This window comes from Photinus pyralis, unplaced genomic scaffold (genome assembly GCF_008802855.1).
Source record: "Photinus pyralis isolate 1611_PpyrPB1 unplaced genomic scaffold, Ppyr1.3 Ppyr1.4_LG3b, whole genome shotgun sequence".
NCBI classification, from domain to species: Eukaryota; Metazoa; Arthropoda; class Insecta; order Coleoptera; family Lampyridae; genus Photinus; species Photinus pyralis.
Genome location: NW_022170510.1, coordinates 24,460,271 through 24,532,359, shown reverse-complemented (window position 1 = coordinate 24,532,359; position 72,089 = coordinate 24,460,271). Strand labels below are relative to the sequence as shown.

At 35.0% G+C, this 72,089-nt stretch overlaps 2 protein-coding genes across 5 annotated transcripts; both read left to right on the top strand.

Annotated features, from left to right (window-relative positions):
• Positions 1 to 13,003: 13,003 nt before the first annotated feature.
• Positions 13,004 to 48,266, top strand: LOC116166583 (terminal nucleotidyltransferase 5C). Of its 4 annotated transcripts, none has more exons than XM_031481577.1 (2): positions 13,004 to 13,424; positions 45,816 to 48,266. In XM_031481577.1, the coding sequence occupies exons 1-2, from the start codon at positions 13,233 to 13,235 to the stop codon at positions 47,085 to 47,087; spliced, it is 1,464 nt and encodes a 487-aa protein (XP_031337437.1). In that variant the 5' UTR covers positions 13,004 to 13,232; the 3' UTR covers positions 47,088 to 48,266. The 4 variants fall into 4 exon arrangements, with proteins under 4 accessions (XP_031337437.1, XP_031337438.1, XP_031337440.1 ...); XM_031481578.1 differs by lacking the exon at positions 13,004 to 13,424 and adding an exon at positions 29,652 to 29,908; XM_031481580.1 differs by lacking the exon at positions 13,004 to 13,424 and adding an exon at positions 44,660 to 44,834.
• Positions 48,267 to 64,380: 16,114 nt separating this feature from the next.
• Positions 64,381 to 66,030, top strand: LOC116166432 (zinc finger BED domain-containing protein 5-like). Its single transcript, XM_031481383.1, has one exon. The coding sequence runs from the start codon at positions 64,381 to 64,383 to the stop codon at positions 66,028 to 66,030; it is 1,650 nt and encodes a 549-aa protein (XP_031337243.1).
• Positions 66,031 to 72,089: the final 6,059 nt, after the last annotated feature.

Genomic DNA, 72,089 nt, shown 5'->3' with positions numbered 1-72,089 from the left:
CTGAATCAACAATTTTGTTTGTTAAAAACCTATACACCCGCACTGTTTTTATGCGATAACGCTTGATACCATGAAATCTTATGCTTTCACTTGCTCTATTGTGTTCTGATAAGAGTTATCAAACATCATCATTAGCAATTTATAATAATTTTTTTAAATTCTGCTGAATCATCGCAGATACTGAAAACAAACATATGAGTATACACCAACGCATATCCCACTAGAATTGCATAACGCTTTGTTAACACTTCTTTCTAATTTAGAAAGCTTGTACATACTCTTTGTATCATGCAAACCACCGCAAAGAACAACTTTTGGAAATCTTGGACTATGCGCCCTGAATATGCAGATTTTGAATTAATTATTTATTAGCCTTGGACTGTGATCCCGGTAAGTATTGAACGTAATCGTTACAGTGTCCAACTCAATAGTTTGTTTCACTAATTCACTACGCTGTGTTGCTAAGTCAATCCATTCATGTAATACCCCTAATACCTACTCTATTTTTTTAAGAATGCCGCATTATATCTCGTGTTTCCCTGCATAATCTCCTTATACATAATATATTACCCATAACCACCAAGAAGTCCTACTATGTATAAAAATAAATCAGTATCGGAACGCTATAAGTATTGTAATGAACTGGTTACTGAAATCGACAGCACAAAAATGTCACAATAACAAACGATTAAAATGAGGGGTAGGAACAGAGACTGATGTTTACTCATTATTACCACTACTTCATCTTCCATTAAAGACCGTATAGAAAAAGCTGTATAGAACATTTTTACTCTAAGTGTAGCATATTCTTTCCCTGTTCAACATAGGCTTACAATAGTCATATAAATCGAGAAATTTGGAATAATTGACTTTTATTAATTATATGAAAATTAATGGACGCACCGTACATTGATGGAAGCTACCAGCTTTGATGAACACGCCGTACTTCGACGAATTCAAACGGGTACTACGTTTCGACAAACTGGAGCTATGTAGTTTTTTGTAGGAGAATGTAATAGTCTAGCTAGTTAATATGTAGAAATAAATGAACTCTGATCCTGACGTTTCTACATTGAGATATTTGTCATTCATCTTAAATTTCATTGGCTGATAAACTTGGAAAGCGCTTCTGTGGCTTTTAGATCTTTAAGGATCGTGTTGAATGAGTAGACTACACTTTGCTTTCAATTTCATGTAACTAATTGGAAAGCAGATGATGTCCATGCCACATAGTGACCTTGCAGACTTATGGCTATAGCAAGTGAATTGCTCGCGGAAGAATCAGTGGCTAAAATTCGTTATGGAAAGGGAATACGAGTCCACAAGTCAACTTGGCAAGCCATTTGGAAACTTCTACACTCATTGTTTCTGGAGTTCCTACATGAACAGATTAAAACTGCTCATATTGATGAATTCGGAGATTATTTCCTAAACTAAAGTATTTTCATCTTTCTTGCAAATAAGATCAAGAGAAGATAAAAACTTTACTGAGAAGAAAGTATCACGTACCTTGAGTGAATATGCGACACTAATTTGTAATTTATCTCGGTTAGTAACGTCATTGATCCTTAATGCCACAATGTAAGTAAACACTTTAAGATATTGCAACATAACAGCGCCATCGTCTCGCACACAAAAACACAGTGCTTGAGAAAACTTTGAATGACATGTACGTGAGTGCACATATTTTTTCAAGTTTTTAGCTGACTCTAATAAAAACAAACGTAGACATACACTTTTTAATGTAGACTTTTCAGAAGGTTCATACAGGGTGACGAATTGGAAACTGAAACTATTTTCGAGTAGTTAGAATTAAATCTTCGGGGATACAAGTTCAAGAGAACATCCTTTATGATAGAACACTGACATGTTATCTCTTGGGTGGCCAACACCACCAAATATGATCATACCAATTCCGCCATGATGTTCCAAAATGAATATAACAATCAGTCTTTAGTTGTTATTGAATTTAAAATGCTGGGGGTTGTTTAATGACAAAAAATGATCATCTATTAAATATGACCCGTTGGGGTAAATTAATAGGTGGAGTAATTGATTGCAAATCCGTAAATTATCAAATCTTTAAAGGCACAAAACACTACCTACTACAAAAATGTTGCCGTAAAATGAAAAAAGGAAGTACATTAAAAATCAAAAATAGTACCGTCAAGAATTTATAAAAGATTTACTAATTCTCTCCAATAAAAAATTATGGAGGTCATTACAACAAATCATGTCATATGGTACAGCGGCGTGAATAAATTGGCTGTACCCATCTATCTTCACTCTCTATGCGAACACGCTCTGGGTATCATTCGGCAATAAATAGCTCAAAATGAGCACTAAAAAGGACCCGCATACACGGCAACCTCTTGTCGCTTCTACACATTTTTAATTCTTGAAAATAATTAGCTGAAAACGAGGCTGAAAATCAGAACAAAATTATACGGTATCAACAAAACAAAATTAGATCAGTTGTAGCCATTTGATGCCTTCTTGCTTTGTATATGAGAGCAAAAAATTTTGTAGTTCTCGGCAAGAAATGGTACAAAACTATCTGGTATTTGCGAAACTAATGAAATCGGTGATTACGGCAGCGTGAAGTGACCGCACTCATTTGCTTTTTGTGATTTCTCGCTCTGTAAGAGCAACCAAAGAATCTTCAGTAATGAATTTCACTAAATTGATACAAAACAGATTAAATCGGAGGGTACGACAGCATGAAGTTGGTCGTACGTATCTATTAAACTTGGCGAACTAATTAAATACAACTAACCTTTATTTGCAACTCTTCTCTTCTTCTCTTAGGTATGCCGGTGCACTAAATTTCCTATATCAGCGGCACTAATATTGAAATTTATTTTTATTTGATTTCACAAACAGATTTCTTTGTTGTAATTCCGTTCACCGAATGAATTCATTTCGTCTCCATTTTACTTTATTAAGCACAAATACGAAGTAAAGTTTCCCAAAGAATTTTCTTGCTACCACGATCGTTTAGAATGGTGAACGATGTCTTTTTATTGAATGGATAAGGCACGGCTATGAGTTTTTCGAACTCACGCAGTTAACACACAAACATCCCTTGGCATAATTTTTAACTAACTCTATTGTGAACTGGCACTTATTTGCTACCAAACTCATACACTCGACCAAACTGAATGATGGAAGAAAAACATTGTCCGCTTGTTTAACCAATTCGATGTGACATTTTTAATTTTTCACGTTGACTTTATTTAATGTAATTATTCGTAGAAATAACATGACACGACCAATTTCCAGCGTGTAACCAACTTCAGGAACCTTTAGACTTGAGAGTAATCAGATTCTGGCTTCGAATGAACGCAAACTGTTAAGACGAACTATACAAAAGAATTTTTTGTACATTATATGTCCTGTAACAGTGTAACAAAGTTTATTAGTGGTGGAATTAAGATGAAAGTGATCTACCTACACACACAATTCGATTTAAACTTTCCTAATGCATTGAAAGGGATTTACTGTAATCTAAAGCGAACCTTAATTACAAGTTTTCAATTCAATTTACCTAATTTCTTTAATCTCAGCCGAGCTTTTCTAACTTATTAAAGTGTGCTTATATAGAAAATATAGTTTCCATTAATTGTCTATTGAATGGAATAAGAAGATTAATTAATTACGGATCGTTGAGCTTTCGTTATTCAATAGAGACACCTAGCTTCGACTTTAGGAGAATTATTCGAAAGAAAATGCAAGAATCAGCGCATTTGAATATGAGTTAGACATTAGGAGTCAAATTTGTCAATCGGTCAATTGGCTACAAGCGAAAAAATTTCCATCCCGGAATTCGCGATTCTTGATACGGTTTCTAATAAGAAAACCGACCAATTTTTTATTTTGACTACAAACAAAAAATCGGCTCGTTCATAAAAACTAACTACCACCATGGAAAAAGTGTCTATGGTAATATTAAGAGTAGTGGCTCAAATCAGAGACTTGTTATACGTTCAAATATGACACACGCGCAAGGGACCAAAGGTATGGGACACGAAAAAAATAATTTTTAAAGCAAAAGTTTAAATAGTTTTTCTTTCTCATATAGATACCAAAAATGTAGTCGGACTCGATATATTCATTAATGAACCCTTACGGTCAACATTTCTCAAGATTAAAAAGTAATACCGTTTAACAAGGTTCCAACTAACGTCATTAGTTAGAATTTTAAGTTTTAAAACAATTAAGCACATGTAAATAATCCGGTATTTAAGTTTTTGTTATTTACATAAAAAAATAGTTTTTACGACTTTATGAGAAAAGGTTTTAGTAAATAAAAGGAAAATGAATTGGGCATTCTCTCATTTGTTTAATGATTACTATCTAAAACTGTGTACTTAAACGAAACAGGTTACTTCCTGCCTCTGTAAATGCACGTTCTTTTTACATTTTTTTGTGATGTAGAATGCAGATGAGCAAGAGCATAAATGATTTTAATTATATCTAAATTATATGCTTAATTTCCTGCGGGGTAGTTTTACAGTTTAATATGCAGTAAACTCGTTAACTGTAGAAAAAGGCCCTTGAAAAAATTGCATAATGCAATTAATATAAAATGTGATACCCCGTGCTTGACTCTTGGTACTGTATCCACAGAATTGAGGTCATTATAACCTCTATAGAGTATGAACATTTAGTAATCGATTTTATCTGATCGATTACTCATTATATCAAAGTTTTTTTCGTAATTAAATTTGTTTGTGCAGGAGATTTGAAGGCTGTTTCAGGCCACTCTAAGATTTTCTAAGTGCAGGTTTTTAAAGAAAAACGACAATGTTATTAAGCGGCAGAACAAAGCTATGCAAGCTTTATAGGGGAGTTGATGGTGTCCGTCTGTCCGTGATATCTGTCAAACGCTTGGACCGATTTGGTGTAAACTTCGCACAGTTGACCTATATGCCACATGTAATAAGCCTATTGAAAATGGGTCAAATCCAATGATCCCTTGGGGTCACGCCTCTCTCTCTCTCTGACAAATGCTTGAATCTATTTAGTTCAAACTTTGCACAGTTGACCTAAGCAGCTTTTGATGTTAGGTTATTGTAGGTTTAGAATATTTTTTTTTTTACTTTTCTCGAACAACAGGCTCATATGAAAATTCTTAATCAATCTGGACGGAGTGTGAAGCAAAGCAGCTTTGGATATTAGGTTATTTGCAGGTTTAGGACATTTTTTTCAAACTTTTTAAAATGCAAACTCATACACTTGACAGAGTATTAGGGGCCTGGTTTTTCGAACAGTCGGACTTGTGGTCACGTTCGGCTTAGTGTCCCTTGCATACGTTTCGGCGATGTGGGCACGGTCGGCATAGTGTCCGTCGGCGTAGTGTCCCTAGTCGGCGATATGGACCTTCAAAAAATCGTGTCGGCGTTGTGGGCATTCGGCGAAGTGTCTTAGACCCAAAAAAGCTCACCCTGTCTGTATGATGTGCATGTGATCTTATACTTGTATAGGTATATTAAAAAGTGTATGACTTCCCAAATTCATCAATACTATCCTCAATAAAATCTTGAACATGAACACAAAATAATAATTTCTACTCGCATTGAATGTCTAAAAACAACACGTCACGAGTGATGTTCGCGATCGTTAAATCACCCAATCGCGAGGCTGGAAAAGCGACTAGGAAATTTAGTGACAAGATTTTATTTAACGCCGTTTATTAAATCACATTTAGTCCAGTCAAATTATCATAATACCTAGCATCAGATGTGTCATTTCTATTATTTTTTTTAAATTGTTAGGCTGAGTATGGATGTCAAAAACTCAAAAAGCCAAGTTTTCGACATCTAAAGACCTGTGCGAGCAACGCAGCACTCGAAAATACGCCATTTCTTCTATTATCTTTAGGTTTTGGGTAGTTTTAGTTTTGAAGGACAGATTTTAAAGCAATTACTGTTGTATACTTTTTTAAACTAGACAATTCAAGCCCTTAATCTGCTCTGTAAGTCTAATAGTTTCGGAGATACAGCTTTTCAAAAATTCGTAAATTCTTTAGTTTTATTCAAATTTGCCTTTTTTCGCACAAAAACCTCATAAACATTTTTATAATTTTGTTCGTTTGGGGGGACTTTGTGGTGAGGAGTCTCCATAAATCCGCACAGAAGAAGCTAGAATATTGATATCCTCTGGATCCTCAGAAAGTTGTCATTTTCTTCTTCTTCAGCAAGATCCGCTACCTGTTGTATGGATTGCAAAATCTGTGAATTTTTTCCTTTTGCCTGACCTTGCTTGACAAGGGACACCGATTATAGAAGATCTGTGACAGTAGCAGAAAGTTTACTCACAACACTATGGTTTGAATAAGGCATCATATAAACAAAACATGGATATTTTTCCACTAAAAGACAAAAATCATTATTTAATTTGCTTTCATTATCCGCAATTTTTAGCACTTCTTCAACAAGTTTATTACGACTCACGACTTACGACAATTCATCGTGCAAATTTGGTAAATTTAGTTTCTGCCTCGGTTTCTGCGAAAAAAAAACGCAAATTTTGATAAAACTTTTAAAACTAACACATTTTCCAATATTTGAAGCGCCGTATCCCTGAAACTATTAGACTTGCGGAGATAGTTAGGGGCTTAAATTGTCAGAAATTTTGTCTAGTTCAAAAAAGTATCGACAATAATTACATTAAAATCGGTCTTTCAGGAGTAAAACTTACAAAAACCAAAAAATGGTAAGAAAAATGACATATTTTCAAGTGCCGTGTCGCTCGCACAGGTCTTTCATGTCGAAAACTTGGATTTTTCACATCCATATTCATCCTAACAATTTAAAAGAAAAAATAAAGATGACATATCTGATGTACGGAATGCTCATTTTGTTGTCTAAAGTAATTTTACTGTACTAATTGCAACATTGATTTATAAATTTCACGCAGCAATGGCAAATTTAAACTCCTGAGGATTTTAAATACCTACTGCCATATAATAACGCAAATCATTTGGCGGTCTCCAGTAGAGAAGAAAAAATTACTTCCTCGCCTTTTATAATCTGTTGTTTTTGCTTTCCAGCAAAATGTCACGTACCAGAGGATAACGATCCACCACAGCGCTCGTTAGATTGAGAAAGATAAGATATTGCGCGGCTTGCAATCTACACTTCAAAGTATGGTATGTTCATTGTGGTATATCGTTGCGCTTTGCCGATAAAGATAAAAATGTAAAATGATAATTTACAAAGGAAATCAATTTGTATAGAATTACCCACTAATATTTTACTGAGAAGGAATATATTATTGAAAACCATTTTCAGAAAAGGTACTAAATTTATAATGAACATATTCTAATTATCCTGAATGTACCTACAAGTACGTATTTTTCATTATGCGTGGCCCTTCGTAAACAATTACAGTCCTCGGACGCAATCAAATAAAAGTTACGCATGTAATTTATATTAATTACATGATTTGCTTAATCATAAACCAATTAGAAATATTACGACAATGAAATGAGTCTACATATGAGTCATGAGCAGAGTTTTATAAAAAAAACAACCAACTCATTTCCTTTCAGTATTTTCAGGTCTTAATTCGATTATCAAATCAACCTTTTCCGTGTATTACAATCACTAATTTCAATAAAATGTTGGAAACATAATATTTTTATTGATTAATTATTATTTAGTAGCTAATTATAACAGAAATGTATAATCTATTTTTAGTATAATTCTTGGAGCTTTTTACGTAGCTAAGGATAGATATTTGCTTTTCAATTGTTTTAAAGGTATAAAGATTAGAATTAATGAACAGGTAATGTACTTTTAACTTTTAAGGGCTCTCGAAGGATCACTCTCCATTGTAATTGATATTCTTATTAGAATAACGTATAGTAATTAATTAATAGTATAGTAGTATTAATAGTATAACAACGTAAAGGTCAAATATTACATTAGGAGATTTTAAGTGCAGTTTGAGTTGGTGGGTGAGTCAGTCAATGGCGAGTGGTCCTGGGGCGAGTCGCCCTTGGCGAGTTGACCGTGTTCCGTTTGAACCCCCCACATTTAGTGTATGAACAAGTGAATTTATTATGGCGGATGCCATGTATAAAAGAGACCTGAAGATCAGCATTTATTTCAAAAAGTAGGAAACCGAAATAAATACAAAAAAAATAGAGGATAAATTGTAGAGGACTAAATTTCCTACAAACAATTCCGTGAGGGTGAGGGCATATGGGCATATCCTTCAACTGTGTTTGAATAATTAGTATGTTTTTCCGGAATGACTTTTGAATGCTCGTACCAACACCTGCTTTCCGTCCACTTATATTCGTATTTCGCGCTGTCTTCTTAAATGTAAAAATGACACGAGATATAAGAAACTTTTTTTGCGGAAATGATAACCGTGCTAGTTTTCTCAAAAAAACTCGGCGGTGCTTATCTTAACACTTTTACGTGTTAACTTCTACAATTTATTTTCTATGCATTTTTTCGTATATACATATTTCGGTTTGTCTTGCGTTTTTAAATCAATGCGCTTTCTCTTTTTTTTATGTGGGACGATCAGGAAATTCCTTTACACTTAAAGGAGTAGTTCATACACCGTGGTACCTAGTAGGAGAGCTGGTAAACATTTTTGGGTAAGTATTTGGGATACACTGAAAACGTATCAAGTGCTTTTCTAATAATACCCAATCACAGAATTGCAGACCTGGCTGAGAATTAGCGGCACTAAATCAACCCTTAAATTTTTAAAGTTATCGTTGCTTTCTTTTTGGTTTTAATCCAAAGAACTTAAGATGAAACATCAATACCTATGGTAAAGTATCAGTGTACATGTTTATACTGCATTTCTGTGTTAATATTAAGACTTTAGGAACTTACACTTTACCTTTGCCTTACTGGCCGCCATTAATACAAAAAGCCCTAGTGTATTTTGATCAATTTTGATAAAATTTTCAGGACAATTGTCTTTATTTGGAAATAAGCAACGATGAAAATTTGCTACAAATTAAAGTACCACTAATGAGCAAAAAAAACGGCATCTACGATTTTCTGTTCAACGACATCTGTCACCAATTGAACATGAACCTGAAACATTGAACCTGCAAACTGTTTAGATGATCTTCAAAAGTGTATTTTAGAATCTTGAGACAGTACATCAGAAGCTAGTATCGATTTGTTAATTTCAAGTGTGCCCAGTCGAGTATCTGAATGTGCAAAAAACAGTAGAAGATCTACACATTATTAGTGTTGTTTGAATTAGTTGTAATTGTATAATTACAAAATTTTCATTGTTTCTTATTTTGAAATAAAGACAATTAACTATCTTGATTATTTCATCAAAATTGATGAAAGTACACTGGGTCATTGATTATATAGAATAATCAATGACTGGGTGTTCATATGCCAGTATACATGTTTTCAAACTTTGTAAGCACCTGGCAAAGTGTAAGACCCGAGCAAATAATCTGATTTTTTTATTTATTCGCTCTTTAATTAAATATTAAATTTAAAGGTGTAAACATTTCGAAATGCCTAAAGAACATTTTTTGCAAAAAAAAATTGGTATCTTTAAAAATAGGTATAAGGGTTGAATTAGCCCCGCTATTACCTAGGCAGGTTTGCAATTCTGTGTTTGGGTATTATTAGGTGGTGGACTTTGTGGTTCAAAAATAGGTATAAGGGTTGAATTAGCCCCGCTATTACATAGGCAGGTTTGCAATTCTGTGTTTGGGTATTATTAGGTGGTGGACTTTGTGGTTCAATGGTAGAGCGTTGGGCTATAATTCGGGAGGTCGGATATTTCCTAATTCGTAAGGTAAATACCGGAGTAATATAGAACAACTTAAGACTTTCTGCAGAGGCACCTCTAAAAAAGCATTATGCGGGTCACTCTGTAATTGGGCGCAAGCCTGTTGAGGGCCAAGAGCAAGAAAGGGATAATAAATAAATAAATAACTAAATTAGAGGAGTATTAGACAAGTTTTCAGCGTGATTCAAATACCTACCCAAAAATGTCTACCAGTTCTCGTACTATGAAGATACAACCCTACTGTTTTTACAGCATTATATTGTAATTATAATTGAAAGCCTCTTCGTTTAATTTGAAAAAAAGGTCGATGATGTGCAGATTTTGTGAAGTAGAATAAAAATAGTTGCCGAACTGTTGTTTCAGACATTAGGGATATAAATAAAATATAGTAACTAGTGACTTAATGAACGCAACAAGAAAAGCTAGGCGCCAAAATCAGAGAAAAGTACTGAGTTTGGCGCCTAGCTTTTCTTGTTGCGTGGACTGAAATAGTACTTTTAATCCTGAAGGTAAAGTTTATGGCCCGACCGAAGGGAGGGCCATAATTTACCTGAGGGATTAAGACTACTACTTCAGTCGCAAGATATATACGATATTTTTCGTACTTCCGAAACTGAAACACTTAATATGTATGGAGTTAGAGAACGCGTTCTTTCAAAAAATCGCTGCTTAACAAGTTACCATAGGAACGTTGCGTTGGTACGACAATTCCTATGCTATGGTAACAAAAATAATTTGGAAACTGTCATTGCTAGTGTCATAATTTTGGTGGTGGGTGACAAAGGTGTATTTGATATTGATCAAAAGCAGCCAAACTAGGTAATGAATTGATACCACCGAAATCCAAAAAAATATATGAGCAGCAGTACGATGCGTTTAAGAAGTAGTGCCGCATACAAAATGTGAAACAACCTACTGAAATTGCCTTGTTAGTAATTTCACCCTTCCGGGATTTTCGTCCAAATTTAATCCCGGCGGGACAAAAAGTTACACGTAAGTACTTGTCATAATGGAGTGAAGTTGTCACTTTAATCTCGGAAGTACGAAAAAGTAGATTTCGTCCTTTGCTATTTTCAAATTTCTGGTCACATGCCGCATCTAGTCATATTTCACTTTGTAATGGGATATGTATACATTAAGATAAGACTTTAACCCATTGTATATCACTTTTTCGATAGCACTTAAGGTTGTGTAATTAATCAAATAATCTAATTTCGTAATTCCGGTTGTGGTTAAACCTATACTGATACGGTGACTGAAAACTTTTCGTGAATATATGCGGTGAATTTAAAGGAACAGTAGAACATAGTAACCCAACCGTTTTGGCAAATTCTAGGCGATAAAAATGTTGAATACATTTTTAATTGCTGAAAATGATCGATGAACGTCGGTATATACAAGATGACAATATTAGATAAGAGGATTGATTTGCTAACACATTTATCAACTAATCTAGACGGTACTTCCCATTGCGCCATTATCACAGTTTCCTGCGAAATTCAACGTGTAACAGTATGGAACTGTCTTCCACTTGACACGGCGAGAGTAATGGTTATAGGATTAAAAACACATCCCCTTAAAATGCATTTCCATCACGAGTTTTTCCCAATCGGTTAAACACTACAGCCTCAACGCGCTACCTCCCTGCCAAGGAAGGAATCCGAGTGGTTCATTGATTACTTGGTTTACCGTACTTACGTATACAATGAATACTGCTGTCTCCTATTAATTCTATAGCTTAAAACTGTTCACAATTTTCATTTATTATTGGGCTACTGGATACCCACCTAATGATTCAGTGTTACTCAATCCTCGCATTTCAAACGTCCATTTATGTTTTATCTTTGATCTATCTTTTATCTTGAAAAAGGAGCGTCGAAAGCGTCTGTATATGCATATGGCAATCCTAAGTCGTTACCAGGTCTAGAGGCTGACGTATAGCGTGGACCGACGGGCGGGCAGCGAGTTCATAATCATTTCGTGGGTTGCACTTGCACTAAATATGCAGTAACAATGAAACAGAAAATTGATGTGGCCTACAGCCCTCGTCAAAGTAGCCCTGGCTATTACCTATTTCCAGAATTGCCGAGACGTCAAAATCGCCCTTTGGGAGTACCATCCTCCAACAATCTGTTCTTGAGATATAAGGAATTATTTAATAGATATTTATGTCCCATCACGATAAGGAGTCGTGGAGTAGGGTATGGTTGGAAGAAATTAACTCCTTTTGTCGAGACCTTTCATTAGAGTACCATGAAGGGTAAAACCAGTTCTAGGAGTCTAGGACTATTCAGAAAATTGTGGAAAGAAGACGCCGAATTTGACGGAGATAATCCACCGACCACCATTAGCGATGGTCGAGTCGAAATCCATTGACGGGCGTAGAAAATTCTCTACAATTCTTCTAAAATAATTTGGGGCGCCAATAACCACATAGTATGAAATGCTTATGGGCTAGGTACGATGCGTTACGCAAGTCACTACCCTGTTATTACGCAAAGGTAACGGAGTTAAAAGAGGAACTGAAACAGGAATCCTACAGTAAAAGCAAAAACACCTATCCTGTTACTTATAATACATTTAAACCAACGTAGGCGGAATTAATCCAATAATCGTCGTCATGAAAATTGACGCGTCACATTATTCGAAGGTTGCTAAAACCTTTTGGTTGTATCAGTGAGTAATTAATTCACTCAACGGTTGCATGGTAATCTTTGACGCTTACTTCCATGACGGTGTTAGTTCTTTTACTTTTACGTTGATATTTTGACGTGTAGAATTTACAACTTTTAAAGCTGTTCCACATTTTTATTGCCTAAAATTTATTGCACCTCACAGCAGGGTGATAAAAATGGATATTACTATCGTTCTTCAAAATTCTCCATTCCCGCATTTTATTGATTATGGCCAACTGTTGAACTGGACTGGAAGAGATACGCGTATTATTTACCTACTTAAAACGTTACGTGCGAATGTGCGATTTTGAACGTTTCTATAAATGTGGTAATTTGGAGAAGGGAGAAAGGAGAAAATTAGTTGATTATAGGCATCTCCGGAGACATGGCTTAGGCTCGTATATTTCCCATTTGCTATTTAAATCTTAATTTTGAAAAATGAATACGATGCGATAATTTGTTACTTTCCAGATTGTTGAAGGTAGCAACGCGGTGAAGGAACACACTGGAATAGGAGGAGCGCGTGCGCTCGTAGCCTGACATAACAATTCTACCAGTTGCCTCGCTCTGTTGCAGCCAGTTCGGCGTGTGATAGTTCGTTGTGTGGTCGTTGGTTGTGTGCTTATTTCACTTTCACACCAGGCAAGAGTGTCACAATCGTTAATTCGATAGAAAAGCTCTATCAGTTAACGCGAACGTTAAAAGTTGCTTGATTCGGTATACATATTGCATTGTAACGTACGCGTCTTATAAAATTCAGTGAAAATGGGTACACCTGAATTTAAGGATATGGACACGAACATGGAAGATTCTGGAAACAGTTGCGGAAGCAGTGTCGTTTCCGATTTTAGTGGTCGTTCGGACCATACCGATTTCTTCGACGGCGACGCGGATTACGTGCAAGTATCTGATTTGGAAGGTGAAAATGATAAGGAAGAAACGCTGCACGCCTTGCAGGTAGGATTATTTCACTTATTGCACCACAAACACAGTCACCCCCATGATCTAAATTTAGACTTATCGCTTTTGGTTGTTTATTACCTTTATCAAATATCTCGCGAATTATTCTGCAGGTATCTATTACGCCTTACGGGAAGAACCGGAGCTTTTTGATTTATTGTGCAATTTATTTTCACTGAAAGGGCCAATGATTTCAGGCGGTAACCATACGGTAATTCTCGCTTTTATTGCCATGTAACATGAACCTGTGCGTTGCTGCACTATAAATTGCATTAAAAAGTATAAGTGCTTTTTAATAATCCCCATTATGAGTTGCTATCACCTATTGCATACGAGTGCATTGATGTTCGTTAGTAATTTTTATTTTTTTATGGCACTTTCTACGTAGGTACCGCGATTATGACACCGATTAAAGAATTTTTTAATAGGTCTTGAGAAATATCTATATATTTAATGTTCAATTCATAAAACCTACCGACCTTATTGCTGACAAGCCAAGGCTATACATCGAAAGGGACCAACGACCTTCCATGTTCAGAATAGTATTCGTACTGAGATAAATTAACAGGGCATGAAAGCAAGAACGTATAGGTATTACCACTTTTATCGGGGGAATTTTTTAACCTACTTACATATTTTCGCCGGTCACCCACAAATAATGCGGCATGAAAGGAAGAGTGTCTGGCATTGCGCCATCAATTTGCTTATTCATATATTATATATTTTTAGAAATTGTTAGTAGGACTCTAAGCGTGGTACTAACGACGACGGGAGATTTTGCCTTTGGTTTTATTAAGGATAGGTACGGCTGGGCTAGAATTTTTACGGTTTTTTTGTCTCGCTAACGAGCAACTTAAATTGGTCGTTTGAATACGCATTTGGTTTGCTTACTAATGATCTGAATGTATATCCTTAAATGCATTTTTAAACGTATTTTGCTTGAAATTGCGAAAACGTTAGCTCTTCTACAGGTCCAAAACTTTGCATCATTATTATAGTGGCATATTAGTTTACAAGCAGTAAAATTAGAATTAGCATAATTTACGTTAAGGTTAAGGTTATTGCAGATTATACGACGGAATATTTAAACATTAAACACATAAGAGTTTAAATTGATTTGCATAATTTAGAATTTTATCCGTAGTATGAGTTCGTACCAAAAAACACACGTTTAGCATTTTGGAATGAGTTCGTAATGGACTATTGTTTTTCTTTAATTGCTTATAACTGTACCAATTATCTTAACATCTGCATCGTTTTGTATAATTAATGCTATACCTACTTCGTGGAATATTTCCTATGTTATTCGAATAACCCGTAGGTCCTGCTGTGTAATCGACCGACAATTTTTTTCACAAATGTCGACGCGAAATTCATGGTAGTTGGTTAAAAATCCATTTTGTAAACATCGCATGATGAGTGTATAAGTTAATTAAGTTCATTATCAATACTGTAAAGCGGAAAATTACCTAAACAGAAATATGCCATGCACCTGTTATGCTAAGGTAGGGGTGGCCCTAGCGTGATGCAGATTCTTCGGTTTTGGCGTGGGTAATTTGTTAAATACGTATGAGACTACCTACGTGGTCGAAATGAAAAATTTCCCAACGATGTTCCAGTGTCATCCGTATCGGAGGATTCGGAACTTCAAAATGAGCTTTAGTTACGGCAATTACTTCACTACTTCAGGGTCTGAACCTTACCTCTTTTGCGCGAACAACTTGTTAAGATTAATTTAATTTATTAATATTCACTTTCTCATGTAGGTATTGAGTTCACTTTCGAACTTCCGTTACCAGGGCCGTAGCCAGATTAGTTACTAAGAGCGAGCAAATAAATCTACAGAGCGGGCAGGCGAAATATTAATAATTTGCTGGAGACTACTGAAGGAATTCGTTTTTAGCGCAATCCACGAAAGTGGAGCGTTTATGACTTCACATTTCCGTCCGTCTGCGTGTCGTTCCGTACTATAGCTCAGTCCCTAGACCTCGTATCGACTAACAAAAATTAACCTTGGCATTCATCACGTGTTATAGCTCTAAATTGGTCAAAATTATTATTTATGCACCAAAAACGATCAAACTCAATTGCTCGATGACCAAGAAATGATACATGTTTATTTTTGGCGACCAAAATATCTTTATCCAAAGGATGTCAAAATCGTTATTTATGCGATTATCGATTCCCTTGGGAAATTCAATTGCGTAGGTAATGCCCAAGAAGTGGTCCATTTGTTCACAAAAATGTCAAAATCGTTATTTATGGACCAATTTTCTAGGGAAGAAGAACTCGTATCGATTTCTGGTTTTCGCTATAAGAAAGCTTATGGTCCCAGATGGACAAATATCAAGAATTAATTTTAGTATCCATAACTTTATTGCCCAATATCGATTTAAATCCTTATTTAAGCACCATTTTGGGAAAAAGACCAAACTCGATTGCTCGATGCCCAAGAAATGCGTGTATCGTATCGACTTAAAAAGATCTCTCCTCGAATCTCTCTTATGCCTGTGCTACGTATTGCAGGTGGTAAAAAAGATAATAAAATGATAATACAGGGTGAGTTTTTTTCATTGTCACCATGGGGATCTCGTACGACATGCAAAGTCGCTTAAATGGGCAAAGTTAAGTTACGCACATTTTCATGCTGATTAATTTTCCCCTTCAAAGTTTCTTCCTACAAATAGCGAAATTCTGGCCAAAAATCCGAAAAATGTCGTTTTCGAAAAAGTGCTGGCGTTATTTAATAATAGAAAACTGTTAAATCTATTTTTCAACCTAAAACATCTTCTTAATTAATATCGCCACTTAAAATGGTTGAAGTTTTTATCTATTGTTTCGTTAATTTTTAAAGAATTTTGATTATTTATGAGCATGCTACATTGTGTTATTTTAAGCAAGTGGGTCCCAAGAGAGCCCACTCTTGCCCCCCCTCTGGCTACGTCCCTGTCCGTTACAGATAACAATAAACCAACGCACAGCAAACCCAGAACTATAGAGGGAGTGTGCGTTTAGACTTGACTTTTTGATGTGTTTGATAAACTAGCTGCTATCAACACTAGTTTTCTCGCTCGTGCTACTTAATAAACAGTATAAACTTTTTACTTAATTTGTAGTAATTTATATTGGATAAATAAAATTCTTGCGGTAGTTACAGATAAAGTACTTCACCGAATCTTCGGTAGGAGATTTAGTCTTCTACAATTTATCTTGTAAGTGTAGGGAATTAGTGATTAATTATGTGTTAATGACGTCTGAGGGGTAAATCATCTCAAATGTGTACACTAAATTCTAAAAGCAATTCCAAAGAATTCAATAAATTCTTGAAAATTCTAGACAATTCTTGAAAATTCTAACAAGTTCCAGAAAATTCTAAAAAAAATCTACTACTGGTGTTGTTGGAATATATGTCAATATACCTACCTAATAAAAAAAGTTGCAAAATACTAAAATTAGTAAATAAATGTAGAATTTATAGTCTTTTTTAATTCTTTAAACTTTTTATATATCCCATATCGATTTTGCTTTGAGATAGTCATTACACGCCACTACCAACCGTTTGGATGGGGCCAATCGGGGCCAACTTTACATGGCAAGAACATTTTTCCACTCTTCCTTTTTTGTCCACGAAAATTTTTTTTTGATGAATTAAGCAAATGGCAGAATGGTTTTGGTCCCTTCCGAGGTCCCTTCATGGTGATCTCGTATGTTACCGAAAACATCATACCGAGCCTGTAGAATCTAAAAATATAAAATATACAGGGTGTACAGGTGTACTATTTAAGTTTAGAAATTTAAGGTCATTTTTATTCAAACCGGAGAAATGAAACTAATTGGGGCATTCGGTGTACTATTTAAATTTAGAAATTTAAGGTCATTTTTGTTCAAACCGGAGAAATGAAACTAATTAGGGCATTCAATTCAGTTTACTGATAATATCACTCATAATAATTTTATCATACCATAATTTCTGCCATAGTTGTAGGGATGAGTCTATTTTTTGTTTAAACGAGGTTTGAAAGCGATATTTTTCACATTTGATCGTAATAATATAATTATTTCGTTCTATTGGTATTCAACAACCTTACTGAACAAAACTAAAACCTAATCAGGTGATGCGAAATAGAGAAGTAAAACAATAACGTTCACTCATTACTGCAATTACTGTAGTATTAACTGCAAGGGTTTTTTTTGCATATCAGTAAAATAATGGTCTTACTGTACATGAGATGAGCTGAGCAGCCGTTGTGTGGTTTGAGGTACCTATAGTTATATGTACAAATATGGAGGAAATTCATTTCAGGCAATTTTTCGTTACGTGTAGCCTGTATTTGCAGTAAGTAGGCATAGCTTAACTGGAAGACTCAAGAAACAATTATAAAATATGCATTTAATGAATTTTTCAATTGTTTTATTTTTAGAACTTTTGATTAGTGATTACTGATTAGATACAGGTAGGTAAGTCGCATAAAGTCTTACAAGATGAGATAACAACAATCGTCCACAGTACCAAGATTAATGAGAACGCAAACATGTATTGATTGGGCAATTGTTATACGGTTCGCCCTTCCATTTTTAGTCTTTAATCGCGATCTAATCATGTCTGTAAAATGTTATTTCTTATAAGTTGTTGAACCGTGGGTTAAACCGTATATGTAATTTTGACCTTTTAAACATTAGAGATTACCTGCATCTGCCCGCATAGTTACAAACGATAATATTTGCAGCGATAATTGTTTCAAACAGATTACCTACAGCTACCTAATTCATTTGTCTTCGTATTGTTTAGCCGACGAAACATGTCGAAATGATGATTAAAACTGAAAATCAATATTTCTAAAATGTAGCTTGTCGGTCAATGACAATTAGCTATGTAGATGTCATTAATTCAACCGTTTCGCTTAACTACTATAATAGAGTAGTTGTACCTATACTCTAATTAGGTTCGTAGAACATAAATTTTATCGTTCGCTATAAAAACACAATTACCCATTCAAATAAGTGCTTATTTCATAGATTTGTAGCTAGAAATAACACACATCATATGTTTGGATTTTTGACATACCTAGCCTAAATTGAGGATTGTGCAAAAATGTAATCTTTTAGATTCTGGCCGATGTAAATTCTTTGCTAATCTCGTGAATTTCGCACAAACAGCCCAACATTCTTGCAACGTTGCATTCGTAATTCGATGCACTGATTTAATGGAAAATTAACTCTTTAACTTAAAATATAATTATAACAATTCTATCATTTTACCAACTGTTTTATTCCATAAATAAATGAGAACCAAAAATCGGTACATGTTCACGTAATCGAAAAGGGTATAATCAAATATTAATCCATAACTGTTGTGAAAATGAAAAATATTACAAATAGTCCGTGAGTGATGCCTTTGTAACCCAAACGTACAACTAGAACTGGCTTTAGAGATTTGCGTAAATGTTTGCTCTGAGATAAAATGCTTCCGACCAGAGATTGTTTGGAAATAGTTTACAGGGAGGCATGGTGGAAAAGCAACAACTGTTCTTTCTTTAATCGCTTGCTATTTCGATTAGGGTGTAATTTTTCATAAAGCCAGTGAATCTTCGCTTAACTTCCCGCTAATTAGTTGTGGAAATCAATTTCATGATGGTCATTTTTTTTTATTACTGCTGCCTGTAACTTGATAACATATTAGCAAGACATCACGAGCAAAAATAGTAGTATCCTAAAAGTAAGTACAATTTCTAATTGGTTCTGGAAATAAAAATTGTTCGCTTATTTGTTTTTTAAATACCCACAAGTCTATGGCCGTTAATTTGTAGTGACAAATATGTGCTTCATTACCCTATAGTTATTAGATACGCACCCGAGTACTCACCACATTTACTATTAGTATAGTAGTTAACAAGCGTTGAAAGCGATACATTTCGTACTAGTATACATATTATATTTGTATTATTATTGCCACGAAACGTTATAATTTTCTAATGGAGGCAAAGAAATTTTCTTAAAGTAAATGTTGAACCTAGCAAAAGATATGGATAACACAGGTACAACCGAGTATCGAAGGATCTGGAAATTATTTTGATCCTAGGCAGGATGCTTACTTGTTCCCATAATATATCAAGTTTCAGCCTCTAGGCTCCTAAGGAGACCTTAAAAGTTGACACACACACGGATGGACGTCAGTGAACAGTTCATCTTATTTGTGATTCTCCAAGAATAAAAAGTGCACACGTTCATGATGTTTTAGTTTAGCTTTAGTAGGTAGTTATTGTCCACGCATCGGGCAATTTGTAAGATTTAAAACGTGATCCAAGGCTCGGTCCAAACTCTTCAGCCTAATCACAATCATAGAAATAACGTGTGTGGGGTAGGTACATTATCGGAATGTCTTAAAATTAAACACGTGATTAAACGCGTGCACGTTCTTATGTATAGTTAGAACGATGGAAGTTTGCCAAGAGTGAACTTGTCTCACGCAAAATGTATTTTTAATTCGGAATTGCTAAATGTCATACTGTTGTTAGGCATTTTGTGATATAATTGTCTTGCGATATAAAAATTAAATGGGATGGCATGCACATGTTACATAATAACATAATTTGTGCTGGCGTTTCAAATTTTGTTTATTAAAATTTGCAGTAAATATATTTCTGTGTAAAAAACATTGGCCGCGCATGTAAGAATGTAACGAGACACGTTTTCTCTGTCTTTTTCGAACAGTCTATTAAGTTCCTTTTGTATGTCCTAATTTAGAAATAAATCCTGTATACTTGATCCGCGACAGCGTGTATAAAAATAAAATGTCAAGGACTTTGAAATACAATTCCTCACATGTACAACATTTTGGAACAATAATCAGTGTTATGAATTACTTCCTACAGATTCGCTATAGTATAATCGAAGCGTTTTGGATTCAACAAACCCGGCGACGCCAATTTTTGCATATTGTAGCTGCACGCTATGATGCATACTACATATTTCAGTTCACCATCAAGGTTGACTTGGGTTATAATAATGAAGCCATATTACAGTTGTGCATACCTTTTTAAATATAGCTCTAAGTAGTTAGACGTTGGGAGAACAAGTTATATTATAAATAGGTACATTTTGGTTAACCGGTCGGATTTGCACACATGTATTAGAGAATTATAATTTTATCTAAATCAACCATAATCGATGGTAATACGTATTTAAAGTATTAAGTTGTTATCGATAGCAAGTAAAAGTGGAAGTTTATTCCCTTGGCAACTGAGCGAAGGCGCACATTGGGGAAATAAACGATTCAAAAAAATACAAAGTTGTGTAGATAAGAAATTTCTATGTATAGAAAAGCATTTTATCATAAACATGTAGATACCACAGCGCGAGTAACAACCTAAATTATTTTTAGGCGATTGGACTTATCAAAATTCATATTTAATGAGTTATTTAGAAATATCTTAGATTACACCGGTTTAACTTAAACCCATTATTATATTGGTATCAAAATGTTTGACGAACGACCGTCGTTTGTAAAAATTTCCATTAAAAAATATGCCGGTGTCTAAATCTAATTTCATTACACAATGGACTTCGATTGAACTCAAATTTATATTTTTAGATTACCTACCTTGGAGAGTTGAATGCAACTGCTTTTAATTACTAGGTAGTATTTTTAGTTTCGCCCTTAACATATACCAGGAAGGAACCTGAAATTGCAATCATTTACATATTTTAGAATTGGAACAGTTTATCTATGCATTTTCTTATCTCTATTTGTTGTTAGGAAGATGCACTGTTATTTAATAAGCACTCGTGCGAAACTCTTGATAATTTTTTGAAAGATTACCAATGATTTCGATTTGACTTATGAATTGGTATGTATTTATTACGAAGCGATGCTCATTGTGCAATTATTCTAATACAAAAACAATTTCAACAAAATGTAGGTCGTGTTAATTCGGTACAATCCTATGTCGCAAGTTAATAATGTAGGTGATCTATGTGTAATAAATTGTCGATCTTTTAACCATTGCTTGCATACTATAATTTAAGTACTTATGTAGTGGATTGCTTTTAACTAGCGATGCTCGACTAAGGAACCATCTGGTGTCAAGCTGCTGTGTCGAATCCTCAATTGCAATAATCGCTTTGTCTAGTAGTAATTAATTGAAGTGTTTGTTAATTGAGCAAGTGTCACATAATCGATAGAAATTAGGGACTTACTCGAAGATGTAGGTCATGCATTTCTGCCTTCAATTGATCATCTGCAAATTGAGCGTTTCTTTTTACAGAAATCTCCTAAATTACACTTTTCCCAAAAATAACGTATACGGTGAACTACCGAATTTACTCGAAGCGCGTGTAATTTTTTTAACTATCCACATTAATAAAACGATTTTGTCCTTGCTAGTTAAAGGCCAAGGTCTAGAACAATTGCCTACATTATCGTACATTACATTCGAATTGGAAAAGCATTCATAATCAATAGTCATCCTCACATAGCAATAAGTCACTAGAACAAGTTGCTACAACTATACTTCATTTTCTGTAGAAATATGTTACTGTCATCTAATTCTAAACGAACTTTAATCGCACGCATTATATTTTAACCTTTTCTATTCCATTAGGTTATTCAAATTTAACAGATAACATCGGTTTTTTATACGACTGTAGAATCGCCTAATATCTTTTCAGATTTCGTGATTTAAATATAAATGGGATCGAACCTCCCCTTCCACTACTCGGCGCCACTGCATAGATTTTTCCTAATGATTTTCGTCCTACGGCCTCATTTAAAGTCGGCGATCTACAACACTTCAATGAGTGATCTTCAAGAGATAGATTTTTATATACAGTGTGTCCAAGATAAGAGTGAACACTTGAATAGCATGGATAAATCTGAAACTCACACTCGTTTGTTTTTTTTCTGAGCCTGTTTGAAAAGATATAAAAAAATAAATATGCATCACCAACTTATATAAACTTATAAAAAGGGCATATTGTATTGAGTAGCATTTGTTATTACGTATACGATGATGAACATTATTCTCTATTAGGTATGTCATTTACAGGAACAATCGATGAGTATGAGAAAATACAACATCGAGAGCAAAATGTTAAAAATTTAATAACATTCATGACTTAAATAATAACCCATTTTTAACCTTTTGGTGTAATAAAAATATATAAACGTCAAAATAATTCCTGATTCCTTTAAATGGCCTAATCAAGACTCATATTGTACCATACATCGTTGTATTCGTAATAAAAATGCTCCTCAATACAGTCTACTTTTTTCCGGCCCATATAAAAATATGAAGTTTATCAAAGACGAAACGTCGGAGTGGAAATCTGTAGAGCTTAAAAAGTTCCTATGGGGAAGTGCTATTTGTTTTTTTGATATCTTTTCAAACAGAGACAGAACAAAATAAAAACGAATAGAGTTAATTTTGTTTATCTTTGGAACTCATCGGAATTTCCCAGGGAATTTCCGAATTGTTAAAACATCATTTTACTAAGCCCAAAAATAACTTTTTTCTAGCTTAACCCACTGTGTATCTTTTATGGTTTCCGATTTCCTCATACTGTACATTCTTATCTTGGACGCATTGTATACAGGATGATTCACGTTGATTAAAAGTTTTTAAACTTTCAGTTGAAGTAGAAACTTGAAATTTCATTCACAGCCGTAATCGACCATTGCGAATTGAAATAAAATAATTTCAAGATGACGCAGCTTCCGTAAATACCGGAAACTACCATGTTCTATTGTTTTTAAACCACTCTTTTATTCTAACTTCAAAACAATTAAAATTTAACCTATTCGTCATAGTCTTTGAGCTCGTTTTTGGAATATGTCACATTTACAAAGGGTCCAATCAAAAATTCATATCGCTCAAACCGTTCAAGATAAGCTAGTGCCTTTTTTCTGCGACGAACCACCCACACACCTGCGCATGCGCGATTCTGCCCAAAAGCTTTTCAGCTCTTCCTTTTATGTCTAAGAATATATGTTCCAAATTTGGTTCCAATCGGTTCAGCCGTTTAGCCCGAAATAAGAGTAATGATAGACCTACAGCATCGAGATTTTATTTGATTCGCATTCCTGATGCTTCAAAACGTTAATTTCCGTCACAAAAGGAGGGGGGAGGGCATTTTTTTACCCCAATGCAATATCATCTTTACTAATGCGCGGGTGGTAAAAATCGGCGGCGGCTATAAATTAAAACCATTTTTTTTTCGGTTAAAATCTAAGGCATTTTTTGACTGACCCTCGAAAGTCTTGAAAAATTTTTTAGGGCTGCTACGATTCAGAGGCTTTGGTAGCATTCGATTTATTTCCAATGTCGTTCGAATCAAATGTCAAAAAGTGTTCAAATCAATTCGTTCAATTTTCACAAATTGTACATTTCCACTACATACAGAAAATTGGCTCTAAAATTTAAATTCGCATTCATTTCTGGCATCAGAAATAGTAGTGAAAAATCGCAGCAGCTCTGGACATTTTTTCAAAACTTAAGAAAGTGGTATGTCTATTTAAAAAAAACCAAGATGGCTTCCGGTATTTACGGAACCGGCGCAATCTTGAAATTATTTTACTTCAATTCGCAATAATCGATTATGGCTGTAAATCAAATTACAAGGTTCTATTTCAACTGCATACCTATTTAAAAACTTCTAACGAACGGGCTATGTGAATCTCCCTGTATATACATGCACATGTAACGGGCGATCAAAAATGAGTTGCTGTCGAGTCGCCTTTGGAAGTTCAAGTTAAATACGATTTCCCATGTAAACAAAAGTTCCAAAGGTAACTTGACAGCAACTCATTTTTGATCGCACAGTATAAGTTACATTCATTTTTGACTTTTCAACAAATCATTAATTATGATTAGTTTATGTGTATGTTGAAAATCCTCAGATACTAAATTTTATTGGGTTCGGAATGTGGGCTGTGCCATTCTTTCCCCTGGATTTGAAGCGGTAACATGTAAAGTACAATGATCCTCCTGGAGAGCAAGGGAAATATGTGGGGTTCTCTACACGTCTAATTTCTACTGAGGTCTAGATACATAAATTTAACAATATTCTTTTATGCAAAAATCAGCAATTATCACCAACTCTGAACTCAAGTCTTCAAATAATACGAAAAAATAGTCGATAATTTTCACGTGCCTTTATACTTCCTGATGCCAACCAACAATACCAACAATTTTGGCAAGGAAATGAGGTTCGTTATGCCAAGTTAATACTCGTACACCTAGTGCAAAGCCGGGCCAATATCACTATATGATTGCGTGAATGTGATTTTTCTCGTATCTTAAATGCAAAATTTGTATTCAACCGTATTTTGTGGCCTACTATCAGTCAATGTGGTTTTTTTGGTGGCCAGATATTCGGCTTTGAGGAGGAAGTTGTTGGTATCAAGTTTGAGTATACCTTCATGTTCCGTTATAGAGGTTATTACCCCAAATTTGAACTCTGGATTTTATTTTAGGGCCCTGTGTGCAGGGTGTGTGACCCAAGACTAGAAGCATGCGGTATAGGCGCTAACATAAGTAATATTTTTTCTCATATTTGGTGAATACTTCTTTGGGTAGGCTTTGGGCTCGGCTTTGGGATATGACGAGGGATATGACGTTTTTGGTGTTGCAAATTCCTTATTAAATAGTGTACCTCTAAGAGGAATTGAGTAGTAAGAAAAAACGTATATTGACGAAATTTGGTTGGTTTATATTTTATAGCCGTTGGAGAGGGGTGGGGTAGGGTAATATTAAGCGATCCCTTTAGTTTTGTTTTAAATTGTGTCTTATCATTGTTTTATTACACTCACGAATAGTTATTGCTAATTTCAGACTCAATATACATTTAATTTATTGCTGCAAAGCTAACTTCACGCGGATGAAACCGTCTCGATCTGCTTCGTTTGGAATTCAGGGTTGGTATTCCAACCAAAAATCTATTCTATTCTTCTAGCGATCCACCGGTGGAGAAGCTTTTACCGCTTTGACTAAGAGATAAAGTTAAACTGGTACAGACATGAAGTCAGATTGTATTTCTCCCGGGATAATTGTGTAATGCACAAAAATAAAAAAAAAATTGTTAAGCTGCTTGTGAGCAAGAGGCGAAGAGTGTTTTTTTTCGATTTTAATGCCATTATGGACATTTCATGCTTTAACGAGAGTACAAACATGAAATAATTTTTAATTTCTGATCGAATGACTCCACACCAATACCAAGTCTGTAAGTGGTGTAGTTCCGGAACCTTTGTGACTCGAATAGACAAGATCAAAGCGAAAAAGTGCACTTTTTATTTTTTTAAAGTGAAAGTGCACTAAAAATCGGAAGCTGAACTGTTCGTATCTGGCCTCCCGATTAAAAATTAAATTACATACAGGGTATCTATAAAAGAACTCCGGGGTTTTAAGACAAAATATTTTAATACAGTAAAAAACGTACATACATGTTTTATACATGATTAGAAAGCTTACATTTTCAAGATTTTTTAACAACTTAGTAAAGTTCAATGTGAGCTCCGTTAGTTAGTTAGTCCAGACGACACTGACTGCCTGCCGCAGCCGTTACGTCATTTCACGGTCAACGCTCCGCAGCGCTGCCAACTGTTGAGAGAAACATTCCCAATTCGTATGAGTAAAACTCTTTGAGCTGCTTGTTTCAAAGGAATTGAATTTTGCTATCTTTTATAGTTTAAAAAATATTAATTTTTTAAACCCCGGAGTTCTTTTATAGACTCCCTGTATATAATTCAAACTCCAATATTACGGTTTTTTCTCCGAAGGGTTCGGGGTCGAGCAGCTAGAAAAAAAATTGTCGAATTTAGGTTGTCCTACTTTTCCAATTTCAAAACTAATTTGCTACTCAGTGTAAGTGTACTATTATTCCATCTCTAATACCTACAAGCGAACTATTTTCGCCATTATATCCTAGGTTTATGTAAACATGCTATTACAAAAGGAAAATTCCGTATTTTATTCTTAGGATCTTTGACTATCGGAGCATTGGATCTCGGTTAACTTAGCACTCCCACCTCGACTCCCACCATCGTATTTTGTTCAATGTAATAGCATAGCACATCATAAAGTGCTCAGTTAGTGCTAATTTATTGCTGTAGTGTGGAATTTAAACGGTTTGCGATGTAACCTATTTACAAAAGTAAACTGCCTTAAATAAATTTATTGCTGCTATGGTTCTAATAGTAAACTACTCTCTATAATTCCATATTAATTGCTTACTAAATTGCAAGTTTGAAATTAATTGCCCCTTTTGTAACTTGTTAATTAAATGTTAACTGTATGGGGGTGCCAGACATGCGCAAGAGTAGACTGTATCATTACATTTATGGTTTAAATGCCAAACTGCTCTTTGTATTAATTATGCTTCCTAAATGGGGAGTGTGGAATTAATTGCTCTATTTATAACTTGTTTAGACGATCATTACTTTTGTCAATGACCGCACATACATACAGACAGAAACAAATGATTCTTTAAAAGTTTCTTAACATGTTCGAAAAGGTCGATTTGATGAAATCTTGACATGGCCAAAAACCCATTTGTTGGAGGTTCCAGCTTAATTTTAAGCTAACACCCCCAGTTTCATTAAAAAATACTCCCAAATTGACGAAACAATACATTAGCAATAACCTAGCTGTGCTATTACATTTTGTTAAGAAAGTACCCGGAATCTATTTATCTATCACTTAAAAAGCTCGCGTACAGGGGTTGTCGAAACTTTTTTTTGTAGGTAAGTTGACACAACTGTCCTCCTGTACTCACGCGGAATTTGAGCGTCATTTAGTTTGTTTACAGTGGTCGATTTGTTACTTAACCTCAAACGTGTTTTGCGATTTTTAAAATGGATAAAAAATATCGAACAAAGGATCTGTCTTAAAATTCAGTCAGTGCTATTGAATATGATCCGGCTGACGGATCAAAAGTCAGGTTTCCGAGTGGCAAAAAATTCCCTTACTGAAAATCGTATGCGATTCTTCGTATCTTGTTTCTTTTTCCAATACTTAAATTACCAACTCGAGGCACCAGTTTTCATTCGATAAAGAACATAAAAGAGAATTAGCGGCGAGTACTGAAGTCCATTCCAAAAAAAAATTCGATCAAAAAATGTTTTGATAACTGGGGTGTTCGTTGGCGTAGTGGTATTATTTCGGAAGGGGTCTCCATTTGAAGGCGATACCATAAACTTGGATGAATTAATACATATTTTTCGTTTCATTGTCCAATTCGCGTACTTTTTTGGCAGAGTAGTACATTTAACAAAATTCGTCGGTGGGGGTGCTAAGTGCATTGGAGGGTGGCCGCTATAGGTATTCAATGGTTTCTTTATCCAGAAAACGGAAATGCAAGGATTGGTTAATGTGTTGAGATGTCTATGTACATATTTTATATATTCTTCGCTTATGTCTCACTAATTATCTTATTAATAATCGCGCCGGAACCTCGGCCGGAACGGTTCATCAGGCAGGAAAACAGAAATTTTGTCGGAAATTTGATGGACTCGATTCGACATCTCAAAAAATATAGACTGCAACTTTCGCTCGAGCGATCTTTTTGAGTATAAACTGTAAATAAAAGTAATTTGTGTGCAAAATCCTTTGTTGCCGAGTTTTACTGAATATTGATTAATGCCACAAAAACAACAGAAACATCAAATAAAAAATTATGTTCTCCGTTATGATTTGTTTAAAATGGATGGCCGAAATAACCGGCGATATTATCGTAGGAATGTGTATACATAGTTAGAAACAAGTAATGTACAAGATTTTGATACCTTCCACAATAGATCAATCAATCAAAATTAACTATTACTGCTGTGTGCGATGTTACTACTTAAAGACACCACCTTTCTTTTAGCTTTTCGCGTTCTTTACTACCTAATAACAAAATGTAGAGGTATCACATTGAACTCGCCTCCCTCAAAATAACCCCTCTTCTGGTGTATTTAGATCATATATCATTCACGAGACCACAACACGCTCAGGTAAATTATACGGTTTACAAAATACTCTGGTAAGCACGAAACGATCTTGTATTTTATATGCGCAGTTCGTAATTCTTGCAAAGATTACGTATGCACACAGTTTTACCCATCGTGATTTGTATAGTGTTGACCAACATTGTATTTCCCGCATTTTTTATGTAGGTAGTTAAACCATTATGGGAATAAAGAAAATTATCACAACGTAGCATTTTTACGTAACCGTGAATTATTGCAACAAGTTTTTTATAAATTAAATTCGCCCGATTGTTTCTTTCACAAAACTACATTATAAAATTTGCCATGCTTTATACTTACATACTTTAATTACTTTAATTCGACGAAGTGTAAAATTAAAACTACAGTAAAAGTAGTATGACCTAATGGACGTTTATGCAAAAGTGTTGCACAAAGTGAGGTGATCGCCGATGCTTTGTTTGTCGCTAAAGCGTAATAGTGACGCACTTTGATTATTTCAATTGTTTGCGAAAAGCGTAAATAATGAAAAAAATGAGTAGCCTCTCTTAGGTGGGGAAATTACCAGACGATTTGTGGCCATTCATTTCAAAATACATTGACTCGCACCGCACACTATTATTACTATATAAACCAATCCTATACACGTTTATTTAATTACCTGACATTGTGTCCTTGTCCTTGTCCCTATTCATCGGTTATTTACTAATTTTTTCCATGACAAATATTTATTTGGGCCGAAGTTCACGTTTTAGCCGGATAGTAATTATTTTAATAATCGATTGTTAAATCCTCCCTGTAACATACTGACGGTAGTCGACGTCTATTATCATCAGACTGGCGCCGGCTAGGCGGGGGTTGCACGAAAATCATGTAGCGTCTCCGACGTAATCACATGTAAGGGCATACTGTAACCACCTACACGAATAAGCTTTATTTCTGGCTTGGATATTTTTAACTAATGCTATCAACCCGCGTGATAGGTGACAGAAATTAACAAGGTTTTTCGTCATCCATTCTCGGAATTTATTTTAGCCACTTTACAAGAGCGGGTTGCATTCTATTTTTATTTATTTATGGGAGCACGTTGACGACTTTTTGATTGTGATGTTCTGTAAAGTAAAACTGTCAATGGTTAAAAATCGTAAGTGAATTCCATACATAACTTGCAAGGATACTTTATTAGTTTCGCCGTTATTTAATAAGAGTGGGGTAATCTGAAGAGAGCAAGTGGTTTACCTCGAAAGAGAACTAGAATGTACCATAGTCAGGTTTTATTTAGAAACTGAAAGTAACTAGAGAGGAGGTTATACACACATGGTGGATGACTGCAAGTTACTGTTGTTAACTAATGCTAATAACGGGACATTTTTTTTATAATTTAGTTTATTGTGCTAGTGATGTTATTTAACATAGTGTCGTCCAAATTAGTATGATGTTACGCTATTCATTAGCATTTGATAAAATAAGACTTACACTTTCATCCATTTACGCCGAAGAGCAATGCCCTAAGAGTAAGATTGTAAGTGCACATTTTTTAGTAATACATTTTTACGTATAGGAACCGAACCGAAATATTTGCGTTATCACATGAATATTTTATCGTAACGTGCAATATCGAATGTGTTCTGTTAGCAACAAGTCTAACTGATTAGGGTCAATTTATTTGTACCTATTCTTGTTTGGGGGATTATGACATCTTTACGGCATAGTATTGCGTAATTCATTAATCAATCGTAATGAAGATTACAGTTGTCACATAAATAGTATGCTGATGCATCTAAATTTTTCGAAGTTTAGAAAATGTTATCCAATATTTTTACTACAATAACATTTTTAAGTGTGATAGGACTATCTTTACAAAATTGTACCCCAAACAGCTCTAGGCTACAGTTTTTTTTGTTGTGTAGTTTTTTTACACTCGAATGGGATATGAATGAGAATTTTTCACATTTTCATTGCGTTTTTGCAAATTTATTGTAACAATAGTGGTAATATTACCATTCTGCTATTTCTGCTGTTTGTAGGTATACATTTTTACTGTAGTGTAGATTTACATTTTGTTTTGATAAACGGGACGCTATTTCCTCGGATTCAGTGAGAAGTAGATAATTTTGCTAGGAAAATGTCTAAATTTGAGTAAAATATTTATTCAAAGAATTTAATCGATTTAGTTACTCAGGCTGGTGAGCTGATAAAAAAGCATTTATTTTTTCGAAATAGGCTCTTCAAAAGGCACATTAAAAATACTTTAAAAAAACACTCAAAAATCAAAATAAGCGATAATAATTCTCCAAAAATTTTTATTCATATTACATTTTTTTGCGTAGGTAACAATTAACCTTTATCCTTAACCTTGGGTATTTTAGAATTTCAAAAAATTAACTTCAACACGCATATTACGAAGTAACTATTATGCGAGTTTTTGTAAAATCAGCGAACGCCAGTATAGTAAGTGTATTAAATCACTCCATTTATATTGTAATTGATGTTGGAAGATCAGCATTCTTATTTTAATTAATGCAATCCTCATCTATTTATAAAATTAAATAGTAAATGCGACAATTTGATGTATGCCTTTTGTTCTACTAAATTATTTTTTTTTAATTTTTATTAAAATAAGCACTAACGTACGACTAAAGGTCTACCTCAAAATTTTGCATTATTTATAAAAATTATAGATCCAAAAAACATTTCGTTCCGCTTATAAAATTGAAGAAATCCGCTCTCTAAGTCTTACCATAGGGTAAACATTTTTTACTCTACGATATTACCTTGATTTACATGAAGTAATGAACTAAGTTTAGTGTTGTTCGCTGGTCTCTGCCAATTTTTTACAAATTGTTTAAAAGCTATTTTAGAAATTTGAGCTCATTTCGTAAAACACTGCAAAATGCCCCTGAATGGTCAAAATCCTTACGGACAAGCACGTATGCGTACGACGTTATCATATTGAGTACCTACAACCCTGAGTGTTTGTTTTAGGTATCACGCTAGGGGTCGGTTTTTTATGATACCGTGAATCTAACAATTAATCTCGTTAGAAGTAAACGTATTCACAAAGTAAGCAATCATAGATCATTTTACCTAAATCATGGATTGCCTATACAACAAGTAGACGCTGCCATATTGACGTCGTTAAATGGAGTATACCATCTGGAACTTTATAGTCTTTATTCTGCTGACATCTAGAAATTAGTTTACAACCCAGTAACCTTTGGTTAAAAAAAGTGATAGATCTCCGATAATTTTCATAATGGTGTCACTTAATTAAAATTATGAGCTTTTTGCAACTAGATAAAAACACGCCTATACATACTAGTATTGGAAATATTCGCATTTCGTACCAAACATGCGAAATTCGCGTCTATGAAAATTAGGATACTATCAAAGGAGACGTGCTAGAATTAATTCTAGATTGGAATTAACAAAGCCATTGAGCACTATCAAGTAAGTACCGTATCGACAGTATCCGCGACTTTTCCTTCACCTACCGATCACGGTCGAGTACGGTACAATCGTCACTTAATGCGACACCGTTGTCTTTTCGCAGCTTGAACGAAACTCATGTCTTTTACCCATATACGAAAACACTTGAGAAAAAATATCCTTCCGATAGAAAAATTTCAAGAAAATTGTCAAAAACTGAGTTTTTCGATGTACACGTTTTGACTCCCCGACCCCAACGCACTTGCATAGTGCAGAGCAGTTAATTGTGTTTTAGGTAATGCAATTTGTTCCCATTAGAAAACGTTTGATTTAATTCTTTTACTTTTTAAAAAAAGTCATTTGAATTAATTAGCTAATTAAATCACTGACTTAATTCATATGAATTAATTCGTGCCGACCGTGCTACAATGTAATAATGCCAGATCGAGAACAGGAAAAAAATTCATTTTGTATTTTCCCATTTCCTTTAACATTCAAACTACTATTTATTGAAAAGCTCTATTTCGTAGAGACTAGAAGAATCACGAGATGAGTTCTAGTAGATCATCCGACATTAATCATGCGGCCAGATGTATGATTAAATTTTGCCTGGGATTTTGCATATTAGTCTACAGAGTGTATTAGCATTAGGCGCTGGGGAGTAATTTTTCCTCTAACACGTAACGTTAACATATTTTAATTCATACTTCAGCTTGGGCTTTCGTTATGCACGTTTTATTTTATACATTAACATTATAAACGACTGATAATTTAGTCCACCCCATCAAGAATTTTCTTCAGTTTATTTAAAAAGATTCCACCAGCGAATCTTTCGTTGTATTGTGTAAATTAAAGTATATGAACGTATTTGTAAATTTCCCCAGTGTACTGTATACACAGGAAAATGATGCGGTAAACAATGGACTACTGGTTTAGCGTGCAGGTTTTTGTCTTTTTGGTAAAAATACGACCTATAATTACCGAGATAATTACGCTTGAAATCAATGGCTGAATGGCACAATACCAAAGGTAGCTTGTGAGCATGGTCTGCGACCTTAGAAAGGTCATGTGGTGCGATTTTCGCCTCACGATGGAAGATGAAATTTCGCGGTTAAGATTAATTAAACAGGAACAAGGGTTTGTTGGCTTCAATTTAAATAACCGTACCTAATACTTATTTGAAAAATCTCGTAACTGTGCGAACTTTTGGTTTGGAAAACAATCAAGTATTTTTCCAAGAATTTTAATTAGCATACGTACATATTACTTTAAGTTAATAAACTTTTTTCACAATCACGCCCACCAGAAGCGAGTGTTCTAGGCATTATTGTAGGTAGTACGGTTGAGGTTAATATTCTTTACTTGCTGGTGGGCGGTTCTAGTTTAGGCTTATATAGGTCTTTACAAGTTTTGTGAAATTTGATTTCTGCAAAACAGAGTTACGTGTACATACATATACCGGGCGATCAAAAAAGGATTAGCGTCAAGTCGCCTTTGGAAGTTCAAGTTAAATACGATTTCCCATGTAATCAAAAATTCCAAAGGTGACTCGACAGCAGGGCCGGACTGGGTGGGTAAGGGCCCGGGCGCTCCATAACCAAAAGGCCCCCAAACTCATGAACCCCCCCAAAAGAAGACAAGGGATTTGCAGATTTTTTAAAATTGTATTTCAAACAACTTGCTGAACAGTATTGAACATTAAATTAAAGGAGAAGGCGATATAATTCCAATAACGTATTGGCAAATTGATCAAATCTTCTAAATGGGGCCCCGCAACGGAGGCTCCGCTTCGCGGTTCCACGAGGGCCCCGGCCGCTCGGGCGTCCTAGCGGCCTGGGCCAGTCCGGCCCTGCTCGACAACAACTCTTCTTTGATCGCAGTATATGTCGCAGTCTTTTAGGGAAGTCCGAGGGGAAGTCCGTCGAAACGCAGGCTTTTTGTGAAATGATGGATTTCACTAAGACTATGACATACATAACAATAGAGCTACATTTTTGACATTTGAGACTTGACAAAGAAAAAGCTTTAAAAAATAAAAATGCCGCTTGACTTGCCTTTTCAATGTAAACTTAATTTGTTTAATAGCGTATTGCGAATTTGGTTGGGTACCCGTTATCTAGATTGCGCAAGTTCATGAACACAAATCAATGTCATTAACATGTATGTTTGTAAAGGTGATATAAGATGCGTGGGCGAGGATCTGGATCTCGTCCATTGGGGCTGCGTTCAAAAGACGATTAATTCTACTTTAAATTTATATATAGGTAATATATACGTACTTCTGAGGTTACATAATTTTTATGGTCAAGGTCAATTTTTTTAAGACGCTACCATAATAAGTAGCCAATCAGGGGGCTGGCTGTAGGTATGCCTGTTTTTTCATATAGGGATATTAATACAAAATAAAAAATGGCCATGAATTAAACTTTTACATAATTTATGAAAAAGGCAAATGAATGTATCTACCAAATATATTTGCAAACAAGTGAAACAGCAGTAAAAAAAAGGTGACAGATTTACGACTTGCAAGAGGCAAGGCCGTGCATCCTGTAGAAGTGTAGACCATGAAAATATATTTATTAATTATGCAAGTTGGAACATTGCTACTAGGACCGGGTGATTCTGTGATAGTTTATGACCAAATCTGTAGCTTTAGTAAACTTAGTCTTGTTCGTTATCTACTTTCTGTCTATGTTAGAGCTTTTTTTAGTTGTATTGTGCATTATTGATGGCAAAATAATATATTTCCATTTCCAAGTGGGGTTCTGCTATTGAAAATTACCAAGTATTCGAATGACGTTACATTATCCTTATCGCGCAGGTACAAATTATTAAGTAAATATGTATTGTAATTGTAGACAGTTTCCTTATCTTTTCATAATACCTTAATGTTTATAAATACGGGTGTTAAAGTTTAACGAATGAATTAATGCAAAAACAAATGATACAGAAGCATAATGACGTATAAACACAATTATTACTTAAATAGATTTCGATATTGAGCTATTCGATTTTAATCAGCACTCATTTTGAGGAATTTTATTTGTTATTCAAGTATTTAAGAACGGTTTAGGTGTTTGTATGTGATGAAGATAAGCAACACAATTTTATCATAAGGTGTATGCCGAGTTAGGACCATGTGTACATTCTAAAATCTGCAAATAAGCGCAGACACCCCCAATAAATAGCCCATTCGATACGACGCTGGCAAGAAATAATTTCTATTACATTGTGTGTAAGTATGCATATGCACGATAGTCGATAACCTTTCGGTTGATTATTTTGCACGATATTTAGCAATTTCAAATTTGCATGTGCATCGTATATGGTTTCAAGTCCGTGATAATGAGATCATGTTTTGCAGTTGCGTATCTATTTATAGGTTGCCATGTGTTATTTCAATTTTTACTCATCCTGATTCCAGAGTATTTCAATGTTAAAAATGGTAAAAGCAAAATTCCCGTAGCCACGCGCGGAAAAGATACTGCGCACTACAGCTGATATTCAAAAAAGTTATAAATGTGTATCCAAAATAATATAATTACAGGCCGTAGTTCATGGACGATTTTGTTGCATTGATATAGCAACCTTCGCGATTGAGAATTTTTTAATTCATTAGAACTTTGTATCATTTCCTATTGTAATTAGGAAATTCCCTGTTTAAAAAAGTTCACATTTTTTTAAATAAGTATCGGTTCAAATTTAATTAAACCAATTATATTTTGTACATCACTGGTTAACTGTAATAATTAAACACTCTAGAATGAAATGAGGTAACACCATTAAGTATGTAGAATAATCGAATCATTGCTGTATGTGTGCCAATCATTGTTTATTTCTTCCACAGTTTTTTATTTCACATTATCTTTTTTCAATTTTATTTTTTTGTCTAATGCCGTGCATAATTATTTCGTCCTGCAGAAATGATGTAAGAGTGAGATGATTGTAAGTACTTTTATATCGATTTGCATTGTAAAATATGTAGGTATTGATTGAAAAGTTACTGGAAAGTAAAAGCGAATTCTTCAAAACTGCATTTATAATTGTTGGGTAGTTTTGTATTTCTGTGGGCACCGGAATCGTGCGCGGAGCCTTCCGAACGCTTAAAATTGGTCGAACGACGTGTATGTAATGAGTTGATTATTAAATTAGAAACTAGTGCGACTGTATTATTAATGTAATAAAGATTATTTAAAGAGCTTGTGTCATCCAAAATATATTCGTCAGAATTCAATGTACGGTTTTACTTCGAATAATACGGTAAAAAGGACTAGGTAACATAGGTACTTCATCATATGTCCGGCTTATTTTTTAATCTACTCTAAATTTGTTTGTCCACTTAAAATTGGGTATCAGGGGTTTATGTTTTGAATTATAGGATCAACAAAGTAACACCTGTATACATACAGTGTTCGGAAACTCAAGTCCCAGTTTTCTGTTTTTGATCTCTTGGTCACGATGATAAAAGATTAATATGAAAAATAATAAAACTTGCTATTTTATAAAAATTATAATAAAATATATAAAAGTAATAACCATTGTAAGCTTCATTCTTAATATATTCGCGCCTTTCGTGACAAGGTGGAGGAATACGTCTGGATAGTGCAGTATGGCGTTGATTTACGATTGACTTCAGTTCCTGATACAGAAGAAAACGACTACGCCAGACATATTTGAAATTCATATAGGGCTTTTAGCGTTTGTGCATGTAGTTTATTTATTTTTATTAATTTCAATAACTCTAATGCTGTAAAAAAGGAATCTCTCTTTTTTGTTCACCTTTATAAGAACGCAGTAACTCGTATCGCATTCACATTTTCAAGACGTGCAATTTTTACGTATCCAAACACTTGCATTTTCACATTACCAAAATGTGTTTGTGTTGCTTCTTCAAATTCATTAATTAACACACCTACTCATTTTACACAAAAAAATCCGATGCAACTGAATACCGAACGATCCTCGAGATCTCCACGCATCCATCATTTTACAACACTTCGGTCTCACCACTCACCGGATTAGCATAGCTTGTAAAAAGGTACCCATTTAGCCTTCTAAATACCTGTACTATCTAACCGCCCCTGTTAACTACATAAGCCAAGCAGGCAAATCTTTAATGAAAGTTGTAAATCACAGTATCGCATCACAAACATTGTTTTTTATGGCACTCTTTGCTCTAATTATTTTAAGCTTACATACAAAATTTCATTTAAGTACCTATCTTAAACAAAAAAATTGTGTTGCGTATGTGCACATTTTTTTGCATCTGCATAGTGGCCTCACGTTTAAGGAATATTTACTTACACAGAAAACCGGACATTCATACGTTCTTTGTAACAAGAACTATAAAACAAGTATAAATTGTGCCCATTTTGTTTAAATCCAATGGATATATTTCTTGCAGACGTCTCAATCGCCCTTTGTGAGTACCTTCTCTCTTGCTCTTCCGACAATCCGTTTGAGGCAGAGACTTGCAATAACTAGACTGCGCTTAACGTATCTAAGGTGTTGTCGACACAGTATGCAACACACAATGCACCGCGGGGCAAAAATCGCTGAGATGATATGCAATATAATGAAATAAGCTGTTATTTTAGATGTTCCGTTCATTAATCATTCTCGTGATTAGCTCGAATTAGTGAACAGATAAATTTCTGTTGAGAATAAACCAATAAACTTAGGTTAGCTTGTGCCTATCAACATGTATGCTGATTTTCAACGGATAAAAGTTTAAAGGGCCAATGGATCAGAGCCATTCGAAGAGAAAAATTTGCTCCCACCATAGTGCATTTGCAGAGAATGAAGCCGATTTTAGAAAGGTACCTACGAAGGTGTTAAACAATAATGCAATACCGAGCGTTTTCGACTTTCCCATTCACTTAACATAACGTAGAACTATTATTCGACATCCTTTACCAGCAAGACAACGACAATACCTATTTGCCTATTAGGTATAGACGTAACTAAGTACTTACTGGTACTAAGTATATTTCAGGTTTTGTTATAAGAAAAATAGCTAAGTCTGTTAAATGTTCCATATGTGCAGATGCGATATTCGCATCAGAGAGTCATTCAAAGCTTTTAACTAGAAAAAATCGTGGAGGATTGTTGCACGTATCAAGCGATGCATTAAAAATTTGCCAAATTGCTGAAAATGTGTTCAGGTTTTTCATTCAATCCACACCACACCGCGTTGTAAACAAAATGGTTATCAGCAGTCTAAGAAAAATAAATAACAGTTACAGCCCATTTGGGTTTTTGGATAGGCATATATTGAATCAAAATAATAAAATAAATAATCATATCTTAGTACTTACATCTTTAGTTTTAAGAGTATATTTTCCCATACGTGTTCACCACCAAAATACACATGTAAATCAAAATAGGACTAGAGTAAAGCAGTTATATACCAATTTAGTTCAAATAAAATACCAATAAATTCGATTAAAACAGTTAACAGCTATATGTTATCTTTTTTTGCTACTAAAATTTAGAATAAACATGGCTAAAGCAAGCTGCAGAACGTACGTCTGCCCCGCAATGAACAGTTGGTTGCCTATCCTATCTTGACAACAGGCGTTTATAGTAAAATCTACGTTACGCGCGGTCTAGTTATAACAAGTCTCTGGTTTGAGGTATAAGGGAATATACCGGAACACGATAAGAGGTCGAGGAGAAGGGCTATGGTTGGTAGAAATTAATTCCTTTCGTTGAGACCTTTCATTAGAGTACCATGCAGGATAAATCTAGTTCTACTCCCCCTCCTCTCCGTATTTTGATAAGAGGACAGAAAGAAGGGCAGTAGTTGGTAGAAAACGGTTCCTTTCGTTGAGACCTTTAATTAGAATACAATGAGACTAATGAGAGATAAAATTAATTTTTACCCCCCCCCCTCGGCCCCGTCGCTCACTGATCTCGAAAAAGAGCCACACGGGAAAGTTATAGTTTGTGCAAACCAATTTATTTCGGTGAGACCTTTAATTAGAATACCATGATGAAGGGTAGAACATGTGTTTACCCCTCCCCCCCTCCCATTTTCTAAAGTTTAACTTGGCACCACTAAAGGCATGCGTATGAAAAATCTGAGACCAATTGATTGTCGTATGTAAAAGTTATGCACGTTTTACTTTCAATAACAGCATCTCAGGAAATAATTCGTGGGGGGGGGGGGCTTTTACACAGCGAAATTTGATGGCCGTCTTGCACACCTGCAAAACTGCAAAAAATTCCAGGACTCTAGGACCATTCCCCTAGAAGTAGTTCAAAACGACAGAAGTGGGTCCGGACGGACAGACAAAATGCAAACGATACCACTTTTTTTAATTCTTAAAAAATGCGCTAAAAATTCATCACAATCCGTCCAGTCATTTAGGAGGAGATCACAAACACACGTACAAAAGAATTTTATATAATATAATATATAAAGAAGAGATGTGCTGGTTGCTAGTATTGTAGAGAATATTCCAGAAATCCTATGGACACCGAGCCGCCATGAAAAATTAGTCATCGCCGACAAAGAACGAAGGCGGTTGTGATACAATCTTTTCGGGGAAAACGACGTGTTTATTCTAGAACATTCGGAAGCGTTGTAAGAACATTCTAGAACAATTGTTGCTCTCTCTATATAAGCAAATCGAGTTGTGTTTGGGGTTAGTTCCAACATTGATGCGTTTGTGTTATGCTCGTGTGACCTATTGTTATACATTGTAAGTGTAATTACTGTTATAGATTAATCCATTTTAAGACTACTTTAAATGGATTGTTAGTTAATTGTAAATAAAATCAATCCCGTAGTTAAATTTACGTTACCGTTTTTTTACACACGTACTAAGTGCTGCCACTACTGGAACATCCTCTTTTATCCTGCACATACAAACAGTTTTATTATACTCAACTGGCCCCAGAGTATGTAGACGGTGCAACATGTCGCTATGTAATCAATCTTCTCCAAATAAATCAATGAAATGTGTTTGAGAACGACGAATTATTTTTAGCGCTTTTTCCAACTCATGTATTATTTTCAAATCATATTTAAAATCAGACCAATAACATTTGATAGCGTGGACATTAGCCATTGGTGGAAAAACATTATGCTAAGTTGTCAGACAACAGGAATATGACTAATTTACTAAACCTCTGAAACAGAGAAAAAATGTCAAATAACTTCGAAACCAGATCATTTAGTCATAGCATCATATTGACAAAGTCATACTGATTTTTTGTGAGGAATTCGAAAATGCCGCCAGAATAGATAGTGCCACTTGAAATAAGAAAGTTCCGGTATCGTTCTGATACAACCGAAAAAGCGGCCATCTTCCCGAATCGAAATTCCAAACTGTTCGTATGGGTACAATGGAACCAAGTATTGTGGAACTTTTTTTTAAAGCGGATTACACCAAAGCGTCAGCTGTGCACGCCGCCTCAATCTAGGGCGCGCTACGAAATAAATTTAAATAAGCATCCAGCATTATAATTTTCATCGTTATTCTTATTATAATAGTCCAACGTATTCGACGTAAAAATGCTAAATGGTTACAAAAGGTCCGGTAGAAGATTTTATTCTTCCAACTTGTTTAAATAGTAAAGAGAGAAAAAAAAATAAGTTTGCCAATGCGACTGACGTCGGGAGAAATTTCTGTGGTCAAAGATCAACGAAAATGTCTGAATTTTTTCGGTTTCTCTGAAAGAACTCGCCAACGGCAATACTTAGGTTAGGTAAGATCATTCTTTATTAAAAACTGCAGTGTATAACAGTACCTTTAATTTGATATTTTAATTGACCCCCTATCATGTATAGTTTAGGAGATACACCAAATTGAAGTTCCGTGTTTTTCTAAATTTTTGGAAATAATACCTTAGCGCATTTTTTAAGAATTAAATGAAATGTGGGACAACTAATTTGTCTCAAATTTGGGGGCATTGCATTCTGTCTATTGTTTTTGACTCAAGCAAAAAGTTAAACATCAAATATATACATTTAGGCATTTTTTGTTTTGCCTTTATTTTTGAGTGGGCGGGGTTTCAGCCAAGGCGTCTCTACCAACTCACTCCACTATACATTTGCACATTTATTACTATATGTATACGTAAATCTATACATAGACGCTCATTTAAATTTATGCCGTAACTAGCACTCAGATCAAGGCGGCGTACGCATCCGGAGCAAATAACTGAGCTGAACGCTTTGGCGTAATCAATAGTTTTTAATAAATTTACAACATTAACGATCATTTTCAGAGATGCATGTTGTGATATGTTAATCAGCAGATTTAACTCGATTATTTGTCATCGACAGATATTTACTTTCAATCCATCTAAAACGACTGTAACTACAGTGGCGTTCCTGTCAGTTCTGTCATGTCGTATATAATCCCCATTAATCGCAGCTTCTCGAATATCTAGATATAAAATCAAAACAGAATAGGGATTAGCATGTCAAATTTTACGAATAGGTAGTCCTGTTGAAGCCAAACTGTCTAAAAATGCGGAAACGTCAACGTATGGTAATTTTTACTATATTAAGGCTGGGATTGCCTGAAAAGAGAAGTACCCATAGTAAAGGACAAAGTTTTTTTCGTTAGAATGTGCTGGTACCTAATAATGAATAGCGTAACTACAGCAGTTTTCTATACAAATATTTAAATAATTATACTCTCTTTAAGTGGGCCCCAAACAACACAGAGGGTGCTTTAAAAAAAATGCAATTTGATTTGCATAACCACACGACAAGAAGATACAAAACACAAACGCAAGGTCGTTCACGGCTCCTTACAGACTGCTAGGTTAACAAAATTATAATTAGCTCTCTACCGCACATAACTTGAGGAGAATAATGAAACGCTTGTAACGTAACTTATGAAGTAAAAATCGCGTAATTATTGGCATGGGGGACTTTCAAAATTAAGGTCGTAAAATTGGTTCACAAGTGGCGACAGGGGCTTTTTGTTTGGGAGGACCCTCAGTAAAACTCTTGATTCCTTCACTTAATGAAATTCAATGTCATTACGAAGTGTGTTTGTTATACTTATAAGTTATAACGATCCTAGTGCCTATTCAAATAACAGGTAACGAAGACTTTGTAACTAACGAAATGTTATTACAGTAAAGACGCGTTTTGACTTTTAGGAGTTCAACCATATTTTCGTTTTTTTTATATTTTTCTCTGAAACGGTAGGGACATTTCGAATTAGAACAAGCAAAAGCTTTTATGGAGAATGGATTTTTGTCAAAAAGTATAGTAAAAGTTTTTCTTCTTGTAAAGTCAATCCGGGGACATACGGTATACCGATTTTTTTTTTAATTTTTTAGCCGTTTATACCTAAATATACATTTGTTCCCAATGTCTTACATTCGAGGGATGGTCTTTTGTAAATTAGTAATTGACAGGCTGATTCGAATTCGAGGGCCACCATGGGAATCTCGGGAAATGTAAGAGATAGGTAGGTGGTAAATTTGGCAAAGTTGTGTATTTTGATGCTTAACAAAAACAGTTTTGAAACTGAAATTCTGACTACTTTCGGAGATATCCGGAAAAAACGAGATTTTGAAAATCGTTTTTGTTTTTTACTGAAGTTAATAATAAATGACACATTATTATGGCCACTTTTTTCCCTCTACAAGATGCTACTTTTAAATTTGAAGTTTGACGTTTCGTCTCCGGTTAACTATAATCAACTTTGTTTCTTATGGAAGTAATTTTTACTTTTTGTGTGATTTGATAGAGAATTTTTTTCTGATTTCAAAAATGTATACATCAATGTTTTTAATGCTTGTAAAACATCTTTTTTGCCTTTGTCTTAAGTAACGTACGTAAGTAGTTTCTTGCGTTTTTACGAATTAACGTTATTTCTTATTAAAACTAGATGATGTTACCATCAAGGGTAACTTTGTCAAATGTAAACTACCTATCTCTTACAGTTCCCGAGATCCCCATGGTGGCCTTTGAATTTGAATCACCCTGTATAGGTCAATTATTACACATTACACTAAACTGACTAAACTAATACTAATAATATGTAATAGGTACTATCATTGAATAAAGAGCTTTATTCAATGGTACTATTGAAGTTCAAAAAATTTAATTTGCAACAAGGTATGGATTATAAATTACGGTATTTTAATCTACAAAGTGCAATAAGCAAAGATAAAGAATAAGGAAGACGGTCAAACAAATCGCATTACAAATAAACACCCACACAAGGTCGCAACTTGCCAGACATCAACAACAATATACAACAGCCCTTTGTTCTAAAAATAACGTAAAATTTTGATATTTGTTATAAAGGAATGTTACCTATCCCCATTTCTATTATTTATTTCATAAAACGATAGGTAGAGGAGGTTACCTTTTGCAATTAATAGGAAAGAGAAACCAAATAAATTTCGAAGCAAGTGAACGATCTTTTTCTTGATGTCAGCAAATTCTTTTACAAGCAGGCTCTGTTTAACCTTGAAAGAGAATCGCTAAATGATTTAACATAGGCAACTTACATAGCCTGCTAGTTTTTTTTTGCTCGTAAATTTTTGTCTTTTGTTATCCCCATTACACAGTACTAGCTCAACGGTACTAGCCTAGTTAAAAAGTAAGAACAACTCCATCGCAAGATAAAAGCGCTTAGGTACCTATTTCATATCTTTATCGTATTTTTTACCGACTTCATGAAACTCTTGGTGGCACCCTCTGTGAGAAAGAAGCTACACTGTTGACCGCGATATTAGTCACAGCTGCGTAGTTTATTTCCATTTCTCCAGTTTACATGCCCATTTTTCAGAACTTCATTCACCACTTTTTTTATGAAAACTTTTGAGCTTCACATAAATTGCCAAAATATAGATAAGTATTCACGCTACCGATCCCATACATTCGTATTGCTTAAAATGCTCCCTAATTTTTGCAATTAATTCCTAAACTATGAACTCTTTTGACGCATGTTTTCTAGATTTTTTAAACATATATTAATGGACAAAATATCAGTTTATATTGTATGGAAACTATGCTCTGTACATCTATCTACCTAATGCATATTTTTCCGATCATATACACCCCTTGCTTATGGAATGGTGAATGAAGTTCTGAGGCAATGCACGCCCCATTGAATTACATGTGCATCACCAGTTGCCTATATTCTCTAAATCCAAACCTTAAGACGAACCAGACAGGTCGCGAACTTTAGTTTCGCACAATACGTTTTGGCACATTATCAGAAAAGTTATGAAAGAGTTAATAGTCTGACGAACTAGACTCATGTGATGATCGTATTTCCTAATTTCAAACGACTAATTATATGAAGCAGTTAATTCAGTAATTGGACGAGTGTAGGATAAGTAAACTCGTCATTTTGTAGTCATTTAATTACCCAATATGGCGCATCAGATAATTTCACTTTCGGACGTTAATCAATGTTGATACTAAACTCACGTTCGTAGTAACAAGATCGGCGCACAGAAACAATCTGGGACGTCAGAATCTTTAACTCAATACAACGCCCACTTGTGCTGTTTTGTTGCAAATTAAATTGAATATTATAATACGTACATCAAGTTGATTAGATTTGAATATTACAGATTTGTGAGGTGTTCCCTCAATGCGCTTTCGCTAAGGCTCAGCAAATCTAATTCGATTCATGTAGATTTGAGAGGTTCCTTTAGTAATATTCAGTAATATTTGTCTTCTATTCAATTACGTTTATCGACAGGTTAGGTTTTGTTATCAATTCTAACATACAAAACAGTTTACTTATTATCAAAATACCACATCCGTTTGTTATTTGCAGGTCTTGTTATGTTAGGATGATATCAGAATTATTTGATGTTATGAAAGTACATGAATGTAAGTTGAGTACGTAAACTTCGCCTCCGCTTTATGTAACCTGATGTTTAAATCATGAATGCGATAGGATGTATCGCTTATGAATATGCACGCCGCATATCTTTGAATCGATTAAACGTGCAATGGAGTGTTGTAGCGTGCTCTCATAGTAATTGTAGTGTAATAGTTTGAAGCCAAAAAACCTTCACAGGCAAGTTTTATATTATTACCATGATTGCTATTTTACTATTACTTCCTAGCATTCCTACGTCGAAAGTTGGTTTTTATTTCGTTTAAATTGTGCAATTATTTTACTCAACTTGCACCTAGTTGTATACATACATACATTCTTTGTTCTAGATTTTGAGATTAATTAATTATAAAAATTTCCCAATTGACTTCCTTCTTTGCCATATCAACATCGGGTTTGCATTACTTTAAAAATAAGTCATTGAATGTGTACACGTTAATTAATCCAATTATACTCATTATCTCTATAAATGGCTTTGCATGCCATACGATCTTATGTTGTAATGCAAATAATCGGATATACTGCTGTTTATGAAAAGCACTGAACCTCATCGAACATAGGTATTTCTCTCAAAATCTGTAATGAATACCGCGGACACTTTCCTACTTTACTATTTGTTTGGAATGATTTCGAAACGTTGACGTAGGTATACACATTTAACATGCTGTGGTAAGCGAGCTTTTGCGTAGGTCCTGGGTTTTAGTGCATTTCAGTGATCGATACTTTGTATTCGGGCCCGGGGTTCCTATGTCGTAGGCGTCGTTCATCCTGCACCCTTCGTCTATACAGTCATTCATGCCGCCCACGCTTTACAACATGACGTCATTACAATCCGCGGCGCCACCCCTCTCAACATCTTTCTCTACACCATTCTTGTTACCTAGCAACTAACGGTCCACGAGATAGAGCCCATTGCGCTTGTTGAATATCGCTCCTTCGTACGAAACCCTAGTAGTCCTTTAGAGCACATTGGGCGATGACGCACGACCTGCACACGTAAAGCAATTAACGTACGCGAGATAACGAAATTGGGGGTGATATGTCAAGTAGTTCCGTTTAATTAAATCAGATTGTGAACCCCTGCATTAATTTAATGTCATATACATGGTGTGTTCTAATTTATCTGAATTTCCGAGTCTAACGCGCATTATTTTGTTTCAGTGTGGAATAATGGGGGCAACTGTAGACGAACATCGAAGGCGAATTTCCATCGACGCATATACACCAAACCATCCAATCAACAATAACGACAACCACTCAGAGACTCAACAACGACTGGCAGTACTTAGTTATGAACAGGTTCGTCGCTTAAACGACGTAATGGACGAAGTAGTGTGCATTCACGGCAGAGGCAACTTTCCCACTTTGGAAGTGAAACTTCGAGACCTAGTGACGGTAGTACGTGGAAAACTGGAAGCAGAGACGTCATCGGGAGGCGCTGGAATGCGTGTACGAGATATTCGCCTCAACGGTGGTGCAGCTTCACATGTCCTAGCGACCGAGTCACAACCTTACAATGACCTCGATCTGATATTTGGAGTGGAATTGTCGAGCGGAAGAAATTACGACCGCGTCAAATCGGCCGTTTTGAGTTCGTTGTTCGATTTACTACCCGACGGTGTAAATCGTAAGCGTATTTCGACGTGTAGCCTGAAGGAGGCCTACGTCAGTAAAATGGTCAAAGTGTACAACGACGGAGATCGCTGGTCTCTAATCTCTTTGGGAAACTCGCGCGGTCACAAAAACGTCGAACTCAAATTTGTCGACACGATGCGAAGACAGTTCGAATTTTCGGTAGACTCATTTCAAATTGTTTTAGACTCTTTGCTTTTGTTTTACGATTGTAGTAAGTTACCCATTAGTGAAAACTTCTATCCGACAGTCGTCGGTGAATCTGTATACGGGGATTTTCAAGAAGCGCTATATCACCTTCAGAAGAAACTCATCTCGACCAGAAATCCAGAAGAAATCCGAGGTGGCGGATTATTGAAATATTGCAATTTATTAGTTAAAAATTACAAAGCCGCGCTCCCAGATTGTATTAAAACATTGCAAAGATACATGTGCTCTCGATTTTTCATAGATTTTCCGGATATCGCGCAGCAACGTGCCAAATTGGAAAATTATTTGTGGAATCATTTTGTGGGACCAGAGGAGGAATCTCTCAAACACCAGTACCTGATGTTACTTCACGACGTGGTCGAAGAATCCACCGTATGCTTAATGGGCCACGAGCGACGGCAGACTTTAGCACTCATCGAAGGTCTTGCGTGGCAAGTTCTTTGTCAAGATCAACAGCGTTTAATGTCGCATCAACCTCCGCCAGGTACTCTGGTGTATGCAAATGGTTATATCTATGCTCCAGTTGCATCGGTAATACCAACACCTTGCTATCCTTGCACTTGCAATTCATGGATGTCTTGCTCATCGTGATATGTGAAAAAGTGTCGTACAAAGCGTTAATGTGCGAATATTATGTCAGCATTGCGTCTATTATAGTAGACTCTGTAGCTGTATAGTAGTTTTTATCGTTTAAAACGTTCGATTAAACTAAGCGATTACTTCGCATAAACGATGTGAAAAATATTGAGTGAGCTACCATAAAAATGTTAGTTCTACTAATGTAATCAAATTCATTCCGAAGATACAGCGAGAAACGGTTTGATTTACGTTCTAAGGGTGAATGTGTCAAATCTTATGGCGCATCGTTGGTGTGTGGCTGTGAGCATGTTATATATTTTGGTTGTGTTTTCAGTAAATCATAGAAATTTTGGCAAAATCATGTGCAGTTTAAAGATATTTAATGCCGTTTCCTGTTACAACCACGCACATGTGATACATTTTAGTGGCGTTTTCACTGAAATATACTGCAATATAAATATGGACAAATTTTATTCCGTTCAAGTGAAACAATCTGATCAGTCTTACGGCTCGTGTTTTTAAATTGTTTTTGTACGTTTTAACATTGTATTAATCCCAGAGTTGCGTACTTTAGGCTGCACATGAATCCTATCAATATGCATAATAACCTTTTTGGCGAATTCGCAAGTATTATGTTCCACAGCGTTCAAAAGTTTGTGTGATTACCATAAAAACAAAATATGTTTCAGAATAAATGCAACTTTTCGTGATTAATACGTGATCTAGAATCTGATTTGGATTCATATTTTTAGATATTTTATATTGTAGTACTTGGAGAAACACTAAGTGGTTATTACTAAGTTTTATTTAGTTATCCTTTTTTATATTATTATTTACTACAATAGACTTAGAAGTCTCCAAAATTACAAAAAAAAGCTAATATAGACTACTTGGTGACCTCCATTATCTCGCCTGTAAGTACTTACTACGTCGCATAGGCGACCGACTGAATTTAATACAGAATGTCTTGACTCTGGATCTCCAGGATTCTGCTATAATCTTTCACTTCCATAATTATTAAAGTTAACATATTAGATTATATTTAAGAAAATATCTATTTTCAATCAAACATATAATTACCTGTATGTATTTATGGGCCTCCATTTGTATATTTTTATTGTTCCATTGGCCCATATATGAAATATAAAAGAATATAAAATTCAATAAAAAGGATCATTGAGCTACATTAAACATGGGTTTTCTTTCTCTCCTTTTCTCCAATGCAACACTTTAATTGAAAACCGTATTGTACTTATCTGTTTATTCCTATGTGATGCGACCGACGGTTCAATTACCGATGAATAAATTATGTTTTGTAGTAGAATTTTTAAAGCGGAATAAATAAAGTATGCCGTTGATTCAATGAAATGTTCAAGACGAATCTCATCGCCCGAAGCGCAGTTAAAGCAAAAAGTCCTTGGAATTTTTAATCAATTGCTCGACGTGCAAAAAAAACCGGGCTGCTTCGTACGTCTTCACAATTATTAAAAATAATAAAGAACCACGCGCTTTCATAAAGAAACCCTAGAGCCTCGTACACTGAATCTGTGTAACTGGACCGCGTTTTTAAATCGCGCGTCATAAACGTTCTCTCCCACCATTTTTTTCGAACCCTTTTAGACGCAAATTTTTTTCAAAACTTATTGCTTGGCCTCCGTAAACAAAGCACTGTTCACTTGCAGAGAGCAAACTTAAAGTAAGTAGTAATAATAAATAGTACCCTTTTTTCCTCTGTTACCGAGAGCATTCAAGGTTTTATAAGCGAATGACGACGAAGTTCATGTGCTGTAACCCTATTTTTTAATCCGCCTTATTCAAAGTAATTCAAGACGCGCGTACAAGAGAATTACAATTTTCTTTACTCGAGCAAGAATAAAAACCATGCGAGAAAGTTACTTCCGCCCCTTACAGCATTCGCCTCTGTTAACGATGCGAGAACTTTTTCTTGTTTGAGGCTCCGACACAAATATCCATGCCCAAACCTCGATTCGAACCAGGGACCCTTAGCACCGCAGTCCAGCTTCAACTGAATTGCGCCACACGAGCTGAAGCACGAGAGCATATTCCGACGACGTAATAACCGTAACTTTCTTATAAAAAATGTCAGGGGAGGGGAATAATTAACAAAAAGGCGCTATTGCACAGAACAAGCTTTAAGATGCGAATTTTTATCGAGATTGGAATCTTTCGTTCTTATAGCAATTAAAAATTCCGGATCGTTGTTTATTTTGAAGTACATACCTGGAAGTAGAGGAAAATTAAAAACGTGCACAAGTTTTGTGATAATTATTGGATGTAACGTTGTTGAAGTTTATGTTTGTTAGTTTCGTTTATGTCCAGAGGGAAGCAACATTTGGAACCCACTTTACCCGCTCTTGAAAATTGCTTAATATGACGCAATATGGAATGTTCTGTGTACAACCTATAAAAAATGTGCCAGGTTTTATTACAAAAAAACTGAGAAAAAAAGGTCAAAGTTAAAAAACTAATAAATTTTCTTCGCCATTGTCATGAACAACTTAACGAAGGTGTCGTACCCTCTTAAAGAATTGTAAAATGTCAACCTTATTCTTACGTGTCGATTGAATTGAATAAGGAACTTTGTGTTTACTGACTAGATCAAAAATAATAAGTAAAAAAAATTTGCGAAGACGTTAAACGATGAAGAGCGCTTTTTGGTCTGAGTTAGGAAGCTTTTTTGTCAAGAATTTGGCACATTTTTTTCTTTCAAATTTAACATTGAAATTGCTGGAGCAAGAGCAAGAATACAAAAAATAGTGTATATACCACAGGACTAAAGTGCGTCCTAATCCCTTGGGTGATCGGCACCCTGGGGGTTAAAACACGCACTCTAGATTTTAGTCACTTGGTATATAATATACTTATTTCATCATCCATTACAATGATGCGGTTTCTCACAAAATGCAGGTCTCATTTTCCATCCCTAGCAATACCTATCTTTACATTCCCGTTCCCTGGCTAAAGAGGTTCTCACAAGCCTGCGCAGTTCCCCTCTGACGTATAGTAGTAGTCAGAGGTCTTGGAACTTGGAAGAATGAAACACGATTACCTACTTGGGGACATCCCATATTGGTAATAACACCTTTCCTATGGTAAAAATCTCGGGTGAATTTCACAAATTACTTTTTATGATAACTTATAACGTACAAGTAGGAGACAAAGAACTCACAATGCGCATTCCATTTTAGAGAATGTACACAACGCATCGGAAATGTTCAATAAAAAATTAATGGAGTCATTAATATTAGTTCATTATTATGATTAGTCGTTAAAATGTGCAGACGGTTGTGACGTAATTCACTTTTTAGTTCTGACACCTAAATAGTATATTATATGGTTATTCGCAGCAACGTCAATGACACAAAACTAGAGCGACCAAGTATCCACGGCGGCCTTCGGGAATCGGGATACTGTAATCCTAGACGAAGCGATTCCTTTACGAGGATTTTCTCCGTTGTATAGTTCTAAACAGAAGTCCATGTCATATAACAAATAAATAGGGGAAATCGGTATTAATGCTACCACATGCTACGAACCTATAATCAATAGTTTTTATTTTTATGACTACATATTATATTATTTAATTAGAAAAAAATTATCAAAGACATTACCATCACCGAGAATGTGCCAGAAATTATATAAAGTAGGAATTAGTAAATCTAAAGAGTAAACTTCAGACCATAAATAAAGTGCTTTCGCCACTTATTCGATGATAAATCTGTAATAGTCTTCCCGCTTCCGCATCAAATAGGTATCCTTCTGCAATTTTCATGCTATTGATTCTAAACATGTGACCGCATTACGTTATTACTCACTTGTTGATAGTGTTTGAATGTTTATGACCATCATTAATTATCCCTTGGTTTCGCTTGTAATTTGACGTTACATATTACGTGATCGCAATAATGATATAATTAATAAGATACGTTGTGTGTCGCACATTATTAAAATTTGTATGCAAATGCATGAGTTTAGTATACAACTACACAGTTAAATCTTCTGACTTATGTATACCGATTTTATAGTGCATAAATGCATGTTACCACATATTTAAAAAATGCATGCATATTTAGCATTAAAATCAACAGATATGTGTTTAATTTTGCAATTTTACCATGAGGATATTGCTGTGTGCACTTACATTTCGGGTGCCTTAAAAAAATAAATGCTATGCACTTTACTTTTAGATACCGTTAAATTACAATGGACAGGTGTTTAATAAGTGACAAAAACACAGTACAATCTGGTTTGTTTCCTTACAACTACATATTGTATTATGCGAGAAATAATACTTACTTATAATTTTGTGAAATATGGACCATTCGACAGAGTTTTTTCTCCGTTATTTTCTAATTTAACACCATTCATGATTAAGGTAGTAAGAAAGAGAAAAAATGAGCTTTCTAAAATTCAAGACGGCGTTCGCACTCAAACTGTATATAAAAAAATTATTTTTAACCTCAAAATATGTAAAATAATTTCAAATGGAAGCGTTTTAATTTCATGGTTATATCTCAAACGGTTTGAGCGGGACAGCTTCCGTACCATCTTTAATAGCGACCCTGTATAATAAAAAGGTATAAAAAAATTCCTACAGTTTTTGAGATCTGGAGGAACATACATAAATGCTACACGAACCGAGACACGACCAGACAAACAGAATGATCGTGAAAGACTCATTTCGTTCACCTCAAAAATTAGGTAAATGATTTATTTTGCTTGTTAGCCGTATCCGGAGATCCGAACCCCTTTGTATTAATTATTAGCAATAGATCTTTTTGATGTTGAGTGTGGAACACAGAAAAATCTTAACCGTTTGAATCAGCACAGAACTAGTGAAAGAGACGAATTTACCCTCAAAATATTTATTTCATACGTTTACGCTTCAGTTTCAAACGTACCCTTGAGCCCGTGCCGCTTCAGCTTTTAATGCTAAATTACACTTCTAAATCCTTTTAATGATATAACTGTGTAGATATATCAAACGCAACAAGTAGTAAAAAAAACCATGCTACCAGGAAAATCAATGCTTGTTAACCAGTGTATCTCCTCAGTCCTCATTTGTTTTTAAATCGTAGGCTAGTCGGAAACTTTATAAATGGAATATAAAGTGACTGGTCATTAACTCATTACCGTAAAAACTGTTCAGATTCTACCGCGCATAAAACAGATATTTATAGTTTTTTGCTTAGTGATCGAGCATGTAGAATGCAAACTGGTTATAGACGTTTCTAAAAATAAAAAGGACAATTTTGTGCATCTTAGGTCCGTATTGAAATGTTAATTACCTTTGAGCTAAAGAAGGAAACAAAAAAAACACGCATACAGACAAGTTTTGTATGTATTTTTAGCACGGCCATTAACGTTCGCAGCATATTCACATCAAATTGCAATGGCTAACAAGTTTGTTACGTAGGTATCAGACGTTTTCTTTCAAACGAAAATCTTAGTTACGACAAGCCACCGGGGTCCATTTTTCGGGTTTAGCTATGCAAATGTGCGTTTTTCTTTCGTTCAGCATAGGAACGAATAAGTGCGTACCTACAAATATTTCCAGAAAAGGCAACCCCGGTTTGACTTCATTCACAGATGGCATTAAAATATCACGGGATTAGATTTGTGCAACAGAATAATTATAAAAACTTTATTTACTCATGGTGGTTATGTACATGCATGGGAAGGTGAATAGATGTTGGGTCTCTCTCAGTCTAGTAATAGAAGTGTTGAATTTACATGAGTATTGGCAAAAATTTAATCAGTTAGTCCCTTGAGCATTGTCTATCTAAGACAGAATTGAAAAATTCGACATCGCAAGCTATCATACTACATAATTATATGGTCTGTGTAGCAGTTGACAAACGCCCGGACCGAAGAGCAAAACGTCGACTTTCAAATTTGAAATGTGCTAAATAAAGTACCTGCACCTGCAAACTTGTGCCCGTGTTTCGAATTTATCGTTTTCTGGTCTTTATTTCATCGTAGGTTTTCAAGCTTTAGTTACATATCAGTTTTATTCGAATTATTTTTGAGAAAATTATACAGCGATGTAGTTGCAGAATAGCAATTTTATTATAATATGATATTATCTGATAATATGGCTATATGGATATATCTAAACAAATCTGCAATAGACCAAAAACAATGTATAGAATTAATAGAAGAAATGATATTTATTTCGTGAGAAATAATTAGGGGAATAATAAATAAACAGCTTACTGTAAAAAACCCAGTAAGTTATTTAATAAATGTAGACGTAATACTAATAACTCTTGTGGCTGGACGTAATTACGTCAATTAGCGCACCTTGTTAAAAAAAGGAACTGGTGTGATGCCGTTTATTTTATACCACGTAGGTACCTAAGTCAAGTGCTTAATTTTTTGCTGACATAAATCATTTTTACTGGAAGAATGCATGATTCGTTTATTTTTAAAATAAGGTTTACGAGTCCAACTGTAACACGAAAAGTACAACTTGATTAATATAATGAAAAATAATCCTGGTTGTCGAAAAGGAAAGAGAATCGTTTCTAGAAATGCATATATTAAATAACGTACGCATTCCGCGGTCCTGCGTATCTATTTGCTGCTATAAAAGGTGAAGAGGGGTTGTTTGACAATTACACAAAGGGAATCGTTGGGACTCCTAGGCAATAACATTTGCTCCAGTCGCAGTCGTACATTAGCCAAAAAATGTAAAGACTGCCACTTTGCCTTAGTTCCACATTCATGTTGAATTTTCGCGCTAGATGTGTGATGTGAATATGGCGGACGAGTCAGATGTCGTTAGTTGTAGTTGGTGTCAGATCTACAACAATACCTAACGAATAACAAGTTAAAGTTTATAAAATCATAATAATGTCTTTCAATTCTTCTTACCTACAATACAACATGACAGAAACATACATAGAGATTAATTGAGTTCTTATTCCAATCAGGCTATTTAGTGTAATTTGCGTCTGTTCAGTTAAAGGTCATTTGATTGTAGCGCCTCTAAACGTATTTCTTTTACATAGTTTCCCTTAATTGACATTAAACTTATAATGCGATTGAACATATTCGTATTTTGTTATGCGATTCCATCACATTATTCTAGTATCATGGTATAACAGAATGATAGGACTTTTGCACCTTGTGGAGATCTCGGAAAAATACGGATCGGAAGAAAGGTATTTCCAACGATTTGTCGTCACTTGCTTTGTTATGCCATTCAGTATTTGAAACATGGATTCGTCATTTTTAGGTTTGAAAGAGTAGACCATGACATTCGCTCATTAATCTTTTCAACCCTTAGTGCCGTAGGATTTTGTAACTACTCAAACGAGTTTTCAACAAATAACATGACATAGGTAATGAACAAAAAAATCGTTTTGTCTTAGTGTGCTGTCAATGCGTTTTCAATCGATCCTGCTAAAACGCCCCTGCATTAAATGGTACCAGTCACATATATTTCCAGCTAAACGGGTAAACCGATTGGAACCAAATTTGGTACACAACTATAAGCTGTACCGCTTTTGGGCAGAACGCGCATGCGCAGGTGTGCGGGTGGTATCTGTGCTAGTTTTTTAAGTTTACAATGTTTGATTTATTTATTCATGGAGTGCCTACATAAAAAGTGGAAAAAGTAATCCAAAGAGTATATAGACACTGCCGTTGAACCGTCTGCGTGCCGCTCGAGATTTCGTTGGCAGTCGCTGGTATTGGGTGATGTACATTTGAACACAATGCTTTTATTTTGCCGGTGCAACCGCCACTTGGCCGCTAGTGCGCGGGTGCCCTAATCCAATATCCGTTTCAAGTGAACAAACCATCTAACAACTGCGACATGACACTACCTCAGTTATAAGTCTAAGGAGCAAAATTCAAAAATAGGTAACGCATCCCGTTAGACAAGTAAAGATTGTCCTGTCAAACCGCATCTGTTACAGTGTTACAGCAGGAGCGGTAAAAATATAGTGTGACTGAAAGCACACTGCAATTTCGATTATAAAGGCAGGGTTGTCAAGTAGTAATCTTAGATCATATATATTGAAATATGATCTAAGGTAAGTAGTAATACGATTATAATATTGAAAAGAAAATATAAAAAATCCCATCTGTTAGCAATTTATATTTTGCTTGCCACGCTCTTGTTAATAGGAATTATATTTTTTGTACGTATTAAACTTTTTAGGTGTAAAAAATGATCCCCAATTAAATTTTGTCCAGAACTGTGATTCTGTGGATACATTAATTAACGTCACATGTCGACATAACTTCTCTACAAACACGCTGAAATTAGTTTAGGCTATCTGAACTGCTGCAACTTTGTGTCCGGCAATTGTTTCAAATTATTAAGGTTAGGTTCATTACAGTTTCAGGGGATTAACATCTCCTCTTTATCATTGAATATCAATGTCTTTATATAATAATAGCGACATGGTTGGTGAAGTTGCTTGATTGTTAACACAAAATTCTCAAGAGATTGATCTTGTAGGCCGTGGGGTAAATTAAAATTTTTTTAAGCAATTCGCGAGCTATATTCAGAAATGGCAGATTTGAATCAGTTTGCAACTGCATCTCGTTCCGGTGTTCCCATTCTATTCGAATTAGATTTGTTGTTTTTAGACCCAACCTGTCTAAAAAATTCCCCCAAAATTGTCCCCAAAATTTACTTTTTGGTCATGTCATGTTTCATTTACGCCTTTCACGTATTTCAAATGGCTATGTAGCATATGCAATCAAAATTGAATTATATTAAACTTACGCTAGTACGCCTTTCTATTGGAGAATATTAGATAGTAATAAGGCAGGTCATACCTTTTTTCCCTGGAACGTATGTATACTTACTATTAGTAATAGGTGCTAGTCGAACTTTTTCAGTGCTAATAACCAACTCTGGATTCAATACATGTATTAATTAAGTTTAGTGAGGTAGATATTAAACATCAAAGTAGAGCAATAGACCTTTACAGGCAAACATATTTTAAATTTGCAATTTTGAATGGAAATTTAACCAAATTGCTGAAGTTAATATGTCGTTGAACAAAAAGCGTTAATAACTCTATTTTAATAATGTGAATGTGGGTGACGTGTTCAATTTCGTAGTTTTTCTATGACAAAATGCTTCTGTGTCATAACGTATGCTAAAACTAATCCTGCATCACACTAAATAGTGCAGCGGAGAGGCTGCGCTAACTCGCTTATTTAAGGTAGTTTTTTTTTTCGGAGTAGAAAGAATTGGGACCCTCACCATTTTGTTCAGAAATGTTTGAACCTTCAGAATCTCGCTTTACGACATTTTCCCGTGGTCCTGACAAAAGTTACAGGCCGCTAAAGTTGAACTTTACTCATTTTACACGCGCGCGACTAGACACCGAAAGTATTTATTTTCTCAGCAACTAAGCGATATACATCAATAATTCCTTTTGTAAAATGAAAGTACATTTATAGCAGAATCTAAAGCATTCATATTTACCTACCTTGTTATGCACAGTTTTTAGAAAAATGACCGTCAACTTCCAAAATTCGTGTAGCAGATGAAAAGTGCGCACTTTGAACTCTCATAACTTTTTATTTCACGATATCGATTTCCAATATTTATAGCTCATTCGATGCTCCAAAGCATTGTGATTATTTTATTTTCTATAACATTACCGTGAATTTTTCATAATAAAAAAGTTACGGTCATTTAAGTAAAAACCTACCAACCTCGCCGAGTCTGATGGAGTCGCGAGTGAGACGGAGAGGGAAGGATAGTCAGCAGCGTTCGCGCAACAAGGAGCGATGCGTAAGAGGTTCTACTTTAGTAAGAAATTTCTCTCCGAATACCAAAACTAGCTATTTAGGCCGTTTACAAATGCATTCCGCCGAGTTGCATAGTAAAATCTCAAATAATTCATTAACTCCATGTATTCGTTTAGGAGCCACCCTCAAAAAAGTGGTAAAGTTCCCATTTCTCCTTTAATTTTTTTCTCAGCAACAGTTACAGAGACTGGTGGTAAGTCTTTGAATAGGTTTTGTTGTATGGCCTTTCCGGTTTTGCAAATAATTTTTCAAAATTCCTACCACAAAAGGGCACACCCCTCATTATGGGTGCGAAAAAATGTTGATTTCGAAGAAATTTGGTATCTAGTGGTTTTTGAATATAAAAATCACGAATCTGAAATTAGTTTTTGAAAATTCGAAAAAAATAATTCCACTGCAATTCTTGGCCGGACAACGAAAATTGACAAAATTCCACGAAGTTTGTTGTGTAGGTACATACGGAACAAAATTGTTGAACAGTTTTTCTTAACGTCATTTTTCAAACAAAAGTTACACTCATTTGCAAATTGGTCTTTCGGGTCAGAAAATGTTCTCCGACAGTGGCATAACAAGTATAGTAAATGTCAATATTACATGTTCTGCTAAGGGTGTCTACCTACATTTCACAAAAATGTGTCAAATAAAAAATGATAATTTTATCACAGTGAGCATTAATAACTTCGACATCAATGAGGAAACAGTCACAGAATAAGAATAAGTGGGCCATATTCTGTGGAAATAGACGAAAAAAATTCAACGCACAGTCCTTTTTCAAAAGCGAGATACATCGGCAGAAGAAATCCAAATTCCTCGTTTACCTATCACTAGATAACGACCAGATAACGGACTTTAACAGCCTAAGTACATGCTGATAATCCTAAGTAAGTTCCGGTATCTACCATTTAATATACCTATGTATGCCGTTTTTGAATTCTCCACCAACGAGCTACAATACCATCCTAACCATCGTCTAGTGAAATCAAAAAACAAGCCTGAATCTTTGGGACAAAATCATACCGTTGTCACTGCTGATCTTGCAATATACAGCACAGCACAAGAGATACCTAATGTGGAGTAACCCCCAAGATTTACAGGGAAAGGTACCTATTTGTACCTATATATTTCACCAAAGAACTGAGATACATGGAGTTAATGAATTGTTTGAGATTTTACAATGCAACTCGGCGGAATGCATTTGTAAACGCTTAAACGGCCTAAATAGCTAGTTTTGGTATTCGGAGAGAAATTTCTTAGTAAAGTAGAATCTCTTACGCATCGCTCCTTGTTTAGCGAACGCTGCTGACTATCCTTCCCTCTCCGTCTCACTCGCGACTCCCGACTCGGCGAGGTCGGTAGGTTTTTATTTAAATGACCGTAACTTTTTTATTATGAAAAATTCACGGTAATGTTATAGAAAATAAAATAATCACAATGCTTTGGAGCATCGAATGAGCTATAAATATTGGAAATCGATATCGTGAAATAAAAAGTTATGAGAGTTCAAAGTGCGCACTTTTCATCTGCTACACGAATTTTGGAAGTTGACGGTCATTTTTCTAAAAACTGTGCATAACAAGGTAGGTAAATATGAATGCTTTAGATTCTGCTATAAATGTACTTTCATTTTACAAAAGGAATTATTGATGTATATCGCTTAGTTGCTTAGAAAATAAATACTTTCGGTGGTCTAGTCGCGCGCGCGAAAATGTGTAAAAATCAACTTTAGCGGCCTATAACTTTTGTCAGGACCACGGGAAAATGTAGTAAAGCGAGATTCTGAAGGTTCAAACATTTCTGAACAAAATGATGTGGGTCCCAATTCTTTCTACTCCGAAAAAATTTTTTGAACGATTTCGCGGCTCCCCGCTGCACTAAAATATAGAATTATAAAAGCGATAATATAGTTTTTTCACTACTAGCGTCTGATGACATGATTATTAACCTTTTTTCCACTTGTAAAGTAGGCTTTCTCGGCATTTGTTCCAAGTGGTTAATAATTTTTTATTATTAACTAGTAGTCAATAATGAGAACTGTCACGCTGTCACTTTTAGAAAACACAACCCGAAATTTCGCTCAATGAACGTTTAGACAAGTTCTCTAAAACGAATAATTGCCACCATTCGCAATTTCCAGAGAAATTACATACCTAAAATTATCACATTTTGAAAAAATTCGAACGAAATTACTCTTTGAAAAATCTCAATGACAGAACAAAATACGGCCTGTTTGACTTGTACTTCCACGTACTTGATTGACATGTTAAATTAAGAAACAAACAATTATGTCCAACCGTTAACTCTCTTATCAATATAATATGTTAATTTAGAGGATTTCAAGTGCTAGTAGTGAAAAAATAGTATATATACCACGGTAGAGAAGTCTATTATTGCCTTCGCACCTTACACCCCTCGGCGCAAGCGCCTCGAGATGTAATCTTGGTGCTCAGGCAATAATAGTGGACTTCTCTACCTTGGTATATAATGTACTATTATGGTAGTGATAGGTTACCTATCCGAAACTATCGTCTTTGCCGAAACGGACAAAATTGTTCACAGACGATGATCAAAAACATTTCATAGCTTGTCTAAAAAACTTGGGAGGACATTCCCTACCCTCCCACGTATTCCCAGTATTACGCCATTCAAAATAGCCACCATTATTCTAGTATTATTTCGTTTGTGCGCGTTTTAGCGAAAATGTCTATCGAACAATGCTTCAAATAACTTGTTAATAAAGGGTGGATTGTAGAAGGAGTGGGGGGGGGGGTTATTATACCTCACCACGAAATTTAAAAATTTCAATTTTCAAATAGAATTTTAAAGCCTTCTTTGCTGGAAAATCAATATAAAAAGGTTACCCACGTAATAAATAATAAATTACAAATAAAACATAATTTTATAAATGATAAACCTGTAACTTCAACATCGAACAATAAACTTGTTAATGCAAGAAACTTCAATACTGTCGCTAAACACGATTCTTACCCATTACCTAAGGGCCATTGTGACCTACGTGCCAATCCGTCCCTGGTCTTTCTTCGACATTCCTTGTAATAAACATATACTAACAGATCGAACTCGCCTCCAAAAAATGTTCACACTAAGGAAAGAACGAAAATGTGGCAACAAATGGAAAATTTTACATATTCTTAAAATTACTCAGAAACAAATAAGAACTCGTTGAAACTTTTACAATATCGACACGAAGCCTGTCGCACGTAGAGCAAGATTTTGCATTGGTATAATTTGAATCCATGTAATGTACTTAATACCAACCTGTTAAACAATATGAAATAAGGAATTTTAATTAATACGATATGCAAACAATTGTTGGAACTGTACATTTTGTGTGATCTTTTAGATACTTTTATATGAAATGAAACTCTTCATTAATATTTTATGACATCTAAGGGCGGAAATGGAGATAAACAACTCATTTCCAAAAGAATAATGAAACTTCACGATCTCAAGGGAAAAGTGGTGTTTATTTTTAATGAAACCTTATTATTTTGTTATGGAACGTTCAGGATGAAAAAGATTTTTATGTCTACCATAACCGAAAATTACGCACGATTTAAGATGGTTGTTACTGAAATTATAGACTTGTATGTAAGGTGGCTTTACATAAAATTTCATATTATGTAACAGCCTCAAACTTCAAGCAATTCGATAATTTTTTCCATAAAAAGTACAGATTGATGTGCTATACTGCAAAATCGTATAAGGAACAATTAAGCAAACAACAACTACCCTTAGTGGAACTATTTTACTAATATGAATCTTTTTGTACGAACGCAGTAATTTTTGTAAGCAGGAAGAATTATCTATAGATACCGCAACATAGAAACCCATATATTTTGTTTTGTGCGAGGGTTTGGTAATTCGTAGTGCCTTAATGCAAATTCCTTGTTGACAAAACCGTAAATGTAAATTGAGATTCTCGATGATGCGTTAAGGTTTAGTTCCTTATTTGCTAAGACCCACTATAAATCAAATCATATTTCTGGATTATATAACATAATAAAGATGGTATAATATGCAGAAATTCAACGAGCTTTGTTAATTAATATATGCGGAAAACTAATACGAATAAATTTCTGGAAGTTTGTACAAAGAGTGATTTAATCACTGAAATATTTTCAGTTTTATAATCAGAAAATAACTCCCACATTGATGGATGTCGTGGTTCTGATAATTTATAGCTTCCTAGCATAAGCTAGGTAGAATTTAATACGTATTAGCATTGTATTTTTCGTTTATAAATACAATGATTGTAGGTACTTGTGCATTGTAAAAAAGTAGAATTGTATGTCGTATTAAGTTTCACTATTAAATTGTAGCAATGATCTTTCCATGTCAATTTGTCATCAACTTAGCAACCCAAAAATCTGATACAACTGAATACCGAACGATCCTCAAGATCTTTACGCATCCATCATTTTTATAATAACTTTTTGACTCGATAGTATACGTATTTAGCTGAAAAACAATAGCGACCTTTCTTATGTCCTTAAGAACATACGTACCAAAGCGTTTCTAAACAAAGTTATCGTGCACACGGACCGATAGAGGGACAGATAAACAGACAGCATTACAAAATTATAAACGATCCCGAAGCAGATGAATGCATTCTTTCATTCCTAGCATGCGCCCTGAACCAGACGACTTCTTAACAATATAATTTGTTTATAAAAAATGTGTGTGGGTACAAATTAGTACTTAATTTATACGTTGCATTTCTTATTATTCATTCTAAGAATGTCCCGAGGAATGTCCCTTCTTTTGTTAAAAATTGTTTAAACAATGAAAATCTAATTTGGGTACAAATTAGTCTTTTATTTATAGTTTTTGATGCAATGTTGTGGGTACAAATTAGTATTTGATTAGTCCTAAGTATTATTTATATTTTTACTTGATTTAGGCAAAGTGGAGGTGCCAGCTTTAGCGACCTTCAAATGATTGTCGTCAGGTTCTGATTCAGTAGGAATTGTGCAAAGGTGGAAACTACACAGAATATATTCTAGTTAGATCTAGAATATTCTTCTCAAATATTACATTGTCTATACGTTACATTTTACGGCCGAACTTTGTTAACTTACGTAACCATTTCTGCTATGAAAACGTCAACAGAAGCAGTTGCGCTAACAGGTGTTATGGATTATCATATATCAAAAAATTACACATCTTTTTCCGTACCTATTTCAATGTAACTCAATTCGCACAAAATTAAAGTGAGCGTGGGATTTCGTTTATTTCGTACTCCTACGTTAATCAATAGACTACAAGAAGTTTAATTGCGTTCGATTACACGAGAGTTTGATTTTAAATATTATTCACAAAAGTTACATCAATCCTACGTTTCGCCGAATCGAATTAAATTGAATCAAATATTTCTTAATTCTCTTTTCACAGGTAATAAAACGTTACGAAATCCTTTCTTACACCAATTAATCAATGAATATGCAAACAGTAGCAATATATTTAGATAAATGGAAAGTCACTATTACAACTTTTAATAGTTAGCGAGGTATAATGACAAATTCCGATACACACAGTTAATTGTTAATTAACATTTAGCTACTCGACAGCGTATTCCAAGTAATTAAAATAGTTATTTAATAACATAATATGACATATGAGTAAGGTTCTATCTCTAATAGGTATCTCTTTATCGGGACTTCTGTGTTACCATCTAGCTTTGATTGTATAGTATGAAAAATAAGATGGAACCAAAGCGCTGTTGTCATTTGTCAAAACGGTTTGTGATATCGTGTTGAACATTTCACGACTTATTATTAGTTTACGTTGATTATAAATGATGTAATGAAAAGGTACAATTACCCCAAAAATAACCTTCGATAATTGTGCTATCTTTGTTCAGTTTTAAGATATTATATTTTTATCAATTTTATTTTATAAACATTTTGAGATCCTTTTTCCGAAATTCACCAAACATTTTTCGAATTTTTGTATAGGTATCAAACCAAGCGATATTCCTTATAATAAACACTTTTAGTAGTTATTAATTTATTCAATTTCGTTCTAATAAACCTGAGTTCTGACAAGAAAGGCCTCAAACTGTTTCAACTAGGTGGACCACGGTGATTTTCCATCGAATGTTCGTGGCTTAACTCGAACCTTTGTTCTGCCAATACTTTCACGCGGTTCGGAGTTTGTGGGACGATTGTGGAACAGCAAGTAGATCTTGTGTTATCACAGATGACACATCACTCTTTTCGTCTTCTTAAATCAATACGATCAATCGTTTTTGTAGTTCTTCGATTTCGTTTTCTATCGTATGAATTTTATCTTGGACACCCGGTATTTCATCTTGAATCATGCCTTTCATTTCTTTTTGACATGCTTCTTTTTTAGCTTCAATGGTTTGTTGATCAGCTTCCAATTTAGATTCCATGGTCTGTTTACCAGCTTTCATCTCATCTTGACCGGCTTTTATTTCAGATTGGCCGGATTCGATATTTTGCATTAACTGGAGCAGTTGTCTCATTTTTCCTGGCGTAGATCTGTTCTCTACTGGCATAAACTTTCAATAATTGTTCACTTACACACTACCCGACATTTGATACCGGTATAACGTAAATTTAATTACGTCGTTTATTTACAATTAATTAACAATAAATTTACAACAGTCATAAAATGGATTAATTTACAATAGTTATTACAATATTTATCACTCAAAATTTATAACATAACAAGAACGCATCGATGTTGGAACTGACTGAAACACAACTGCACCCGCTTATATAGCCAACGACAATTATTCTAGAACGCTTCGGAATGTTCTAGACTAAACAATCTTATTCATTTTTGGATATTGACCGAGCCGAGAGGGATTGTTCTAATGTATCTTGGGTCATGTTTACAGTGAGAATGCAGGAGAATAAGTTAAGCACTAGTATCTCTTTAACATCAGTATTCTGTAGCATCTTAAGAGTTCTAGAAAAATAATTAAAAAATATATAAAATAAAATGCAAATAAAAAATTAGGATTAGCTTATATTTTTATTTAAAGGGTACAAAGTCATTACCCATCACTGAATTGCACTTCAAGCTATCCGACTAATACGAGACGTCCAATTGGAAGGTATAGGTACGGGAGTTTAAAAAGTGTACCTATACAATAGAGCAGTGTTTCTCAAAGTCTGTTCCGCGGAACCCTTGGGTTCCACGCGCTTCAACCTGGGGTTCCGCGAAAAATTTCCTGGAATAACTGAATAACTGAATAACGGAATGCAGCTCACGCGAGAATGTGGTGGGAGAGACGCGCGCATTTAATGACGCTCTAAACGGCTAAATTAAAGCAGTAATACTGAAACTACACTGTAGTGTAGTTCTGTAGTTATTTGTTACTCAGTGCGTATTTGTGTGACGTGTGACGAAAAATGGAACGGTGGCTTAAACAGGGTACATTAAAACGCTCAACCTCTGAATTTCATTCGCAAGCTATTCTTCTCATGCATCAGATAGTACCACAGAAACAATGATCGATTCAGATACACATCCAGTCGGTGTAGAAAGGCATACCAGTTGTGATGTCGACAAACCGCGTAAAATTGTGAAAAAACAGAGAAAATACGATGAAAGCTATATTAGTTTCGGATTTATAAACGCTAACGACAACCCACAATGTGTCATGTGCAGCAAAATACTTCCAAACAGTTCAATGGCGCCAGCTAAATTGCGACGTTATTTGGAATCTGTACATCAGGAGTTTAAAGATAAGAATATGGAATTTTTTAAACGCAAACGCGATGAACTTTTAAAGGTGCAAAAATTCATGTTCGATTCCTCACACACTGTTAATGAAAACGCTACTGAGGCATCTTTTTTAGTTAGCTACCAAATAGTAAAGGCCGGCGAAGCTCATACCATAGGCGAGACGCTGATCAAGCCATGTGCGATTAATATGGCTAGGTGTATGCTCAACGAGAAGTCTGCAAAGGAAATAAATAAAATTCCTTTATCAAATGATACAGTTTCTCGGAGAATAAAGGAACTAGCAGGCAATGTAACAACTGAGCTTATATGGCGTCTCAAATCATCCAACTTTGCTCTACAAATGGACGAATCAACAGACGTGGCAGGTCTCGCAATTTCACTCGTATTAGTTAGATATCAGCACGAAAAGTCCATGGCAGAAGATCTTCTTTTGTGCAAATCATTACCGACCAATACAACTGGAGCAGAAATTTTCAATATGCAAAATTCGTATTTTGAGGAAAATAATATACCGTGGGAAAACTGCATTAATATTTGTACAGATGGTGCAAAGTCCATGGTTGGCAAAACTGCTGGTGCTGTGGCTCGGATTAAACAAGTGGCAAAGAACTGTACGAGTAGTCATTGCGTGATACATAGACAAGCACTTGTCTCGAAAAAAATGCCTATTGATTTAAAAAACACCCTGGACGAAGTTGTTAAGATAATAAATTTTATAAAATCACGGCCTCTGAACAACCGAGTATTTAAAATTCTGTGTGATGATATGGGAAGCCTTCATTCTTCATTGCTGCTTCACACAGAAGTAAGATGGTTATCCCGGGGAAAAATATTGGTGCGTTTTTTTGAGCTGAGAGATGAAGTACGTGTATTTCTCCTTGATCACCATTTTGATTTGAAAAACAGATTGTCAGATCAAGAATGGTTTTTTAAAGTTGCCTATCTAGCTGATATTTTCTCAAAAATTAATGAAGTTAACCTTGCACTTCAAGCAAAACAAGTTAATATTTTCAATGCCAATGATAAGCTTTTGGCATTAAACAGAAAATTACAGTTTTGGACCAGTTGCATACGTCGTCGAGATTTAGATTGCTTTCCCACTCTGCATGATTTTTTGGAACAAGTAGGTACTGAAATCACAAATAAGCAGTATGAACAAATTGTCCAGCATCTGGAAGGCTTGGTTGATTCAATAACGCAGTACTTCCCCAATGAAGAACGTGAAAAACTGGAAAATGATCTGTGGGTTCGAAATCCATTTAATATTACTGAAAAACCTACTTCCTTTTCAACTTCGGAGTATGAAAACTTTATAGAGATGGTGTCGGATACTACAATGCAATCCATTTACAAAGAGCTACCTCTTGTAGATTTTTGGTGCAGTTTGAAAGACGAGTATCAACTGTTATAAAAAAAAACGGTTACAATACTCCTACCATTTGCAACCACCTACTTGTGCGAAACCGGTTTTTCAACATACGCAGCAACAAAAACTAAATACCGAAACAGGTTAAACGCAGAAGCGGACATGAGGCGTCAACTGTCTTCAATACAACCAAATATAAAAGAACTTTGTAGGAATAGAAAGCAAACACATTCCTCTCATTAGTTGATTTTTAGGTTTTTTACTTCGAATTGCAATTTATTTAAATATTTTATTACTACATTAATCTCTTATATTTTGGGGTTCCACAAAAAAATACTGAAGTTCAAAGGGTTCCACAGGAAAAAAACTTTGAGAATCGCTGCAATAGAGCGATGGAGAGAACTTAATGGTAAAGTGGAATCCTTCTAAAAATGAAGTTAATTTGCATAAAATGTCAAATCTGTCGATAAGTTTTGTCCAAATTGAATTATAGCTTCCAGAACGTGGAGGCAATTTTCCTTGTGTATTGACGTTTTCCCAAATTGCTGAAAGCCGCAATAAAGTTGAAGTTTTCAAGTATTACAGAGAAAGCGCTAACCTGCAATTATAAACCTTGCAAAAACCAAACGTTCATAATTTGGACGCAGTAATTGATTACATAATAAGCGAAGCGCTACTTATTTCCGTTGTGACAGGTAGTGAAACCAGTTTTCTTTGCGTTCAAACGTAGAATTATACTGATTTTTTGTTCATTAGACAGATAAGTTGATGAGCACTCGACGTAAACCTTCTTTTTCAAGAATCGTATTATTAATAGACGGCAAGTACATAATCAATGGGATTCTAAGAACCACATAAAATTACGCAAAATATTTAATTTTTGATTTCACTCGAATATAGGTAATTAATTTCATACGAATTTCGGTAATACCATACCGTTTAGATTGTTTTGTCGTATAAGCACGTTGGAAACCAAACACGTCTTTTTAATTAGGCCACAAACTTAGCCGTTTACGAATTAATTAGCTTGAGGTCCGGTAAAATAGTAGTAAGAGTATTCTCATGGTCGCCAGGTGACCGAGGCAAACCGCCTTAAAGGATCTACGCCAGTGGGTGCGACTTAAATTGACATTTACGGGTATCTCCTTTTTTTGTGTTTTATCTACGTTTATGAATTGTACCGAAATTTAAAATAGATAAAACGAAAATAACAGATGAAATGTCAAAAGTGTTGCTCTTTATAAAAATACCACTACCTTGACCTTTACAGTGCAGTGGCTATCTTAAAACAAAACAAATTACGAAATTTTGACTTTCAAAAGCGCATCATTGGAAGTAGGTCATCATGTAGCATTTATATTGGTTTAGGTTTATTGACAGGTATGTTTTCTGGGTGGAAAGCAATTACATTGAAAGAGAGACCCTAAAAGTTCAAGAGTACCTAGTTTGTCTTTTTAACTTTTTTAACCACCCTAAAAGTAGTTTAATTTTTTTTGTATTTTAAAGCACGGGTGAACGCGGAGTGCCGAGATACCGAAATATGTATGTACCTCGTGTGCACAGTTACCAACAGCTTACTCTATGACTCTGTGCCAAACAGTCTGATTGTTCTATCGCTAGGGCAAGTTACAATGCAAACAGTGCTGCAAAGAAAAAGATAGGTAGTTTATCTGTTGTGTTTTACGAGTGGAGTCCTAATGAATAAACGTACAGTTCTGACAGGAAAAGTGGAGGACTGCTAGGAACGGATAGGAATCGTAGGAGTGTACACTTTCCAATTTCCAACGAAGATACCTGTTACGGTCTCGGATGTGCTAATTCAGATGTTCAGCAAGTGTTGTACCTTGTATCCTGAATATTTAGAGGACATATGATATGCTCCAAGTATAAAGATTTCTTGCTGATAATTAATGGTATGTTTTTCTGTTGAAGAACTGCCATTTTTCGTAAATAGTACAGGAATTTGTTTGATGTTTCTTTTCGCTGAGAATGCAAAGGTCCTCGAGGAAGGATTTGGAGCCATCTAGAAGAGTAGAAGTTATATTGGGGGTCCGTGCATATAAAATATAAATTGTTCTATAAACAATATAGCATCAATTTTATTTGGAGTGTTATTAATGAGGCTGAACTTTCAACACTAATAGTTGTACAAATAGCTATTCAAATCTTTATCTAAACAAGTACTGAAATTTATTAATTCTCTGAATACTCCTCCATTTTCGGATTAATCGCTATCGTCGTGCCCTCCTTTAGAATTAGAAGATTCAGACACATATTTTTTAACATTATTTAAGTCCGCTATCGGCCTGCTGCGTATTAATAGGGAATATGCATGTGGTTTAAATTTACTTGATTCTTTCTCCGGCAAATATTTATTGTCCTGACATTATACTTAAACCATTACTTTCTTATTTAGTTTGTTGCTAAAAATGTTAATTCAAAAGTGCAAAATAAGCGAACGAAATTCAAAATTGCGAAACGCTTCACCATTGGACGAATGAAAGTGACGTCAAATGCCACGCGATCGCATTTTTGTTGTGTCAATATTCATAATACTTAGTGCAGTCAAATTACAGTTTGGGCAGATTGAGCTGGGTGTTGTCATTTCACTCAACGAAATCAAGTATTTTCTATGTAAAAAGATCCGCTGAATCCGAAAATCATAGTCCCCCTAACCGAAAACTCCCGGAATATATTGTTATGTATAGACAAAAAACGATGAAAAAATGGCAAGATGTCGTTTCTTGTCGCATTTGACTTCAATTATCGCGTTAACTATTGCTCTAAGGGAAAAAATGAAGAGAAATGAATTGGTTTAGAATTGAATTTTCTATAAGATACAATGGGTGTGAAACGTTCATTTTCAAATGTTATTGTTTTTTATGGAAAAATATAAAAAAGCAATCCCGAAGATGATCAATTGGTTATTACTAATTGGTAGCTATCCATCTTATAACGACTCAAAACGGGGTGAAATTGACTAAGTGGAAATTATAAAAGCACTAAACCTTCCCCATACTTCATTTAATTATTTAGATTTTAAAATTCAGACATTATGTGACAGCACAGCGACTATAGTTTCGACCCTGAGGTCATTATCAAGCTGAAAATTTATATAATTTAACTAATCATTGTTTTCAAATTAGTTAAATTATATAAATTTTCAGCTTGATAATGACCTCAGGGTCGAAACTATAGTCGCTGTGCTGTCACATAATGTCTGAATTTAAAATCTGAAACAATTAAATGAAGTATGGGGAAGGTTTAGTGCTTTTATAATTTCCACTTGGTTATTACTAAGTAAAATTCATCCGATCTTTTTGAAAATCCGTATTTGGTCACTTCTTTTGATAACAAAACAATATGACAAACCCGATCACCGTAGATTTGATAGTTTTTGCATAATTAAGTAAACAAATTTACAAAACGATACTTGGTCTTTTAAACTGGGCGACTCCCAGAGCGTTCTACATTTGTTTACAGATGGTGGAATCCTAAGACAACCATTTTCAAAAATTATCCCTATGATTCTTGCAAATTGATGGTCTGTGAATTTTTTTTAGTTAACTAACAAATTGAATAACTCCCGAAATATAACAAGGAAGGTAACTCTATAATAGGCGCTTGGCGTTCTGATTAATAAAAATCATACCTACATTTTGGTAAAATAGAAGCATTAAAAAGCTCACCCTTTAATGAATCGTTCGATGCGACCCGATTTGCAAAATCATTTTTTTGTTGTGTCGAAAACAAGTCCGAAGTCAAAAGCTGATTTCTCGTGAACTCGGATTTGGACGTATTTTTTTAATGTAGGTCTTTCCGAGAGAGCTTTCCATTCGCCTACTATAGATTTACATTTCGTGTGGTATAGCCCAGTCAGAATAGGAAAAATAGAGGAACTAATTCATGTATTACCAGTTCCTTCAGAATTGTGTAAGGGACGTTTCCCTCAATCAATCAACATAAAGTAAAGTCCCCCCGACTACCGGCTGTGCTAAAGGGGGGAGGAGAGTGAGAGCGGCTTTTGAGGTCCCATTTTTTAGTGTTTTGCTTACAACGTGGAAAAGGTACGCTATAGCAAAAAATGTTGTAGGTACCTAAAAATGAAAGCTTACTAAATTTGCTATAACTTTGAGTGGATACATAATTAGGAAAAAACGGAAAAAACGCATCGTTTTTATGTATTGACTATCCAAGATTAAATATTTTCATATGTGGATACATATCAATGTAGTATATGACCAACACCTACATCATGATTTCCTGTGGTTTTTTCCCTCCAAGAAACCTCATCGTAACTGCATAAAGGAGGGGATCGTGCTTTATGCAATGTGTAACGCATATTAACAATACCTAAGACTAATCTTCGCTGTTCGAAAAAGTGATTTCTTCATCGCCGTCCTAGAGGACCGGTGGGCCGTTAAAGTACGCGGGTCGCTAGTCTTGATGGGGTGGAGCATTCGATTCTATCCTCTCATACCACCCCACCGCTGTTGAGGGTAAATGAGGGTAAATCCCGCTATACGTATCGAGGTGGCTAGTACGGTCATGCATGTGTATAATCCACATATTCAATCTTGGTGGGTCAAAAACAAAGAAAGTGTATAGAATCAAAGTTGTAGCAAATTTAATGAGCTTTATATTGAAAAGAATTTTTTTCTATGACGCACCGTTTTCGAATTGTAAGTAAAAAACTATACAATGTGACCATCAAAACCACGGTATTCCCCCTCACCCCTCTAGCACACCCGGAAGTCGGGGGGACTTTATTATATGTTGATCAGGGAACCTTCTGCTACACATTTCCGAAGGAATTAGTATAATGCATGATTTAGTTCCCCTATTTGCCATTTTTTGATCTATTCTTACTGGACTAGTATTTTGGAAATTATTCAATTTGTTAACTAATAAGAAAATTCATCGGACTTTGAAACAAAATTGCATAGTCCGTCGATTTGCAAGAATCAACGGCACAATTGTTGAAAAAGGTTGTTTTAGGGTTCACTGACTGTAAAAAAATTGAGAACGCTCTGGGAGTCGTCCTTTTGGAACTGCAAAATACACTTTATCGGGAATATTTCTAATAGTGTTTTTGCACTTTTGTACAAGACAATACCTATAAAATGGTTTTTTAGCTTTTTCCATGGTCTGAATAGCTATTACAACTGAAAATCTGTTTAAATAAATCAACACTAAAAGTAAACAAATACTGGTCGTGGCTTGTGACGTCATCCAAGGCCCGCTGAAAATGTGGCGGCGTTTAAACACATCGAATAAAGTCAACGTTTTAAATATTATTTTACAAGTTAAATTGAATTGTTCTAACAGTGTTTACTCTTTTTACTATGTTAGAACGATGTAAAAAAGCGATTAAAAAATTTAAAAAATTGCATGCATATTCCCTATTGCTTTATTTAAAGTTTTTCTTCCAGAGAATGCATGGAAAAAGGTTTATTTAAAAGATTTTACGTAACAATAAATTAGTCCGGTAAGTGTAATCTAACACAGAAGTAAAAAAATGTGTAATGCGTAGTAATACACGTACACAATATTCAATTGTGCTTATGTGCCAAACTTCTGATGGCTCAAGTTGTACGTATAAACAGTGTTGCCAGCTTTTGCGTATCACGAGTCGCCCAGATTGAACAGATGTCGCCCAATGTCGCCAAGTCAATATAAATTCTAAAAAGAAGGGTTTTTATCTGCTTTTTCGTTTTTTTAAACGCGTATGTACGTTTGGGAGTGCACGTGCACTATTCATCGTTTTATGTTAACATACTACTGAAGGTTAGGCTTAGGCAGTGGCGGTTCCTTAATAATTGCACATCTGCACCAGTGCTGCACTTTCTTCTTCTCTTTCCTCATCACTTTGATTCTGTCTACGATTTGGTCTTGTGCGTTTGCGTTTATTCTTTGTTCTAACGTCTTCCACTGTTTCATTTTTGTTTCTTATTTCCTGTTGTACAACAGCTATGTCATCGTTATTTTCTGGGTAAAACTTTTGTTACGGGCATTTTCATCCTCACTGGATGTTTTAGTGTTACTATCTATATTACTTTTATTCATTAAGCGAGGACTCAACCGTGTAATAACAGGAGATCAAC

What these genes read in the sequence shown, in the direction of transcription:
- LOC116166432 (XM_031481383.1), top strand. Translation starts at nt 64,381, where the DNA reads ATGATCGATTCAGATACACATCCAGTCGGTGTAGAAAGGCATACCAGT.
- LOC116166583 (XM_031481577.1), top strand. Translation starts at nt 13,233, where the DNA reads ATGGGTACACCTGAATTTAAGGATATGGACACGAACATGGAAGATTCT. An exon ending in AAACGCTGCACGCCTTGCAG is followed by an intron (nt 13,425 to 45,815) that starts GTAGGATTATTT and finishes ATTTTGTTTCAG; the next exon opens with TGTGGAATAATGGGGGCAAC.